Source organism: Lissotriton vulgaris, chromosome 3_1 (genome assembly GCF_964263255.1).
Source record: "Lissotriton vulgaris chromosome 3_1, aLisVul1.2, whole genome shotgun sequence".
NCBI lineage: Eukaryota > Metazoa > Chordata > Amphibia > Caudata > Salamandridae > Lissotriton > Lissotriton vulgaris.
In genome coordinates, this window is record NC_141689.1 from 1,312,261,096 (window position 1) to 1,312,333,184 (window position 72,089).

At 46.7% G+C, this 72,089-nt stretch overlaps 1 protein-coding gene across 1 annotated transcript; it reads right to left on the bottom strand.

Annotated features, from left to right (window-relative positions):
• Nucleotides 1-21,388: 21,388 nt before the first annotated feature.
• Nucleotides 21,389-26,558, bottom strand: LOC147727816 (uncharacterized). Its single transcript, XM_086963184.1, has 2 exons — nucleotides 25,817-26,558; nucleotides 21,389-22,319 (listed from the first exon to the last, which is right to left on the bottom strand). Exons 1-2 carry the CDS (start codon nucleotides 26,556-26,558, stop codon nucleotides 21,718-21,720), a joined length of 1,344 nt encoding a protein of 447 aa, XP_086819310.1. The 3' UTR covers nucleotides 21,389-21,717.
• Nucleotides 26,559-72,089: the final 45,531 nt, after the last annotated feature.

Consider the following 72,089-nt stretch of genomic DNA (forward strand, 5'->3'; position numbering starts at 1 on the left):
CTATGCTCTCCAAGTATCAGTTTTAAGGATTGCATGCATGTATATTGGTTTGTTGAAATAATTTTACAGTGCATTGTATATTTGTATATGCATTTATGGTCTTTGCTTTTAAAACCAAATAAAGTCGTCTACTACTACTATTACATATAAGGAAATGCAGACAGGTAATGCAGTCAAGAGCTCTAAGAGAGGACTAGTTGAAAGTGTAGCAAACTCAAGCGTTAGAAGTGTGAGGGAGATGCTTGGACTTCCTCCGTGACGTGTCGTTAGATCTGTTTTAATGCAGTTGAATTGTCTATATAAAAATTCACTCCCAGAGGGGGGAATAGAGGAACGTGGGTGTCGTTCACACATCGTGTAATATACCTCTTTCATCTAAATGTTCTCCAAAATTAGCGAATGACTGCATTTCCTACATCATAACATGCCGACTTAAAGTTCAGAAACGAGCTGATTTGCAAATCGCCACGCTTTGCATGTCTGGCCCTTTCTGCTCACGTCTATTGGATGGGCTGTTCAGTTTACAGCTAGTCACGTTCCTGGGTTGAACAATATGGCGGGTGGTGTAGTATCTCCCTCGGAGCGCTTATGATTCCATAGCATCTGAATCAGGGAAGATTCGCGTGCTGATGCCACGTGTGTCTGAAGGCACGTCAGTTATTGGAACGCTCCCTGACACTGTATACGCAAGTCACCAAGAGGTAGGCTAGGGACAGAATTACTCACTGGTGGGTAGAAAAAAAGAACAGTTTCATCCAGGTGGTCTGATGAGGGCGAAGATAGCAGGATAAAGCACTTGCTTAACCTATTGTAAATATGTCTGCCACCCCTACATTTTCAACCAAACTAACTGGGTTGTCCTTTTAAGGGAAGCGGACAGCCAGAGGCTCCGGGAGTACAAAGAAACACACAAAAATCCTTTATTATATGATTACCTAAAATCATTTACAAATACAATACATGTGACGTCATAAAAAAAAGCGTTTGGTTGGTTGAAAAGTCTAAAAAAAATTGTAAAAACATCTGAAAGAGAGGGCTAAATACAGCGTAAAAAAGGAGCGAGACTAAAAGGCATGGGAACGTAGGTGTGCAAGCGTGCAAACGATGACATTTACACTATAGATAAATGCATTTTTATGAGTCCATCTAAAAAGTAAGACAAGATGCGGAGTGTAAGAAAGCCGAACTGTACAGTGATAATAGTTGCGTGATAGTGCAAAAGCGTGGGTACAGAGTCTACCACAGTTGGTGATTTGTGACTCGTGTATTATTTTGCTGTTATCTTCTGCTCTTGCGTTAAGCGTAGCGTCATTCCAGCTCCCGCAGAGAACTTCCCAATTCGTGCAAGCTACATCGGCACTGTGGTGGCATAGATAAACATTAGAGCCTCCTTGCATGATCTTACTCCATTTTGAATTAACATAGTTCTTAGATATAGGCACCTCGGGCTTAACAAGGCTGGACAGCAACAGATGAAGTGCTCTGCAGATTCTATATGATATTGGCACAAACGGCATCCACTGCTTCCTGATGGTGTATTTTTCCAGTGTGCCCTGTAATCCTGTATTGGTACTGTTAGGAGCCTGGTCCTCAATACAGTCTGTAGGGCTTGCCTGCCCAATCCTGCTTTCAGGTATGGTTGACATAGGACAGCTTCGTGTGAGTAAACCAGGTCCTCTGTGCCTCGAATGGATCTGATCTGTTCGAGATCCTATTGTATTGAAGTGATCTTTCCCTGCTTCTTTAGCAGAATTTTTTAGGCCGGCCGTCGTTAATTAAGTGTAATTTACAAGATCAGCTGGCAGACCCAGTGTCTTATTGGCAGTCAGAAGGTACCTTGCCCAACGACTAATGTTGTCGGCGAAGACTGTTTGTAGTACTTCCCTGATAGTACCAGGTCTTGCCTTAATCACATGATGATGGAATTTTACTATAACTTTTTTACATTCTGTGTCCATTGCTGTGATATTGAATTCTAGACGAATCAGTGTGCACCTTGTTGAATGTGGAAGCTTGATAACCTTCCTGAAGGCCATGATGTGCAATCGCTCCAATTTGTCGGTCAGCAAGTCAGGGAAAGCAAGATGGCCATAGCTCAATGTTGGAATTAACTTGGCTTGCATTACTTGTCTAATGCCCTCCGTTGAATGGCTAAGAAGCTTATGATGTAATCTACGTAGGGCATGTGTGACCATGTCCACTTTTGCCTCCAGTGCTTTGGCCTGTAGGGTTGTTCTACCAGTGTTTAAGAATTGTACTCCAAATAAGTATACTTATTGGCAGTGGCAATTCTTAGCGGGCCGAGATGCCAGCACAGTAGTGATTTTTTGGCTTTATGACCAAAGACCTGCACCTTAGTTTTAGTTGCATTGGCTTGGAGTTTGTTTTCCGTATTATAAAGATGTAGTGTCTCCAATGCTCTTTTTATGCCTATTCTAGTTTGGTCCAGTAGGACAAGGTCATTCGCATACTTCATAATTGGTAGTCTGAGATGGCCCAGTTTGGGTTGAAAGATGTTGGTTCTTAGGAGTAGGTCTCCCAGGTCAGCAGTATATAAGTTAAACAGTGTGGGTGCGATCACATAGCCCTGTTTTAGCCCCTTGTACAGGTAGAGCTTGGCTGTGGCAAATGACTGTGTGAGCTTGGTGGGGACCCAAGTGCCGGTATGGAGTGACATTATGGCCACCATGAGTTTCCCCTGCATACCCCACATTGCAAGTTTTGCCAACAGTATGTTATGGTGGATGCCATCGAAAGCGGCGCTATAGTCGACAAAGCATGCATACAGTGGAGGGGTAGCGACATTGGTAATGAGGAATGAGATTCTAGGGGTTGCAAGATAGTGCTGACATGTTCGAGGTTGTAATGCAAGGGATACTCCCCCGCTTTATTGTATGTGGCTTCTGGCTTCTCTCTTCTCCTCCAGGAATTCAGGCAATATACTCCCACCGGCTGGGAAAGCAGTATTCTGTCCTTCATCTTTTGCTGCATTAAACAATGGGCAATTCAAAATGGATCCTGCTAGTCCCAGACATCATACTTTCACCACAATACGGAGTATTATTACTAACCATAGGTCTCTCACACACACTCGTTATGCACAATGGCCCCCCGCAGGACTCTGGATACCAAGCAAGCTGAACTTCACACAAGTGGAGCTAGTAGGCACTGCATTCTCTCTGATCCAGCAAAATTCTCTGTTAGCACTATAATCTCCAAAAACATAGTATGCTTGTACAATCACTTTATGTCACCAAACCAGGACAAAGACAGTAGTTCCTTATCAGATGACATGCATGGTGTGCCTCTCCAAGTTGCACATCAGGTTCTGGGCATCAGAATGACCACAGACTGGCCTGGCCCTCATCACAATCACTAGACTGACAAATTAGCGGGGTCAAAGAAAAGAGCAGGATACCAGTTTCACAAGCAGGGTCACTCGGGCAAGGGTGCATGCCCCTTTATCATGCAGGAGACATTCTTGTCCCAACATTTGTCTTCAACATACTTTGGTAGCACAATATTTAAAACTTAATTTACAAATAGTATACCCTAAGAATGTTTGGAGCTAACAATCCAGCAGCAGTGAACCCAACAGGAAAATCTATCAACGTGAAAATGAAGGTTTGTATGTAAAGAAATGTTTGTTGGACTTTATGGGCACTTAATCTGATGTCTGATTTACCCTAATTCACTTCAGAGATTTATCTAACAACACTGCAGACACTAATTGAGCCTTTTCTGAAAGAACAATTGCTGACATAGAGGCATAAATTAACCATCAGAAGTTAAGCTTTCAAGTTCTGGAAATAATACCACAAGGGAATAAGTTAGAGGAGGCAGCTGAAATTAAAGGGGAAGACAAAGCAAAGTAGATACTCCACATGTCCTTTGGCAGACAGGGTGGCGGTTAAGTTGGGCATCACTATGATGTCAATATCAGAAAGGTGGATGTGAGGCCTAAGGTCCGGTGAGCACGGTGAGGTTCAAACTGTTTAACGATGGACTGTGAGATCAGAGGGGTTTTGGAAGAAGAGCTGAAAAGGGGTTGGGAAGTCAATTAGCTGGGTTTTAGGTGTCGACAGTATAGCATCTTCCCAGGCTGGATACTGCCAATAAACACGCCACACATGGAGCTTAGTATTTCATGTCTTTATTCTGCTGCATGTAACTGCAAACTCAACATTCTAAAACAAGCTTTCATGGCGTTGCTCTCTGACACATACATCACAGCTCTACGCAGTCAGTAAGGAGCCAAAAACGGTTCTGTTCTGCACTACATCTTCCCTATATTAAATAGAAACTTCAATTTTTTTACAACTCAACAAATAAATATTGGGGTGTATCTTGAGTGCAGAGGGGAAATCAGCACTACTGTTACACTGCCTAGGTTCCGAAGGTCAAGAGGTGTTCGAACCCCTGCCTGACTTGAATGAAAGTGAATCAGATATTCTTAATAATATGGAGGGGGTATTTCTTGTTACAATGGCGTAATGGTCACCACCGCCGGCTTGGCGGTGGCGATCATCACGCCATCTTAATGAGCCCCTTAGTTTTTGATATCAAAACAGACCTACGTGTTTAAAAAAGGTTTTGATGAACATGCAATTTTCTTCGATTATCAACTGATGATAGCCTTTATTTAAATCAAGACAAGAGAAACCCTGTTCACCATTTAGTTGATTTCATGTCAGCAATATGTGGACCTGCTCCTTCAATGTCCATTTTGGGGAATATCACTATTGGAGAAATCCATGGTCCCAGACCAGTTGAGCACTCAATAATGTCATGTTTAAGTAAAGATTCAAGTTCCTTTTTAAAAGCTTCTCGTAAATGAAAAGAAACTCATCTATGTCTCGGAGCAACAGGCCGGACATTGTCATTAATGTCTAACTTTCCTTTCCTTTCATAGGCTTTAGTTTTCCCAAACCATGAAACGATAAAGGAAACAGACTTGAGCATTTATGTTTTATTTCACACAAATAAGTCCCAAATAAGCAGCGGTACTGAAACTGAGCAGACAGGCACTTGACAGGTACTTGCTGCTGTGCCTTGGAGCACATGGATGGGTGCTTGCACCTTTGTGTTTTTTGTGTTTCAATGTAACTACAAATGAACCTTGACTGCTTATAGGCATTGATGCAGCCCAAGTGTACACTTTGTTTTTCGATGGCATAAGTTGAGGTAATGAATACAATTCATGATATTTCTTTTCAGGCATTATATTTATCGATGTGCCACTGTCGTTGATGAAAGGTATTGAGCAGTCATTTATTTTTAATGTTGTTTTTGGACAATGTTTGTATGACTTTAGTGCTTTGGTGTGTCAACGTTTCTTTGACTGACAATTTTCTTCGCATGCAGCCAGTCTGACATGCGCTCTTTTCTCTGAGTTAAACATTGACTGGATACTGAGGTGCACAAACTGTTTCACAGTGATTTAGATGACAATCAACTCTGTTCAGTATCTATTTGCCTCAATTGATGTCACTGCTTGGCCTTGTAGGGTTGCATTGAACGTTGTCTCTGATTTCATGTGGACATTTAGTCTTTGCACCGTGGGGCACTTGCTTTTTCCTTCACTTTACAAACTGTCACAAAGTGGTTCTCTTTCACAAAGCCTTTACACATCTGTCCAATGGTGGAACATTTACCTTTGTGTGGAAAATAAAATCCCCATCTAAAACATAACTTCTTTTTACTTGTGGACAGCACTTTGTGTCCTTCAGTGTTTTGCTTTGGCTTACTTTTTATGCTCATGACTGATTCACTTTGGGCACCTCCTGCCTTTTTGTCAGTTGCTTGTCTTTCAGCATGCTCCATAGCTCGGGCAGCCATCAACACTTGTTCCAGACTAAGAGTTTCTCTCAGTACTGTAATCTGAATGAATCTGTCAAGCATCCATCAATAACTCTATGTTGCATAGCTTCCTCATCATTAAATTAATTGAACTTAAAGTGTTTAATGAGCGCATCAAGTCTCTCCACCAATTGCTCAATGATTTCTTCAATGTTTTGGTGTTCTTGACCGAAAATATATCTTTTGTAATCAATGTTGGATACAGGCGTTAACTTTAGATTCAGCGTTTCTTTAATCTGACAATAGTTAGTTTCTTCGTCAGTTCACAGCATTTTCTTTAGGACTTCTTTCACACCATCACCAGCAAGATTTTTGAGATACTTGATAATCTTTTGTTTTCAGTCTCTTCAAGTGCATCAGCGAAATCATCAAGTATCTCTATCCACACAGACCATCTATCACCAATAATATGCTTTTTGGCGGTATTGAAAGGTGGAGGTGGTTTCAAAAAGGCTGCAGCATGGGACCTAAGTATGGAGTCGCTGACCTTGAGGGTGGAGCTCTTTCTGCTCCAGTCTACTGTTCATTTGAACCTGAGTCATTTGTTATATTTCTGAGGCCTTACGATGGAACAGCCTCAGAGTCGTCCTAGACAAACGGGGAGGCGATAACCTTCTCCCCTGTCTTCATCAGAGTACTTCACCTTCTGGAGACCTCTGAAGTTGTTCTGAGCCATCACCTGGCAGCTTTGGTGGTGGGCTGGTTCAGGTATAGGACAGCTCAGTAAGCACAACCCTTGTGCTTCTTCTTGGGTCCCATTGCTATTAAAGTTGTAAAGCTCTGCTTATCAAGGGAAACATCTATTACAACACAAGTATTACATTGTAGTGCCTTTACAACACAGTCAGTACCACGACTGCGATGTTACCACAAGTTCTTTTACAACGCAAGTCATTACAACAACTTGCTTTAGGGAATGCAGTGTTGGACAGGTGTTGGATTTTAAGTCAATCACCTCCCCTACTGATACACCGACTGGAGTTGGACTAGTAATTTAAACTATTCCGAAGTCCAGAGTTTCCCTAAAGCAAGTTGTTGTAATAACTTTCATTGTATTGGAACTTGTGGTAACTACACACAGTCGTGGTACTAACTGCATTGTTAAGCCACACATGATTTTGGCATGAGTGGTAACAGATGCTATTCACTTATCAAGGCTCTAATAGGTGCAATGACAATATACTTCTTTCTTGCTTATTCTGTCAGCCCGCTCTTCTACATGTATCAGTACATAATCACCTTTTGCAGTATCGCTCCGTATAATGTACTACTTTACCAAATCAAATTAACCATTGCAGAAACATTATCAGTTCTTTCCTCCCTAGATTCCCACGCTGATTCTTTCTTCAGTTTAATGAAGGTACATGAGGACCTTTTTGTAAAATTGAAGACCTTTTTTACAACAAATAGGAGAGAACCAAAGCACACAAAAAAATCAGCCAAATGGTACAATGATGCATGTGGGAATGCATTTAGGCAACTCTCACAAGCAGTCAAGATGGGAGTTACACAGGAGGTGAAAAATGCAAGGGCAAACTATAAAAAAGCCCAATATAGGGCTAAGAAGAATTTTGATGAGAAAAGATGGGAAGAACTAGCTAATGTTAGCAATGGGAAGAACTGGCTTAAATTTTGGCATTTGGTCAAATGGGGCAACAGGGAATCAGAGCCTATACCAGTTAATAATGTTCCACCTGAACTTTGAGTCTCACACTATCAGGCCCGATTTGCCTCCCCGACAAGTGCCCTAATCGATTGTCCTGAGTTTATTTCTGACGCCGTTCTAACTTTTGATATAGGAGAGATAGAAAGAGTATTAGACAGCGTCACAGCAGGAAGGGGCCCTGATCCGGACTGCATCCCGGCCGTTATACACAAACATGACAGGAAGAACTGGATCAAATACATTCATATTATCATAAACGCCTTGGCCAGAGGTGCTCCAATTCCCGAAACTTGGCGTGGGGCGGAAATTATCCCAATATATAAAAAAGGGGACCACGCCAGTCCTAGCAATTATAGGCCGATAAGTCTAATTGACACCCTGCAAAAAATCGTGGCTAGACTTGTGCTAGGAAGAGTCAACAAATGTATTATTGACCAGGAGATACTGTCTACCTATCAAGCGGGTTTCTGACCACACATCAGCACCATTGACCAAGTCTTTATATTTATGATGATCTATTGGAGTACTGTGATCCTATCTGGGGGGACCCTATATGCTGAATTTGTTGATTTGAAATCAGCATTTGATTTAGTGCCTCGTCATAAGCTATGGGATTCCCTAAAGGGGGCCGGGATGCCATCAGAGCTTTTATGCTTTATCTTTAAATTGCATAAAGCAGAGTATGCACAGGTAAGGTGGGGACAACAGAGCAAATTAACTGATCGATTCCCAGTTAATAGGGGAGTGCGGCAACGGTGTGTTCTAGCCCCTACCCTATTCTCCCTATTTATAAATAAGGTAATCTCTTACTACACCAACTTTCCATCTGATGCTCCAACTCTTGCCGGATCTAGGGTTCCACTTCTAATGTTTGCATACAATACTCTAATCTTGTCCAAAACACAATCTGGTCTAAAACGTGCCCTAGACAGATTTACTGTTTTCTGCAACGACCATGAACTGGTAATTAACGTAGACAAGACAAAGTTCATGGTGCTGCATAAACACAAAACAATAAAGGGAAGAGTGGTAATGAATAATGCACCTTTGGAACAAACGAATGCCTTTACCTATCTAGGAGTAACTATGGGTAGGAGGATGAACTGGAAACCCCAGTTACATTTGCTAGTCCTCAGGCATAATCAGCTAGCAGGAGCTCTATTAAAACAACACTGACTTTGACATTCTAAACCGGTGGGGCCCACACTAGCTATGTATAATGGTAAAATCAGAGCATCCATAATCTATGGTGCAGAGCCCTGGGGATTTGATAACTTATCTCCCTTAGTTGTTGCCCAAAACAAGTTCTTACGATCGTTAACCGCCCTGCCCCAATCTATTCCTATCAAGCCCCTACTGTTAGACTTAGGTTGTACTCCGTTTGATGAGGATGCAGGATTTAAGCCCCTATCCCACTGGAGAAGGCTGTGGACGACACCAGAGCCAGCATCTTATGCCAAAGCAGTAATGTGTATTAGGAAAGCAGACATGTCTTCGAAAATCATATCGTTGCAAAAGCTTAAGGGCACATTGCTTGACATGGGCCTTGGCCACCTGTGGGATGACCCAATAGGGAACTCGTTTTCTAACAAAAATGAGTACAAAGCACTCTACTGGGACACGACCAGTAGGAAAACTATGTCTCGGGTGAGTAGTAGCTCCCTAACTGGCATTTTTATGGAGCATAACCTGGTCACAAGAGTAGCAGCTTATTGGAACTCCATCACAAGACCAGGTGATAGGAAGTTATATCACCAATTTAGAGTGGGCACTCTTCCGTTGACATCTTTCACAGCAAAATGGAACAATGCTCTAGATACTCATTGTCCCACGTGCCCCTCTATGATAGAGACGATAGCTCATGTACTGTTTGTGTGCCCAGCATATATTGGTCCGCGTGACAGGTGGCTTAAGCCGATATGCTCTAATCTTGGCACCAGATCTTATGAGATATCTTTGCGTATTTTGAAAACTAATACTCGCGAAGACATAGCAATTGCCATGGCAACATTTCGTACCTGGACCTGGGCATTACGTAGAACAAATCTGGAGGCTGCCACATTAGCTCTACCATCTTCTTAATTATGAACATCTGGCTAAGCGGCCCGTCTCTATGATAGAATCCTGTGTAAATTGTCTTCTATATGGTTTTATTTCTTTTTAACTCTAAACTATTAAATTATTATGGTCTGGATTTTAATTGTTAGATACATGTTAGGGAATCTTCGATAGTGATGATATTTAATCTTGCACTGAACTGTATGATTCTATGGCATAGATATGAATAACATACCATTTTATCTTTTGTAATTGATATTTTTTTCTTTTTTTAGGCAATTTAACTGGTATGTTTCTCTTTTTTATCATTTCTACATGCCACCACAATATTTTATGACACTTGTTATGTGTGTATTGTGTCTTTTATGATTGAAATTATCGAATAAAGACTAACTTGATTGATTGATTGATTGATTGATTGATACTACTTTATCTTGCATGGCAGCGTGGTACCTTTGTCAATGGCGACCTTCAGGTTCCCAGCCATCAACGTGTAAATTCTTTGCAACACTTCCGTCAACTCAATGTGCTTTATAGTGGCTGGACTTGCACTTTAACTCAACGTGATGAAGCATCAATTCTGATCTTCAACAGCGAAACACATGGAATGCATGAGCAGTTAGCTTGGGCAACAGCAAACTCTCTGGGAGAGCATGGTCGTTCTTTGGCTTACTTATCCCCTATCTTGTTGCCTTTTTCAGCGTCTTCCCAGCCAAAATACCCGCCAATAACCACACCACGCTCGGAGCTTAGTATTACATGTCTTTATTCTGCTGAGTGTAACTACGAACTCAACATTCTGAACCAAGTTTTCATGGCATTGTGATTGGACACCAACGTCACAACTCAACGGAGTCCATTAGGAGCTAAAAGGGTTCCGTTCTACAATATTGCAAGACACTAAAGACTGGCGTTATAGTTATGAATATGAAGGTTGAATAGGGCATTTTAGTTCAAAAGACCTTTTAGCACAATTTGTTGTTATTGTGTGATTCTTCAATAAGAGCTAACTTTTTCAAAAACGGGTGTTTGTTTTCATCTGTGCTGCCAGCATGTCCGTTTCCATCCGTGCTACCCAAATAAAGGAGACATTTATAAAGGGCAGATTGCCTCCTTCCTCCAAGCGGCATTTTACTTGGTATGATGCCCATAGAGTGAAATGTAAGGCCCTCCCCACCTGCTCAATTTGACCATATGTACTATGTAACTATGCACACTGTGGCTTGATTGAGCACACGTGTAAGGGCCAGCTTCTCTTTCTGTGTTTGATGAGATGTGTGATCCCAGCCTACCATCCTTTTTTGGCAGGGAAGTGTTTGGTGTTTCGGTTTCAGTAGGCTTGATGGCCCTAACTATTGGTTATTTCCTTTATAGAGGTGGTTGCTATAAAGGAACATAGTTATGGACAGGCTAAGGAGGGGAAATGATAAAAGAACAGGGGAAGGTTATCCCATTATCCTTGGGTAGGCTGAATTGCTGGTTTGACTGGGAATCAAGGGAGTATTCAGAAATGTAAAATGCCTTCAACTTTGCCCATACATCTAAGGCACAAAGCAAGTAAAAGAGAGCGTGAGTCAGACTGTCCCTACAAATTTCCAAGAGGAGTTTGTTGTCCTCCAAATAACTTTTTTATTTAAAAAATGGTGCTCAGTAGCGCAATTTACAGCACAACTATTTGAGGGATTTGCCTATAAAACAAAATGTATTCCAAGTTGTTCTGAAGAAGCACTCCTTAAAAAAAGCTAACACTAAATACAACCAATGTACTGCGGCTGAGGTATACTGAGGGTGTTGAGAAGTTCATTCCTTCTCCACTTCTCTTTTTTTAGCTCCATACTTTGTGTGTCATTTCTGTTTTCGCCCTCGCTTCCTTTATTTCCCTCTCTCTCAATCTCTTTCCCTCTCCAATGTTCATCATTTCACTTTGCCATTGTCAGCACTGTTGCTTCACCTCGAGCCCTCCGCCCCCACCTCTTAGCTATATGATGGCATTCTGGGATGAATGTTATTTCTAAGCTCTCTCTTACATAATAGACAGAATGAGGTCCACAAAGCTTTGAGCCTGCTGAGCTATCACATCCAGGGTCAGCCCCCCACTGCAGCTTTTACACAGGGCTCCCTACCCAGCTGCAGTGCATGACCCTCAATCAATCAATCAGGGGCTTTTAAAGCGCACTACTCACCTGTGATGGTCTCTAGATGCTTGGGGGAGAGGGGCGGATTGCAGCTCCGGGTCAGCCGAAAAGCCAGGTCTGGAGGCTCTTCCTGGAGGTGTGAGGGTAGAGGATGTTGACTAGCTTGTTCCAGGCTTTGGCTGTGACGTAGGCATGGGCGTCCGCAGGGGGAGGGCAAGGAGGGGCTCTTGCCCCCCCCCTGGAGCGACCCTCCTTGCCACCCTGCGGACACCCATGAAAACCGTGACTTCAAGACGGGGTTCTCACTCTCTTTCCTCTCCTTTCTTTTATTTGCTTCCCTTTGAAATGGATCCAAAAAAGAAAGACGCTTTTGCTGGAAATGCCGTATTTTTCTGACATTTTAATTCCAAAGTGCAGCAATGGGAATAAAAGGCTAAAAATATGAAAAATAGATAAATAACTAAATTAAGTAAAACACAGTGGTAGCAAACTGGCCAAACTGATTTTATTCACACTGAACCACAGTAGCACCACTTTTACAGAGTTTGCCAGTGAAGCGCTATTTTTGTTATCCCTGGGCTTGCAACTAGTGCACCAATCCTGGAGGTACTGCAATGTGTGGATTGGAAAACAAAATGTGTGCTGCGGCTCCGCGTCCATGGATACAAGCAATGGCCATTGAAATGGGTCCATTCAGGGCCCTGTAGTTGTGTGCTTAACTTTTCAGGCAAAAGCACTCACTGATTTCTGAATAGTGAGTGTAAAAGCATTAAGGTAACCATGTTGTTCCTGCTTACATTTTGAATGGTTTGCTAAAAATTTTCATTCCCTATAAGTGGTTGCTTTTTCCAGGATGTGGTTACTTTGTTTTTTTTGTAGGCTGCATATTGCTCTTGTCTAGTGCATAATTTAAATTGAGCCGCATCCAGGTGTTTATAGCGGGCAACAATTGGGGTTGTAGTTGAAGACAGTGGGAGTTTTTCTCAGTGAGGCAGTACGGTGTTCAGTGGGGGAGAAGATGTGGCACTATGGTCAGAGCTGTTGAATTTGGAACTGGGAATCAGGGTCAGCCTTAATAACCAGTCCACCAGACAACTCTCCTGCAAGAACACAATCACATGCTAGACCTTAGAAGGCTTCGCAACACCTTAGAGGTCCTGGTGTCTTCGCAGCAGCAGGTGGACCCTAGCATGACAAGTGTAGGTTAACCTTCAAGGCTTGTCCACCACTATCCCTACTGAAGTTTACCTCCAGTCTTGCGGGCAGGCCTATAGAGCGGCACACCCTAGAACAACAGTCACTGAGGTCACAGGACCCTTGAGAAGGGCCAGCTCTAGGGCGGTGCAACCAGTGTGACTGCACCGGGTGCTGACTTTAGGTGGAGGCATCATGTTTGCAAGTATTTTATGGTTTTAAAAATGCTTGCTGCCTCCTTCCTGGCCTCCAGCAATTTTCGGCAACACCCAAATGTCATGATGACTCTGGTGATTAATGTTCTTCCTAGAGAGAGATCAGGGGCCTCATTTATGAAAAGTGACGCATCGCTGCGTGAAAACAGCGATGCGTCACTTTTCACTGCGCACTCCTTGCGACATTCCTGATGCGTCATATTTAATGTATGACGCATCATGTTGCAAGGAGTTACAGATACGTCAGTATTTCTGACGTATCTGTAAGCGCAAAAGTGACGCATTGCTGGAGTGTGTCACAAAAGTGACGCAACTCCAGCAATGCGTCCTTTCACATGGGGAAAGCCCCATGTGAAAGGGCATGCGTCAGTCTTACGCCTGCTGTGAGGCAGGCGCAAGATTTTGACGCAACAGCGTCCTAAAAGTGACCCAGTGAAATCTCATAGATTTCACTGCGTCACTATTACGAGGCTTTTTGCGGGGGAACGCCCCCTCTGCATACATTATACCTGACGCAGGTATAATTTGGCGCAGAGGTTTAAAAAGTGACGCATCTACCTAGATGCGTCACTTTTTAAATATGGCGCAACAGGGCGCATTTTTTACAACGCTGGTGCGTCACAAAAAGTGACGCACCGGCGGCGAAAAGTGACGCACAGCCTCATAAATGAGGCCCCAAAAGTTTTTTCTAGTGGAAGTTTTGACTCATGGAAAGGTAGCTCAGAGGGTTAATGTACCGGCTGCAAAGAACATGCGCCATGCAGATCACAAAGTGCACATAATTTAAATTAGTCAGTGTGCTACTGCTTTTGTCAGAGAGATCCTTTTGTTACTTGCAGTTTATACGTTAAAATCCTAACTTAGAACAGTGAGCTAACTGTCATCTAAGAGCTGCTAACAAACTGCAAGGTATAAATTAGAGCTTTATGTCCCTCCCGCCCCCCACTCTTTGATTATCCTAATGTCCCAAAAAGTGTTCTTTTAGACAGAAACCAATTCTGATTATTAAGGAGAACCCCCAACCAAGGTATTAAGTTTTAAATTCTGGGTATTGTGTTTCTTCAGACCAATCACTATAAAACTATACAGGCTACTAGTATGGTTGTTATGTGACTCCTACACCTTGTAGCCCTTAGTCTTATGTAACATTTTCTATACAATGATTTACACACATATTGATAGTCTCTGGGTAATGTGTGTGATGTAAAGTACTCGGACACCCTACAATGGTATGAGTGGCGCTGTAAATCAAATTAAATGCATCCGAGAGAGAGTGGTTATGGAGACTTGGGGGGGCACAGTTAAAGGGTGGTAGTGAGGGAATCCATGGCAGAGATGGTCATTGGGGGGCACTAACAAACATTAATGCACAGGACACTGTAGGAAGGTGGCTACCTGACTATGGTTACCCCAGATTTTTTGCCTTGTGTTTAGCTGGTTTTCGACTTAGTTGGCCTGGTTCCCTGCTAATCAGGGCCCCAGGCTATCTGCTCTCTCTGTAAAATGGATTCCATGTACCCTAGGTGCATAACTAGATTGGCTTGGGTCACCTTATCAGCCCCTGTACAGAGCACTATAGGTGCCCAGGGCATAGGTGCATCCAAGGCCTACCAGGGGCTGCAGCATATCTTTTGCCACCCCTGGCTGGCTATCTAAAATTGACACAACTGGCTGATCACTCAGCTGGGGCAAGGTGGTGTAATCACCCCTTGCTTAGATATAGTATGCCTATATCTAAACCTATCTGGACACATATAAACCTGTGAGGCACTCCTATGGCAGGCCTTAACAATCCTGAAGGCAGAGTGCGTGGTTTAATGTGAGATGGTGCTCTAGCATGAGCTGAGCCTGTCTGCAGCTGTCGGGACCAATTCCCTTAGCTGTTCCGGGATAATGCCAAACCATACACTATTAAGTGCATTATAATCCTTGCGGTTATATGTCAACTTTGGTTTGGCTTTATCAAAACATGTTGTGTAAGGTGTTATACGAATTGGAATACTACCCCCTCGCCAGTCCTGGCGACGGGGGTAGCATTCCACCCCTCTAGAGGTGACGACATGTTACTTTTGCTAAAACGTGGTTGATTTTTAAAAGAGCCTCAGATCCACAAAATGGATGCTTCTGCCACAGACACATGTCTGACCTCCCGCTGCTGACCGAAACTCAGCAGAGGAGGCCTGGACAAAGGCTTTCCTGTCGCAGGGAGGTGTCACACCACCCCAGACAGGAGATAGTGGATTGTAGCAGGGAGGTTTGAAAGAAACCAGACAGTGCCTGGGGAGCACAAGGCTTCCCCTTGCATAATCCGGTCAAACCGGTTCTGGGGGACACCAGCCCCAGCTCCAGTGTGACCTGGACAAAGAAAAGGGGGTGTAACCGCCCCCCTTCCTGGTCCCACCCATAGGGAGGGACCTAGCAGGAGATCCACCCCTCAGATTGGAATAAGAGTGGGAGCAGTGCCAATGCAACTCAGATCATCCTGAAATCACCTTTAAACTAAGAAGACGACTGGACTTCGACATTCTGATGAACAGAAGACTGAAGAGCATCTCCCTTGTGGCCTAGGAGGGGCCACCCTGTGAACACAGGCACCACCCAGCACCTCGACGTCTGCTTTGCCGCCGCCTCCCGCCAGAGCCCGGGTACAGAGCCTAACAAGACTCAGCTTCCCAGACTTCTCCTAGCCCGATCCACAGTCCCTGCAAAGAAGGGACCTGTGGAGGCACCGAGAGATGTGGGAGCGGACATCTTGAAAGACCCCCGAGACGCTGACTGCACAGCACCCGAGGCACCCTTGACTCTGTGTTTTAGGGTTTGAGAAGCCCCACAATCGAGCAGCATTTGCACCAAAGATCAGCCCTCCAGCATCTCCACGATCTGCGTGGGGCCCTTTTGTTTTGTGCCACTTGACTCGCCATCCCGGCCACTTGCCACGTGGTCAGCGGCCAACTTGGCAACGAAACCTACAATTTACACTGTGGGTCTGGTTGCTCTAGACCTGCCCTCACTCCTGTAGAAAGGAGTACCCGCTCTGACCTTGCTGGTCCGAGTAATAGGCCTTTTTCACTTTCTGCGTGGCTTTCATTAGCCAAGGCTTGTTTGCTTCAATCGAATTGCCGACACCGCCATCAGCTAGAGCCTTTGTGGGACAGCTCGTGATTGACTCCTGGACGTCTTTGACCTCTTCGTGTCCACGTGGCTGCAGAGAGAAGCAAGACCTCATCACCTGTTTGCACCCGACTTTGCCTGGTTCCAATCTGGTTCCACGGTGGTCACTGGTCAGTGACTTTGAACATTGTCCCCTCTGCTTTCAGGTCTTCACCACTTCAGATCCACCCTTGGATCACACCGGACACTTCTGCTTCCCATCGCCTGCAGCATCTTCAGCTCCAAGCACCAAGAGCCTGCGTGTCAAAACCCGACGCCACTTCGACCCTGTGCACCCACTTCCTGTGGGTGAGGTAACATTGCCACGCCGGTGTCCCTACACTGGTACACACCTCTAGGGTTGTGTCTTAAGTTTTGTTCCTCTAGGTTCAGCGGAAGTATCTTTAAACTAACTTTGTGTAACTTTTACGCACCATTGACATTGCATTGGTGCAAGCCGCACTTTACGTGCTGCACCCGAATTCTGCGGGCTTTTCCCGACTTCAGCATTGCTAGTCCAGACTGCTCCCAGCGATTCCCTAGGCCCTAGGCCTAACCACTGTTCGATTGGTATCTCTTATACCACTTTTTTAATATATGGTTTGAGTGGCCACCCGCCCTCATCCATAATTGTGCAATTTTATATGTTATACTGTGCTTTTGATTTAACGCTTGTGCTCCTTTGCTCATAAAGAGTACTGGAGATTAATTTAGAAATAAACACATATATTTTTATAATATATACTTGTGTGGTGTCCTTTCATTTGGTATTACAGGATTGTATGTGGTAAAACAGCTCGCTTAACACGACCTCTTAAGTTAAGCCTTTAAGGCTGCTTAGTCCATGCTACCCCTAGGATAGCTTGTCCAACAAGGTTGACTTACAACCAGACACCATAAGGGATTGTTTGGACTGATACAAGGTGGTTCCAGAATTGGAAACATCACATATCAGGCCAACTTCTCACAGACACCACCAGTGCTATGGCTGGCCCTGCCCTTGAGGCCAGTCTGCCTCACCCTTAGGTACCTCCATTGGCCTTGTTTCAGCAGTAGTAGCTGCATCTCACCAGGGATTGACAATACAGGATTTGCACGCACACCAAACTAAGTTCGCAAACTTCATAGTCTCCCTGCTTCATTTAAAATCACTTTTAACATGTGCTGCCTGCTGTGGGGCCACTGGAATTAATTATGCAGCAAAGGATGACAACATTATGCTGTAGTGTTGACTAAATTATGCTTAAAAAAAAAGGCTGCAGCGTAATGCAGTATATTTTCTGATATTTTATTATTTTGACGTGTGTACACATGCTAACAGTCTCTTCAAAGATTTTGCCTTATTAGTACCAGTGTAACATACAAACGCAGCAGTGAGAAAGGTGACCAGTCAACCTTTACAATAGGCCATCCACTCTGCAGCAACACAAGTCACATTTTATATTAACTTTTGATATGTTTGAGAAACAAACAATTTATTAGTTTAAATGGTCAGATCATGCAGCAGATCTTGCATTATGAGGGAAATATGGCAGAGCCATAATTTTAGAGAAAACATTTGCAAACTAGGATATTTTGCCATTCATGTTTGAACTGCTGTTGTAGGAAAAGGGAGTAGTGCTGATGACAGAAACTCCATGGCTCGGAGACAAATGGCTTGTGTTTCCACATTTTATCGTATTTGGTACATTCTGTGATTAGAAGCATATCCCACTTTGTGAATATATTTTAATGTTAATAACTCATTATAACTTTAAATAATTATGTGTATTCATTGGTTGATTAAACTGGGCAGTGAAATGCCAAACAAATACTAAAATTTGGGATGTCTGCGCATTCTGACCAAACCTCTGGCTCCCCCCACAGATCCAATCCTTGGGTTATTCCCGCCCTCTGATTCTCCGCCCACTGTTCCCCTACTTTTTTTCCCCACTTTGACCACTGTGTAAGACTCAGCATCTCTGGACCTGTGATGTGCCATAGCTGCGGGCGCCGCATGTGCCACACATTTACGGTGCCGGGCTTCCGCATAAGGGAGCTGGCCATTATTGTATCTCTAAACGTGGGCACGTTGTCAGTTTGACATTGACTACACGTAGAGGAACTCTAAGTTTCTTTTAAAAAATATAGCTAACATTTGGACAAATACATTTTATTTTGTATAAATTCATTGAATGTGTGTAAAATGTAGCAATGCCAGGGGAATTCTAGTAAAGGGATCACCCATTGGCGCATCACTAGCGTGTGTGATTGCTGCATTATTTATTACTAACTTTGACGTTGTGCTTTAAGTTATCATGAATTCTAGCACCAAGAAGCCAATATTGGTAAATATGTGTGCTACAAATAATCCAGAACATACACTATGCATACAGTATATTTAATCTGGTGCTTTAATCATAGGCTGTTTTAAAGTATTCTGATATGGAGAAGTGTGGCTCAATGGTTAGAGCGGCAGACCTTGATGCAGAGTGCTGGCCAGGGACCAGGGTTCGATTCCCGCCTCGGCGGGATCGGGCTTAAATTCCTCTGACTGGATATTCTCGCCTCAGTGCTGAATCTAAGCATGGGCCCCACGCTGCAACTCTGGGCAATAGCTTGCTTAGTCTCCACAACGGCCCCCGATACACAAGGGATGCCTGGTTTCACCATGGGATGCCCAGGAGTGGACACCTCACAAGGAAAAGCCAGGAGGGGTTCCCTTGTGGTAGGAGTACAAGCGCCGGGATACTTACGGGTGACTGTTCGCGCTATACAAATACAACACATTTACATTTACATAAAAATCGAATTGTGCTGAAGACAGCCTTGATTGGTGTTGGATCGAGGACCCGGAAGTCTGCACACCTAGCAGACAGAGATAAAGCACCTTGTCAGAAAATTTAGCGTTTTCCCTACAGGTGGTGTTTGTTGGCCTGTGGCAGGGGCAGTCACATGTCCTGGATTCCTGGCATTTAATTGAGTCTATCCCAGTTGTGCGCCCCAGTGTTTCTTGTGCCCCACCTGGCACACATAATGTCAGAGGATTGTGATGATGTTAACATTTTGCCCCCCCTGGAAAAATGTCTGCGGACGCCCATGGACGTAGGAGAAGGCTCTTCCCCCATCTCTAGTTCTACTACCCTGAGATGAGCCAGGGTAGGAGGATTGTGACATGAGAGGTTTTAGAAAAGTATTTAGAAAAGAGAAAGGGCCATGATATGGACACGTGTGGTTTGGGTTTTATGAGGTTGACAGTTGCACCGTTTTATGCAGTAGAAAGTTGACAATGACATTGTTTATTCTTTACTTTGTGAAGGTTTGAGTCAGGGTTTTTGTATTTTGTTTAACGTGGCAGGTTCTCCTAATAGATGTAACCTTTTTATGAAACCAGTGTGTGTCTTTGGGTAATGACATACGTAGCCATTAAAGTGACGAATTAGAATGGCTATTACATTTACTTATTTGGGTATTCTATGAAGCACTGGGTGTATGTAACCTTGCGTCTGGTTTGTTTTACAAAGCAGCCCTGCACTTGTGCCCTGTAAAGGACGCGTTTCCACGAATGTACAGTGTAAGATTAGCTGGAGGCACTCTTCTGCGCAGCATCGAGCCGGTATTTATGACATCAGGTGGCTCGCTCCAGCACAGCACCCAATTAGAGCGTGTGGAATGTCTGCGACTTGTGACGAGTGTGTTTTGCTGAACATGTTTCAGCAGGTCGATGTTGTTGACACAGGCACACACCCGTTTCGTCACTAAGTAAATGTCTGACTTTTTAATAAAGTCAGGGGAAAGGAATCTGAAAGTCAGGTATCATATCGCGTATGACTGAAGTTTCAGGTCCATTTTTTTTGGTAAAATCCTACGTTTCAGCTGTGAGTGTCATTAGCTTTCACAACAGTCGCTACAGGTCGCAATTTTGGGAGGGAGGGCGAGGGGTGGGAGAAAAGCAGACCAAAAGTTGTTTGTGTGTGTAAAAGGCCGCTTTATTAAGACACAGGTGCACATTACAAATACAAACCTTGGCAACGCCTTACAAAACTAAACCTCACTAAATAAATAAATAACTACAAACTTCAGCCCCCCGGACCCTCCCCCACCCCTAAAACATTTGAGCCCTCCCCCTCCCAACAATACATCAATAAACAATATAACAGCATTATAACATTACGTCATCAATAAAACATTACATCATCAATAAAACATTTCGTCATTGATCAAACATACGTCAACGTTAAAACTTTATTCGTCAAACCACAATTGCAATAACAACGGTCAGGTCCTCCATAACCATAAACCCTGCCTGACCCTGCACTCCTGCAGCTACCCCCCTCACAAAACTGAACGGTCAAACCATGACCAACCTACCCCAGCACTTGTCAAAGAAATACTTGAACTAATACTCAACCCGTAACCTGCCTAAAACCGTAACGATACACAAAAACACCGCACAGCACCTGTGTCTAGCGACAGATACAAATACAAGAAGAAACACCCTGCACACCGGTGGCCCACAAAACAGCCTTTTTCTTAAAAAGAAAAAATTGGAACAAAAAATACCAAAAATGGGAAAAAACTAGGCCGCGAGGGGAAAAAAGAAATTAATGCAAAAAGAGGGAGGGAGGGTGGGACAAAAAAGCTACAAGCCCTCCTAGCCACCAGGTCACCAAACCTAAAATGGTGGCTGGGAGGCAGTGATAGGGGGATTTATAATTGGGCTATTCTGGTCCTACTAGACCAGCCCAAATCTAGAACCTTCTGGCTGCTTCTACTGTAAAACCCCTCGCAGCCCTCCCAAACCGCCCGGGGGAGGGGACCTCCCGGCGGTCGGCTCCCTCCCCCAAGCCCCCCTTGGGAGGGAGGGCGAGGGGTGGGAGAAAAGCAGACCAAAAGTTGTTTGTGTGTGTAAAAGGCCGCTTTATTAAGACACAGGTGCACATTACAAATACAAACCTTGGCAACGCCTTACAAAACTAAACCTCACTAAATAAATAAATAACTACAAACTTCAGCCCCCCGGACCCTCCCCCACCCCTAAAACATTTGAGCCCTCCCCCTCCCAACAATACATCAATAAACAATATAACAGCATTATAACATTACGTCATCAATAAAACATTACATCATCAATAAAACATTTCGTCATTGATCAAACATACGTCAACGTTAAAACTTTATTCGTCAAACCACAATTGCAATAACAACGGTCAGGTCCTCCATAACCATAAACCCTGCCTGACCCTGCACTCCTGCAGCTACCCCCCTCACAAAACTGAACGGTCAAACCATGACCAACCTACCCCAGCACTTGTCAAAGAAATACTTGAACTAATACTCAACCCGTAACCTGCCTAAAACCGTAACGATACACAAAAACACCGCCACCCAGAAAGGTAGGCGGGGAAGACACGCCTCCCTTTCTGCCCCCCAACCGCGAAGCGAAAGAGAAACAAGAAAATCAACGCTGCATAGCCAATGCCCGGGATAAGACCTCACGGAGCTCCAACAAGTAAAGATCCATGCCCACACGGGACAAATGAACCCCATCATCCCTAAAAAACTCAACAGACTCAAACTTAATGTCCCTGTGTGAAATTCTGCTGAAACCAAGGCTCCTACAGCAACGAGACACCTCTGAATTAACCTTCTTCCTAGCCCGATCGACAGCCCTGGGGTTCACAGCACCTCTCCATATCCTACGGGGAATCAACTCTGTCCAAAAAACATGGCACCCAGCCCACATGTCCTTAATAAGGCCTAAATCACGTTTCATAGCTCGTAGCAAAACTACACCTTTTGTAGCACAAAGGTCATTTTCTCCCAAATGAATAACTAAAATATCTGGGCATAAACCGCCCACCATGTTGTTGTTCAAACAAGGGATTAACTCTCTCCAGAGCATCCCGCCTTTACCCTTCCAGAGTACGTTAAACATTCGGTCATTGAAACCAAGTAGATCTCCAAAATAACTCTTCGCTGCCTGGACTCTGGCCCACTTGACAAAGGAATGCCCCACTATCCAGACCGTTACCACCGAGGAGCGAGGCCCAGCAACGGATCCTGAAAAAGAAAAAAGAGTTAGAATCATGTGAAGGAGGACGACGCCTGCGCCTCCTCAGCAGAGCTCCTCACATAACGCTGGAAGCAGTTGGAAGACCAGCGCCCCAAACGCATAATATCCCTCTCGGACCAACCTCTATTAAAAGCCTCAGTGGCTGCACCTATTCGAAAAGAGTGAGTACCATAAAGATTGCCATCAAGACCTATGTGTTGTAAAGCTTTGCGCAAAACCATTCGCAATTGATAAGTTGTTACAGGGTTGCCATTGATATGTCGGAAAACAAGGGCTTCATCCCCACCCCCACATAATGAACGCCAGCGCTGCGCCAGCATTAGAGGGCAAGTAAGCTTCGGAGCACGTGCCTGCAACCACACACCTTTCCCCTTACCTGTCTGATCAGTTTTAGAACTGGCCAACCAGACGTGAACTCCCTCATCATAACAAAAAACGTCCTTCCAAAACAATCCACACTTATATTTTGACCCCAGCAACTCTGATACTCTGAAGGCTCCAAAAAACATGAACACCATCAGCATAGAGAAAACACATGCCTCAAAATCATCCGAACAAACTAAAGGCAAAACTGTGATTAATCTGGCAAGAACTTGCCAAGATAGGGGGGCTCTGGATCTACCAACGTGCCCTTGTTCCCTGGCCCAACCCTCCAGCATCCTCCTACCAAGTTCCCCCGCTGATGGAGGATAGCCCCACAACAACTTCCCCATGAAAGCAATCCCCGCCAGTTTCCCAGCAATGGTTACTTTGGTTAAACCCTTATCCATGAGGTCCAGTATGAAATTAACAACATCATCTGACCGACGCGACAGATCCTCCCTTCTGACAGCACCAGATTCCAAGAATTCCTTCCATGCCAGGGAATACGCAGAACGCGTAGACACAGACAAAGAACCTACCACCAATTGTATGACCCGACCTCGCCGACGTGCCACAGATGACTCGGCATCGGAGTCGGGGATCTGTCTGCGTCCCTTGCCAGTCCACGGAATCTCCCCCACTGTGAACGAGACAGAGCATCCGCAATGTCATTGTCCACGCCAGGAATGTGTAAGGCACGAAAATGAATATCGTGTTTCAGACAACCCAGAACGAAAACTCTCATAAGTTTCAACACTTGCTCGTCCCTGGCCGATTGGCGATTCACTATCTCCACAACAGCCATGTTATCCACACGAAACAGCACTTTCTTGTGTGCCAATTCCTCCCCCCACAGGGTCAAGGCAACCAATAAAGGGAACATTTCCAGGAAAGTGATGCTACGACCACCATTCAACCATGCATCCGGCCAACGTTCTGCACACCATTTGCCATTCCAAAAGAGCCCAAAACCATCACTGCCAGCAGCATCTGAAAACATTTGTACATCCCACTGAAAGTCAACATCTGCGACCAAGGGAACACCATTGAAAGAATTCAGGAAAAACTTCCACATTCTCAAGTCCTCCTTCACTCCAGCAGACAGACGAACACGATGATGAGGCAATTGATGACCTGCTAAAGCCCTGCCCAGTCTTCTACAAAAAGTCCTGCCCGCTCTCACCACTCTGCAGGCAAAATTCAAATGTCCCAAAAGCACTTGAATCTCTTTCACCAACACTTTTCTCTTTGCCAACATCACATCCAGTAATTCAACCATGTTGACTCTTTTGTCCTCAGGCAGACGAGCTGACATAACCACCGAATCTATTTCAATACCCAAAAAGGAGAGGACAGTGGCAGGGCCCATTGTTTTCTCGGGAGCCAAAGGGACTCCCAGATCCTCCATGAGCCCTTGGAATGTGTCCAGAGCTTTCTGGCACTCCGCGGAGCCCGGGGATCCGACAAAGAAAAAATCATCGAGATAGTGTGTTACAAGTGAATGACCGGACTGATGGGAAAAATACCATTGCAGAAAAGTACTAAAACACTCAAACAAAGCACATGATATGGAGCAGCCCATTGGCAGAGCCTTGTCCACGTACCAGTTACCAGCAAATTGTATACCTAAAAGGCTCCAATCGTCCGGATGGACAGGCAACAGCCGGAAAGCAGACTTGATGTCACACTTAGCCATCTCCGCGGCTGCGCCCGCAGTCACAACCAGAGACATGGCCACGTCAACCGAAGAATAAGAGACAGACACTGCCTCCGGGTCAATAAAATCGTTAACAGACGACCCTTCAGGCCATGACAAGTGTTGAATCAATCTAAACTGTCCCGGCTCCTTCTTCGGGACAACTCCAATTGGTGAAACAATTAAGTTAAGGATCGGCCAATCGTGAAACGGGCCAGCCATCCTCCCTTCATGTACTTCCTTATTAAGTTTTTCTTGTACTATTGTGGCATGTTCAGAAGCTGATTTTAAATTGGCAGACCACCTACGTTCCCGAGAGCCCAGGTAACCTAGTCGGAAACCAAACTGAAAACCTTCCAATAGTGTAAGTTTTGCTGACTCTTCTTCGTAACCCTGCAATGCAATGCGCAGCCTCTCCAATTTAACTGGTGTACGAGCCCTTGGACCCAGCACCCTTAGCACCTCTGTATCCCCTTCCCCCTGAAAACTGTGAGTTCGTACTGGAAGTTCCTGAACCCGTTTGCTTCCCTTTGGGGCTCTCAGAGGGTTGATTGTCCCAACATTTGGACAACGGATGTTTCCTACCACAACCTGAGCACTCATGTTTAAATTTACAATATTCTCTGATGCAGGAGCCCCTGTTAAATTCCCAACAGAAACCAGACCCCGATTGCATGGTTGCATTGACCCCCACCCCTCCCCGGGTGGGCTTCCCCTGAAAGGGCCGGTAAACTAATGGCAAACCACTGGCCGTGAAAATAGTCTTCCCCCCTGACGCTGACCCCATTGTATGTTGCCACAAATCATTATCCAGCTCCCCCCACTTAGCCTCAGGATCCCAAGCCATCCTGGCCCTAAATTCCTCATCATACTGAGACCAAGCAAAACCACCCCCGGTGATCTGTGCCTTACGAATGACGTCCATGTATTTAAAAAGGGACACGCTGCGCTCAGGGAACTTTTCGCAATATACACTGGCATAAATCAAGAATGCCGCTGTCCAGTTTTCAATATTCAAAGGTACTCTAGGCCGTTTAGCCAATTCAAATTCCTCCTCTTTAGATCCCTCTTTAGACCGGACTTCCCGGTGCAGTAACTTAAGGAGTTCCACATACTCACCATTCCAAATGCGTTCCTTGGTGCTTAACATTAAATGAGCCCCTAAAGGTTTCGTAACTCCCATATAAGGCAATTTTTTGATCTTTAACTCCTTACTGGCCACTGGCTCTTTAACTTTGCTGGAAGCACCAGCTATAACACCACTTTCAACTTTGTTTGTAACATCTACCACATCATCAGTACCAACAGCCGTGTCTTGTACATAACGACCTTTGACCAAACGGCTAACACCAACATCTATTTCTGTGTCACCACCAGTACCCACAGACACCATCATAGGTTTGGCCTGTGTGGCTGATTGCTCACCTGGCAACAGAGAGACCACTCTCGATGGCTCCGCCCGTGGCGCCGAAGTCAATGCATCCGGTCTGCGAGGCGCCCTACCCGATGGGCCGTGCTCTCTTCTCCTTTGCACTGTACTCTGGACCACTGGAGCCTGTAACACACTATGAGAAGAATGAGAGGGCACCCCCCCCTCTGTATCCCGCAGTTCACCCTCTTCAGGACTCTCTTCATCGTAGTCCAACACCTCTGAATCCACACTGGTATGAAACAACTCACCACGGGTCTTACCCAACCCGGTATCAACAACTTTACATTTCAAAGATTTTTGAACTCCATGAGGGGGAGCAGGCTGTACACGCCTGTACCTCCCCGCGTGTTGACTCTGCAGCTCCATAGCCGCCGGCAAGGCCTGCCACCTATACCTGCTACTCGTTGGGGCCAGCGGGGTCACGCCAGACCCTCGTGTGCTGGCCGCGGCGGGATCCCTCGGTGGAACAGAGAGGGCCGCGCTAGGCATTCTCGTCGCTTCCCCTTGGCGAAAGTGGACTGGACCGCGCCCTGCCAAGTCTGGACCTCCGCTCCTATTCCTATCCTGGAAAGAAAAAGTTTGGACTGGTGTGCTAGGGTCCCTGAATACAACACCTGACACAGACCTTGACCTCTGTAAATTAGCATCCACAATCGTCCCCTGAAACCTCTCCAAAGAACGCCCCCTAATACAACTTCTCAAAGGCACTCCCCTAATCGGAGAGTCGCCTACCATCTCATCATCGTCACTCTCATCCAAGTTACCGCCCGCTGCCGCCGACGAAGAAGCCTGAAGAGGGGCCCCCGCACCCCCCCCGTGGCCCTCAACATCCTTGTGAAAACCGCGCTGTGCCAAACCTGCCGTACCGAAATGCTCCCATCCAGGAGAACCCAACATGATGTAAGGACCTCTAGCATCCCCTTGAATAGGCCCCCCACTCACCTGCTTGGAAATCCCCCCCCGCTCCAAAAACTTACTCGAGGCACCCACAGCCCCTGAATACCTCACATCAGGATGAGAAAACCTCACAAAATCATCCACACCAGCCCTTCCCAGTTCCCCCAACCCTGGGCCCTGCGCAGGACCGGACCCACGACTCTCACAATGAAAGGCTCCAATACCCCCTTGAGACACCCTCCTGCCATCGCTCTGCAAATGGTCACTCCCCTCCTGAAAACCAGGAAACATAAAACTCCCTGACCGAGGACAATCCTGGACCAAAACAGCACCAGGCGTAAAACTACTTTCACCCATCTGTGCCCACTCACCCTCTCCCCTGGAACCCCCTCCAACAGACAAAGCAGCACCCACAGAGGAACCAGGTGTAGAGAACAATAACGGGCTGCCCACATTACTGCCCAAAACCCCATGTGGAGAACCAACATCATGTGTAAGAACAACCTGGCCAGCCTGAAGCTCCAAACCAACATGCCTTCCCATCCCCTCTGATACAGACTGACTTGAAACCCTAAGATCAGACACATTGATTCCTGGTACAGAAGAGGTTAACAACCTGTCAACGCTTGCATCAGCATTAAACTGTGTTTCTGCCACAAAACGCTGAGAAACATTCAAATCTTGCCTCACGTGTTGCTGAGCTGTTTCAAGCCGACTTTCCAATTGAACAGAGCCCCTGCGCCCCCCTCGCGCAGGCACAACCATTTCAGGCTCCACGCGGCGCTCCCCAATGGGGTCAGAAGCGGAGCGCTTCTTACCCCCTCTACGCCCCCCCCTCCCCCGCTTGGCCGCTAACACCACCTCTGAAGCGAACGCTTCAACTTCTAAACCGTGTCCCACCTGTTCCGCCAAGGAAAACGCACTCGCGCCTGCCTCTTCTCCCGGCTGAATGAGAGCCTTCCGCCCTGCCACCTGAGGACCTCCCGCCCCAGCCTGCAAAGCCGGTCGGACTGCCGGAGCCTGACGCGCGTCCACCACACCAGCAACAGGAGCGCCCACCGCTACCGGGGCTTCCCCATCCCCCGCCAAAACACGCGCCTGCAAGGAAGGGGCCGGCTTCCTCGTACGGGACCGGCCCCTTTCACTTACCTGGCCTGCACGCCTCTTCTTAGGCGAAGAACACGCCAAAACCGCAGCGGACACTCCGGCGGAGGCCTGACGCTGGGGGCGCGCCGGCCCCCCTCCCACCAACAAATCCATGCGACCTGCTTCCGACAGCAGTCGCATGGCCTCCAAAACGCGGTAGTCTTCCATCTCGGAATTAAAGCGCCAAAGTAAACGAACAAGGATAGCTAAAATTACCGAAATACCTGACAATAATCTCTATAAAACGCTAACAGACAAAAAAGCTACAAGCCCTCCTAGCCACCAGGTCACCAAACCTAAAATGGTGGCTGGGAGGCAGTGATAGGGGGATTTATAATTGGGCTATTCTGGTCCTACTAGACCAGCCCAAATCTAGAACCTTCTGGCTGCTTCTACTGTAAAACCCCTCGCAGCCCTCCCAAACCGCCCGGGGGAGGGGACCTCCCGGCGGTCGGCTCCCTCCCCCAAGCCCCCCATTTGAAACTGAAGTGATATCATTGTTGTGTTGTGACTCGTTTGCACATACCTGCAGCCCGTAAACAAGAAACCGGACTGGTCCACAAGTGAGTAAACAAACATATGTTCACAATTTCCCCCCAAAAAGCAATCTATACTTTTATTTTCCTGCAGTTGAGCTGTTTTGTGTATATCCATCTTCACAGGCTATCTGAAAAGCAGGGATCCCAAGAGAAGAGCTTCTATTTGCGGATGTGTTTTTCTCTTTGTTTAATTGGGAATGCTGAGTGGTAACTATCCTGAATGAGTCATAAGTGAAACGACAGCAACACACCTTTGAAAGTACAAAGAGCAGTTCTGGTCAGACAGGTGATGAGCAGGCTTCCCCTTGTAATCAGGCCCCCGCCAGGTGTCTGTGGATCCGCTCGCACGTCACACACCGGTGGTTTTCATGTCCCAGCATAGGTAGTTCGTGGCATAGCCCAAAACGATGCCTCCCAACACCCAAAATGTATAAATGTCCGCAGCGTGGTCGCCTCCATTATGTACAAAGGCCTAGGGCCGGAAAGGAGCCCCGGGGTCACAAGTACAGCAGGGACCTACTCACACAACCACACACAGTGATATTTTCCCTGCATGGTGGGCCTTTTGGTTAATTAAGGAAGTTATGATTACCGCGTAGTAGAGATGCAGGCAAACAGTAACTGAAGTTCAGAGTAAACCGTGACTGCCACAAATGAAAACACTAAACGGTGTTACATTCTCTACATTGATGAACAGCAGCCATAACTGGATATCACTGAAGGAAAATGGAAGGCAAAATAAGTTACTTGAATCCCATTTAAATGATATAATTGCCACGACCTGTGTTTAGGTGTGATGGAACAGGGATTCGCAAAAAGAAACCCGCTTGAATCAAGTACCCCTGTAATACGTACTAATTTAAAATAGTAAGTAATATTAATGCGCAATTATTTTAGTTCTTTTATTTTTAGAATTCACACACCACACATGGGGACGTTGCTTTGAAATATGAGTGAAATTAATCCTAACAATACGTAAGTAACCGACATTTTATTAATATTGTGTGTAGAACGTATTATAAATGTATTGCATGGCACATGCACGTATTATTATTTTGGGTTTGTAATGCGCTAGAATCGACTCCCGAAGGAGTATCTCTGCGCAGTAGACCGCTGGGGAACCCGTCCTGGCTTTCCTTGTGAGATGGTCCCTACTGGGTATCTCCAAGGTGAAACCAGGCATCCCCGGCGTATGTGGGGGGCCATTGTGGAGATGAGGCAAGCTAATGCCCAGAGTTGCGGAGTGTGATCCCTGGTTAGAGTAGGCACCGAGATGAGAATTATCGAGTCCACTGACCCTGGTCCACGACCCTGGCGCGTCGGGAATTGAACCCTGGTACCGGGCCATCCTCTGCTCTTGGGTCTGCCGCCTCTAACCAGTGAGCCACACCACTCCACTACATTTAGTAAAAAGTATGACATGTGTTGCATTGTCATAATAATACTGCTTTTCTGCTTTTGCTCTGCTAGGTTAACTGTTAACGTGGGCTAGAAATAAGGTGAGTGGTTATCAGTGAAAAATGTAATTATCACAATATTAATAAATGTCTGCTTTCTGTTCTTTTAGTACATGGACGAGTCTCCATTTTGTATTAAGTTAGCTGAAGGACATGACTCTTGACGTGCGGCCAACTCCAGTGTCGTCATGTGAAAGAACCCCCAAGATGTTAATTGTATAACATTTGTCCTTAATTTGTTACTTTAACCTCATGAGAGAGCAGGGATGTAAACTGAATATGTGGGAACTGAAGTTTAACAATGGGGTAGTCTAAGAAGCATGACCTAATGATAGGGTGACCATCCGCCCCTCGTTTTAACCAATCCCATAGCTAGAATGAGTGACTTTAGCAACTTTAGTGGGATGTACATGTGTGGAAAGGGTATAAAGAATAGATGATTTAGAGGAGGGGTTGAATTGTGAGTGCTGCACTTGTGGCTTCTGCCTTAGTTGAAGAAAGAGAGAGAGGGTGTGCTGCTGATTATCGGGTTGCAAAGAGGCCTAGATGTTCCAGACTTATCTTTGTCCTGATCTTAGAGTCGTTCATCCCTGACTCTCTGTCTGGGGGTCCCTTGCCACTACCTAGGCCTAGGTGGTGTTTTTTCCTGTTTTTATTCTTTGGGTTGGTATCTTTGATAATTTGAAATTACTATGCCTGTACTTTTGTCTCTTCGTCTATCTTTCTGAATTGAGAATTGTTCTGTGCATTATATCTGATGTCTCTTTATCTATCCCCGTACTATAAATATTCTAGGGCAACGTCAATTCAATAGAAAAGTCAAAACATGACAAATAATAGTAGTGACACTAAAGATTAGAAAAATACAAAGCAGTGTTATTATATATGGTTTTGTTGAAAATTTAAGAACATGATGAATATAAATTTACAGACACAATAAAACATGCTCACTGCATACATCCATCACACATACATACCACAATCTAATGTTGGTTCATATTGTCAAAATACATGATAATGTAATTCATTAATTTATATGGTAATTAGTCAAAGATAATGACAGTGCGTAAAGAGGATAACAGAGAATCCAATTAATCCTATAATTCTCGGGTGGTTTCCAAGTTGTCTCAACACGCATTTCGGCAGACACCTGCCTTCCTCAGGAGTTCCACCTCCAAAATTTGTTCTCTGTAAAAAAAATGATACATCACAACCAAATAGTGTAGTGTCACTACTATATATATAGAATTTCATTTCACACTATTTAACGTAAAGAAATATGATACATTTCACATTCAAAGAGCATTTAATGACGAGTTAAAAATATAATCTCATAGAAATATAAACATACACATATTAGAAACTGTGAGAAAGCGGCTCTATATGTACCGGACCAAAGTAATGTGTTGTGTGTATAGAGGCCATCAACCCCAGAGGTATAACAGAGGTTAAGGCCAGGTGTGACTTTACTCTCTAAAGTGTTAGCTTGGTCGAGCAGTAAGGCAGTACCAGAGGACAGTGTAAAGCATTTGTTGTATACACTCAGTTAGAAAAAGGTTTCACACACTCAAAGACTGAACTCCTGGCCAATTGTTTTTATATCAAAGATATAGTTGTTTTATTTTTAGAACCAACAGGTATCAAAATATACTGTTCTCAATATGAGAGGTCTCAGATGAGTACTTTGCAGAAAGGCAAGAAACTTTGTAAACACAATAGGTACAGGGGTTGCAGTAGGCAACACAATTTTAAACACAATTTAGCATTGAGCTCAATGGGTTTTTCTACATAAATACAGCTGACTACTTTGTAGATTAGTCTGGTAGGTCCAGGACTGGATCCTAGATTCAGTCCTGGGATCTAAGCTGAAAACAGTTCAGTAAAAACGTTTTAGTTATTGCAGTGAATTTTAAGGAATATAAAGCTATTTTAAAAGTTCACACTTAGAAACTTTTCAATGAAAATCTGGCAATGTTATACAACAAGCGAAAATTCAGGTTGCAGGAAAAGTACGATCTTGTTACTGTGTCCCTACTTCCTGCCCTATCATTCCTATTTCTAATAACAATACCACGCATATACCTGATGTGCCTCGGCCGGCGCCAAATCGCTTAACACACACCTAGCCCGCGTAAAGGCAGCTTCCCAAAGCCATATAAGAGACAAAGGAAACAGGTAGTTAGGGGAACGGGAACAAAAGCAGGTGAGGGGCTGGGCATGAGAAATCCCGGGATTGATAAGGGGGATGCTCAGCCCGGTGAATCAGTCGAGAAGGTATGTGTAGATCTAACTAGCAACTCCCTTTTACATCCACCTAATTCCACTACTACTGCACAAATTGAGGACCTAATGAGATCACAATTAACCCCGATTGTAGAGAGAGTAAAAGGGTTGGGAGAGAGGTTGGACAGATTTGAACAGGCAACTCTGGATAACTTCTTCTCCCTTAAAACCCTTATCAAACTGCACTGTAGAATTAGGGAGGATGGACAGGGAGGGGATACCAACACTCGGGTGACCCCTACTTTTCCACAGGCCGCACTTGCTACTGCCTCTAATACAGCTAACACTGTAATTATGCAGGCTGTGGCAGATGCATCTGTTACCCAAGTGGTGGCTCCCTTGAGTGGTATTGGACTCTCAGGGCCGGCCGCAACGCCAATCTTAGCACAACCAAATGCACCCAAACCACTTACTGTCCCGGCTAAGAAGCCTACCAGGGTTGAACAATCTGGCAGGAAGGGACCTGTTAAACCCAAGAGGACCGCAATTGGGCATGGTACCGGACCTGTTGATGCCCCTCCACTAAGAACCTGTACTAACCTCCCAAAAGCTCCTCAGCTAGAAGTATTGCCCCCCAAAGCGGTACCAGTAGCTCCACCCATGAACTTACCCCCTGAGTGCCACCCGTATGTCGCCATTCTCACTAGCGTACCCCCCTGAAGGAAGGTCAATACAAATCCCATCAGGCTCTCAAAAACAAAACCATGCATTGGTTAAAAGCTAATAGACCTCTCCCATGGGGATTAGATGGGTTGATCTTAGGAGTTAGAAGGGTAGGGTGGGTTGGGTATGGTACTAAGCAATTAGTTGGAGATTGTGTATTGGTAAACTTCAAAGACTGTAGGGTTGCCCAAACAATCTGTAACCAGAAGCTTGGTACTGGAAGTGCAGGCGTAGGTGTAGTAGATTTAACCTACTTTTACCCAAGGCCCGCAGCAAGCTTTAATGGTAAACATCTCGCAGGCGGAGGATGGAGCATTATCCCTGCCTATCCTGAGAATCTTGCCATCCCACTTCTATACCAACCGGCAGCCAGGCTTGGGTCATATGGGAGGCCTCCCGGTTTTTTAACCGATACCTGCCAAAAAGCGGCTATTGGGTTGACGAGCCATAGTATCGCCCCCGTTCTTAATGAACTGGGTAGACACAATAGCATCCTCCCTTCCCAGCCAAACGAAGCGTCTAATCAAGTTCAGGTTATCAACCTGTGTACAGGAACCCAAAGTGGGGACAGAGGGCTGGGGATCATAGATCCGATGGGGGAGTCACTAGGCCTCGAGTCCCGCAGGGGCCGGCTGTGACGGATCCAGTCCTTAGGATTTTCAGCTGGAACGTTGCGGGTATCTCGAGGAAGCTGGGCTTACCGGATTGGAACGTCCTCGTGGAGGGCTACTCTATTTGTATTTTCCAAGAAACTTGGAGTAGGGAGCCCTGCCACAAGGTAGGTTATTCAACTTATTTTGTCCCCGCTGTATCCCCTGCATCAGGAAGGGGACGCCTTTCGGTAGGACTCCTTATATGGGTTGCGATCTCACTTGACTGCCAGGTGGTCCAGAATTTCACTAATTCACCTCATCTCCTCAATATTACGATAAAGGGTGGACGGGGTGGCTTGCTCCTGGACATTTTTAATATCTATGCCAGAGGCATGAAGGGAGGTATACTGTCACCTACAATTTCCCTATTAGAAGGCTTGCTAAGACAGCGCCCCGACAAATCCCGAACCCTGGTGGCGGGTGACCTGAACTGTACGTTCGAGCCCTTGGGCCTGGACGATACCCTGGGAATCAACGAGGAGGACTCCAGGAGGGGGATCCCTGCCTTAGTTTTGACACCAAGTGGCAGTTTAGATCAATTCCCTAAATATGGAATTTGATCTTAGGGCTACTAATGGGAGGACAATGTCTGACGTAGCGGGAGCCCATACCTATAACAGGCCAAACCATACGTCGAGAATTGATTACATTCTTCTTGACGTAAGGCTATGGAAATTTCTGAAGGATATGGAAGTCATACCGTCAATTGAGAGTGACCACAATCTTCTCTCACTTGTCCTTTCTCTTCAGTGGCTTGCTCCCAGGGGTGGAATCTCTTCCCATATATTACCACACTCCCATAAAGTCTTTCCATCTAATTGTAGCAGAAGTCTGAAATGGGCTAAGCTTAATTTGTCCAAAGAGAAAGTGGCAGACATAAGGGCGCTCCTAGCCGCAGCACTGTGTAAATTGGATTCTCTGACTGGACGGTCCGAGGATGTCTCTACGACCTTCTGTGATCTAACCAGTGCCTTGAGCAATTTGTTCATTCTCCCCAGCAGGGCCCTTGTGGCTGATAATATGAAGAAGCCGCCCAAAGTCCAGGGGTGGTTTACTAGAAAATGCAGGCAGAAGAAAAATGCACTGGTTGGTGCTGTCAAATCTAAATCCCAGGCTGCAATTAGGCTTGCTAGGAAAGACTATTCTGAGACCATTAAAGTAGCAAAAAGAGAGTGGGAGGAGAAATTTTGGGCGGCCTCCTGGATGCAAGTTCGGCAAGGGATGCTAGGGGATTTTGGAGTTTGGTAAGATCTAGGTATAGGCCTGTGGACTCTCTGCTGACATGTAATATCCCAGCTCAGAACTGGTTCAGCCACTTCCTGTCTCTCTATACCGCTTCTGAAGGGGCCCTTACCAACCCGTGGACTCTAGCGGACCATGCAATAGATATAGAGGGAGACACTTTTACTGCCAGAGAAGTGGAGATCGTAATCAAGTCCCTGGTGCCCCTTAAAGCCGCTGGGCCTGACGGGATTCCCGGTGACTTGTTACGTGCCAATCTCAAGGAATGGGAAGCTGGTTTCCACACTACTAAATGCCATCATAAGGGGAGCCCCTGTACCCGAATCGTGGAAAGGGGCGGAGGTTGTTCCGATATTTAAGAAGGGTTGTCGGGACAACCCTGCTAACTATAGGCCTATTAGTCTAATTGATTCATCTCAGAAAGTGGCAGGGAAGGTGATCCTGGGGAGGGTTTTACAATGGGTGGATGACAATAAAATCTTATCTGAGTTCCAGGCTGGATTTCGCTCAGGCACTGGGACTATTGAGCAGGCTTTCAGATTAGTCCTACTGTACTGGAAGGTGGTGGTGCTGGGCAAAGGCAGTCTTTACTTGACATTCATGGACCTCAAGACTGCCTTTGACCTGGTACCTAGGGAGGAATTGTGGAGGGTTTTACAGGGTCTGGGGCTGCTCCCTTATATCCTATTGCTCCTGATAAAACTACATACAGGCAATTATGCGCAGGTGCGGTGGGGTCCGAACGGGGAGAAAACTGACAAGATCCCCGTGAGAAGGAGTGTGCGCCAGGGGGGCGTGTTAGCTCCCACCCTATTTGTATGTGAATGGTGTGGTTGAGTATCTGCTTAAAGAACCTGCAGACGCACCTTCGCTGGCAGGGAAACGAATTCCAACACTGCTCTTTGCAGATGACACCCTCCTCATTGCAAACACCCCCCAGGGCCTCCAAAAACTGCTTAACTGCTTCCAGGAGTTTTGTTCCCTTAGGGGATTGGTGATCAATGTTGATAAGACCAAATACTTGATCATGAATCCTCCTGGGAAATTGGGGCGTCCCCCGGTGTTGAACTCGGCTCCCCTAGAGAGGGTATCGGAGTTCGATTACCTGGGAATCCGCCTTAGCGACTCACTGAGTGCTGCTTAGGGAACAACGTTCCTCCACAACAAAACATATCGCCCCAGTTGTGGAGATCTATAAAGCTAGAGGGGTCAGTGCAGCTTTGTACAGGGCAGAGTTGTGGGGTACAGGTAATTTGGATGTACTAGTAAAATCTGAGTCCAAATTCTTGAAAGATCTGATGGCTCTCCCTCTGACTACACCCACAGTCCCCGTGATGCTGGATCTAGGCTGTAGATCAATTGCAGACCAGGCAAGACTTCGTCCGTTGCTCTTGTGGGCTCGGCTTTGGAGGGTGCCCGAACTTGCCTCCTATGCTAAGGCATTGTCTAAGGTTATGGATATGGGAGGCTAGCACCGGATTAAATGGCTGAGGGATGTTAAATGCCTTTTGGGTGAGCTGGGACTTGGTGATGCCTGGGATACTCGCTCTGCCACTCCCAAAGCCACGCTAAAGAAAATTTATTGGGATTGGATTACTTCTAAACCTATGGTCGACCGACATCATTGTAACTCCACCTCAGATTTTCTGAAGATCAAAGATGTGGTGGCCTATGAACCGTACCTCGACATGATTTCCATTCCTTTTGACCGGGCTTTATATTTCAAGTTTAGAGTGGGGACTTTACCTGTTAATGACTTGGTATCCCGGTGGAAATCGTCCTCCCAGTCGTCCCCCTACTGTGCCCTTTGTTCTAAACGGGTCGAGACTGTAGCACATATCCTCTTTGAATGCCAAGACTATTCTGCTCCTAGGAGCCAATGGCTTAAACCACTGTGCAGACTTCTAGGAACTCGCCAGCACTCTGTGGCCCTACTGATCTTATTGTCCGACACTTCCGCTTTGGTGGTTTGCGGCGTGTCTAAATTTTTTTAATGGTCTTGGTTGATTCGTGCAAAAAGGCTTTCTCTCTCAATTTAATCCTAATCTTAATTGTACATATTGGTTTTTATTTATGTCACTGTTTTATTCCTTTTCATTGTGAAGGTGTTGTACATGTTGTAAATATTGTGACCATTTTATCTGTTGTATTGCTTTTAAGATATTGTATATATCGAAATAAAGCCTATCAATCACAATCACTTTTGTAATCCAGTACTGGGCTCCTAGGTCCAGCACTGGGGTCTCAACTTAAAACAGGCAAGTAGTTATGTTTCATTATGTGGTATGATTTATTTATTTATTTATTTTAATTTTTGAAAACCTGTCATTTCCGGGATGGGGGGGTAGGGGGCTGAGGGTGCTGAGTTGGAATGTCAACGGTCTGGGTGACAGGATAAAGCGGGGGATAGTATTGCAGTATTTGAAACGTCTTTCCCCGGATGTAGTGTTGTTACAGGAAACACACCTGATAGGAAACACATGCCATGCATTGAATAGATGGGGCTATCGTCTGGTGGCACACTCTGGATTCACTACTGGGTCGAGGGGGGCTGGCGTGCTTGTCAGAAGCTCCCTCCCCCTGGAAATAGACGACACTGTACTTGACGATAGGGGTCGATATGCTACCCCCCCCCCATAAAGAAACAGGCACCAAAATCGGAGTATGCAGCAATGTGTAGCCTCGGAATAAATAAAGAAAAAACAAAGTCCCCCCCACTACCCCCAGAGAAATTCCCCAAACACTCCCCTCCACCCTGCACCCCTGCGTTAGACCAAAAAGCCACCCCAACTTGCAGTGTGCCTGTCGCCCCATTATAAAACTAACCTACAAAAAGAGAAGAAACCCCCAGAGGAGGAAGAGTCCCGATTCCCCACTGCCCCGGGTATTTACCAATATATATACAAACACAAAAAGTCATCGAACCACTGCTGCAAAGTCTATAGAGCACGCACGCCGGTCAGTTCTCACTCCTCCTGCTCTGCCGAGCCACCTTCAGCGCCCCTCGATTGTTCCGGGTGATCTCGATGCGTTGGCAAAGTATCGAGCCAGTCACTGACGACCTCAGGTCGGTCAAAGAAGAACGCACGTTCCATATATTCAATGCGTAGTCGGGCAGGGAAGAGCATGGCATACTTCAAGCCCATGTCCCTAAGTCGCCGTTTCACCCCCATGAATCCCATCCGCTGTTTTTGTACAGCCTGCGTAAAATCCGGGTAGAAACCAATTGTTACATTTTCGAATTTCGTGGGACCGTTGGCCCCGACGCCTAAAGGAAAGCGTCCCTGTCCCGAAAATTGAAAATCCTGGCTATGATGGGCCGCGGAGCGGCACCCGGTTTATGTTTCCCACCGGGGACTCTGTGAGCACGCTCCACTGCGAAAAAGTTACTCAGGCCCTTGGGGGCCAGATGGTTCAGTATGAGGTCCTCCACAAGGAGATCCGTCGACAGTTCAGTGGGCTTCTCCGGAACCCCGATGATACGCACATTGTTGCGCCTAGCCCGACTTTCAAAGTCATCCAGGCGACGGGCGAACAAGTCATTAGATGACCGCAGATTGCGAACTTCAGTCTGAAGATCAGATACGTCGGTTGTGAGACAGGCGGTCTTAATGTCCAGGGACTTGACCCCCTCGTTGGTCTTCGCTAGATCAGTCCTGATTAAATTGACATCGATTGCCACCGTGTCAATCTTTGAAGCCAGTGTCTCGTACTGCTGGCCAATGGACGTCTTCATGCTTGCAATGGCGCCCATGACGTCCCTCAATGTCAGTTCTTCAGTCGCAGGAGAGCCATCCCCAGTCTCGTCCAGGGCTTTACACACACCACTGGGGGATCCTTTTGGGCGGGTGAAGCGGTCCATAGTGTTGGACTGGGTGGTACCCCCTCGGTGCGTAACCTTGGTGGTCCGCTTCTCACTTTCCGGCTTGGTCGCCATATTGAGCAACGAGCCCCGATGGGGCCTTTGGGACCTGGTTTGAATGGCTCCTCACAAAGCTGACTTGTAGAGTCCAGGGACAAGGGCCGGAAGGCAAGCGTTCGGCCAGTGGTAGGCCACGGGCCAACAGAGACAACCGGCGGAAAGTCACAGCAGACAAAGACCAAAAGCGAAACCGAAACCGAAAGTACTGCAGGGGCACTGGCCGGTTTCCACTGGCCGTTGTTGTTCAATTGCCACCTGGGTACCTCGGGGACTCAAGTCCCAGGCTGCTCATCGATGTAGGCCACGAAGTTTCGAGGTGGAGTAAGTCCGGTTTCTGGCAGCCAAATCGATTTCTGAAAAAAGCTTCTATGTCAGCAGGGTGACATCTAGAAGAACCCGTCGTCTATATCAGGATCTGTGACAGGATAGATGCGGGAGGCGGTGAGGGTCTCGGGAGCCCTGTGCTCACGCGACCATCTTGGATGCGCGCTATGTGGTATGATTTTTTTTTTTTGAAAAACCATTATTGCAGCATTCTTAAAGTACAAGTATGGGCCTACAACCGCAGGGGCCGGCTGCTAAACATAAGTAAAACTCGATTTATGGGGGCGTGGATTGCGGCCGAACATGGCGGCAGCATAGAGGATTAGCTCCGGCAGGGAAGCGGCCTCTCCATCTATCCGCACGTTAATCCGTGGCTAAATCCTACCTCAGACGGAGGCACCGAACGCCCGAGACCGTGCGGAACCGGCGGCAAGTACCCGGACAGAAATCGAGGGCTGGATGACGGAGTTATCGTCGAGTGCTGATTCGATCGAAGCACAGGCCTACCTCTGGGGAGTCTAGTGGCGAGTGAAGCCGACCGGAAGTGAAGCCTCATCGGCTACTACAGACAGGAAGTGATCGGTGTTGGGGAGCTACCCCGAGTGAAGGCCGGCGAACGGGGTCCCTGTCTAGGGACGGAACATCAGCCATAACTGAAGGAAACTCGTCGAAGGAGGTGCCCGAGCATCTTCAGGAACACCATAAAAACAGTTTCCTGCCATCTGCTCCATTAAGAACATCGGGGCGTTTCCCCCACTGCTGCGAGAGCTCCTCTTCGAACTGGACTGAGGGCCACACTGTGACGGTGGTTGCTCCTGGTGTTCCATCGCGCCAACGAACTGTACAATCTCCGTGATCGAACTATGGCCGGGAAAGGTGTTAAAGGCGGTACGACTCAGACTCGTATCGATCGATACACAAACGACAAAACCACTTCTCCGGCGGAGGGAAGACAATCCTCCACGAAACCAAGCGAACCTGTGGGGACGAAGAAGGCGACGCTGGATGATGTTATGAAGGCTCTTTCACAGGTTCAAATGACGGTGGATTCCATTTCGACCGAAATCACCCTTATCCGAGCGGATCTACACAAGATGGCCGAGAAAGTAGGTTCCTTGGAATTGGTGACGAAATCATTGGTTCAGGATGTCTCGGAACTGCAGACGGCCATGGAGGCGGTCATGGCGGAAAACAAACTCCTGAAAGATAAGCTGGACGACCAGGAGGGCCGTTCCAGGCGGAACAATGTACGCATTCTTGGTGTTCCGGAATCGGAGGGTACAAGAGCGATGGACTTGTACGTGGAAGACCTCATTAAAACACACCTTCAACCCAAGGGACTGTCGGCCTTCTTCTCAGTCGAGAGGGCGCATAGAGTTCCGGGGGGTCAGCCTAAGCCAGGGGCCTCGCCCAGGCCGATTCTAGCGAGAATGTTTAATTACCGCGACCGGGATGTCATCCTTCAAGCGGCGCGGGTTTCACCACCAGTGAAAATCCTCAACTCAACGGTGGCGTTCTTCCCGGATTACACGGCGGAGGTGGCCAGGCGGCGGAAGACGTTTCTGGATGTTAAAAAGGAACTCAGGAAACGAGAACTCCCTTACTCCATGATTTTTCCGGCCAGGCTCCGGGTGGTGGCGGAGAACAGGACCTGGTTTTTCGATAACCCTGAGACTGCACGAGACTGGCTGGACGGCTGGCGGCCTGCCTCCCACTCCCGCCGTCCTGGACGGACTTAGAGTGGCCCACATCAGAACGACCGGGACGACGCTGGAGAAGCTGGTATGAACAGTGGCAGAAGCTCGCCAGTCAGAGACAATAGCGACACGAATCAGGAGGTAGACTCATGAACACTCAACAGGTATGAGACATTGTTGTTTGGGACTGCGGCTGGAACCGCCATGGACACTGGGCCAAGGGCCTCTGCTGAGGGTATGAGAGGTCGCTAATTCCGGAGTACTCCTCACCCCCGACGAGCAAGTAACTGTGTGTTTTCTTTGGGGTGGGTCTAAGCACTCTGCTAAATTGGGGTGGCGGGCAGTTTTGAGTCCGTGTAGCAGGGAAGCAGGGCGGGTGGGGGTTTTGGGAACGGGGGGGTTTCATTGGTTTGTTTGTTTGAATTGTTTGGCTCTACTACTCATCTGGGAATTACTCATAGTCACACATGACCGCATTCTAGTTACTGGGAGTGCCACCTCTGCTCTTCTAGCACTACGAAGGCCCCGACATGCGAATGGCTGTACATGGCAGGGTAGTTTTCCCTCGACCATAGTTCCGTCCTACCCCATGGAATACCAACTCACACGCACGTCTACCCGATGGCGGACCACCCACGGCCTAATAACATAACAGCTGACACTGGGGTGGGACCTGTGCCACCGCTACAAATAATGTCATGGAATGTCCGGGGGTTGGGGGACAAAGTGAAGAGGGGACTGGTTTTGCAGTGTATCAGGCGACTGAACTGCGACATCGCCCTTCTTCAGGAAACGCACTTGGTAGGGGCGGCTGCCAGAGCTCTGGATAGGAGAGGTTATCACATGGTAGTACATTCAGATTTTACCACAGGGTCCCGATGGACGGGTGTTTGGGTTAAAAAAACATCGCGATTCATACAGCAATCCACAAAAACAGACAAACATGGCCACTTCGCGGCAGTGTGTGGACAATGGGAAGTTGTGCCCATTAATGTGGTGTCTGTGTACATCCCGCCAGCGCTACATTCATCGGCATTTCCGGACCTGGGCAAATTTCTTCTGGAACTCCCGGATGGGGACCTGATGGTGGGCGGGGACTTCAATGCACTGGCCAATACTGATCAAGATAGGTTCCCGGTTCGCACTCCCACCACTGGCCCAACGAAATTCGGGGATTTTCTGGAGGCACAGGGTCTGGTTGATATCTGGAGGCAGCTCCACCCCACAGATCGCCATTACTCTTACTATTCATCCACTCATGACTGCCTGTCCCGCATTGACTACTTCCTTACACTGGGGGGTGGCAGACTCACAATTACCGACGTGCTGATTAGGCCCCGGGGTATATCAGACCATTCCCCCTTGACTGCTACACTGTCCTGCACGGCGGCGGCTCGCAGACGTCTCTATCCTATTTACCCTGGTTATCTTAAACTCCCCCCAGTTCGAAAAACCCTAAAAACAACCACCAAACATTACTTCCAGGAGAATTCCGGCTCGGTGTCCTCCCCAACAACACTGTGGGAGGTGTATAAGACAGTGTTGAGAGGCCAGGCGATCGCGTCCATAACCGACCATAAACGTAAGCAGAAACAGGAACTGGTAGAGTTAGAACTGCAGTTAGAACAGGCTAACGTAGCCCATATGGCTGTACCGTCGGATGACACTCGACACACATTGCACCTCTGCCAGCAAAGGCATGACGACCTTCTTAGACGGCGGACATTGGAAAATATAGAGGCGACTGCGAGTAGGGTTTATGATGTAGACGATAAGGCCAACAAGCTATTGGCCTGGTTAGACAGGAAACAGAGCGGTGGCAGACACATTCTACAATTAAAGGACCAAGAAGGGACATGTCACACAAACCCCTCCAAAATTGTTGACCTATTAGCTGATCACTTTCAGGTGGTTTATACCCCGGAGGTGGTGGTCACGGCAGAGGCGGCAGAGCTAGCTCTCCAGGATGTAGCAGTGGAGACGCTATCGCCGGAGGCGGTAACTGAACTGGAAGCAGACCTCACGGTGGAGGAGCTCCGTATGGCGATGGGTGCACTGCATACAGGTAAAGCGTTAGGCCCTAATGGGATACCAATCGAATGGTTTCAAACAATGACGGATGCATTGGGCCCACCACTGTTAGCTATGTTTGAAGACTGCCGAGAGGCCGGAACGCTGCCTTTGGACCAGCGCCTGGCGACGATAGTGGCTATCCCGAAACCTGGCAAGCCTCCTGAGGATTGTGCGTCGTATCGCCCGATCTCGCTCCTCAACGCAGAGGCGAAGATTTTGGCGAAATTGATTGCAAACAGGCTGACTCCGCATTTATCCCAACTGATCCACCCGGACCAATCAGGCTTTATGCCGCATAGGAGCACGGCACAAAATCTCCATAGGGTACACAGCGCACTAGCTCGGGCACACTTACTGAAGGAGCCGGCGGCCATTTTGTCGTTGGACGCCAGAATGTCTTTTGATATGGTAGAGTGGCAATACCTGTTTGCAGTTCTGACCCGGATGGGTTTCGGACCAAAATTTTTATCATGGGTTAGACTTCTATACACAGACCCGGTAGCCCACGTGGCGGCCAATGGCCATATCTCTCGAGCAATTCCTTTGGTGCGTGGGACTCGTCAGGGTTGCCCCCTGTCCCCACTATTGTTCGCGCTGGTCCTGGAACCGCTCGCTATTGTTATTAGGAGAACGCCACTATTGAAAGGTATTAAATGGACGGATACCTGGGAAGACTGAGTATCTCTGTATGCTGACGACATGTTGGTCTACTTATCTGATCCCGAGTCGAGTGTCCCGCTACTGCTGGCACTCTGCGATAAACATGGTTCGGCCTCTGGATATACCATTAACTGGACGAAGTCGGTCCTTTATGTTCTGAGTGGCCCTGTACCGGTCCTCCCTGAACAGTGTCCTCTGGTGTTGACTGATGTCTCCTTTAAATACTTGGGCATACATGTCACCGGTAACACGAGCGTGTTCTATGATCGGAACCTGGCGCCCCCCCTCCTTCGCCTGAAAGCGGACGCTCGTCACTGGACGGCCCTACCACTCACGCTATTGGGACGCGCTGCCCTATTTAAAATGATGGCGCTACCGCGCCTTCTGTATGCTTTGGAGAACACCCCAGATGTAATTCCGCCCTCCTACTTCCGTAAAGTCACCGCAGTAGTGACTACCCTGCTGTGGGGTGAACGTCCACCGAGAATTGCCCACCTTAAACTTAACCGTGGTTGGTACGATGGGGGAATAGCGCTACCAAATGTACAACTTTACTACTGGGCATCTCAACTTAAAGTACTTAATCAATGGCTCCACGCACCACACGATGGTGACAGGGCCCAATTGGGGACGCAAAGTTTGCTAGCCCCGCTATATAACCCGAGTCTCCTTAAGGGACTAATTGGCCCCACTAAACATACAGTTACTTTGTGGTACAGGGCGCTCACTCGACTGAAATGGAAGGGGGTCATCACGAAACTGACCCCACTCTGGGACACCAAAAAACTGGGTTGCCTTCGGTCCAGCAAGGGGTTCACTCAGTGGGATAATATAGGCATTTCGACGGTGGGGGATCTTTGGACGTCCACAGGGGTGCTTCCCTTTTCACAACTGCAACAACAATATGCGCTAGGCCCTACTGAAACCTATAGGTACATCCAGATAAGGCACGCTCTGCTGGCGGTACTGGAACCAGGGACCACCATCCCGGAATCCTCACCCCTAGAAGACCGGCTGCTTACAGACTTTCTACAGACACGTGCCACCTCACTTACATATCGTAAACTGTTGAATAATCTCCCGGATCCCCTGCAGACTTTACGAGAGAAATGGGAAACTGAGTTAGGAGCTATGGACGAGACAGATTGGAATGCTGCTATGGCATCTCCGAGGGAGGCTGGGGTGTCGGCTAGGTTCCGGCTTATACAACTAAAAATATTACATAGAGTATATTACACAAGGACCACCCTACATAAAATACACAGGGCTCAGACCCCACACTGTCTCAGGGGATGTGGGGAGGATGGTACTTTGCTGCATACACTGTGGGATTGCCCGTCCATAATTAGATATTGGCAACAGATCATGAGGACAATCTCCCAGGTTCTTGACACTTCCCTTACGCCGGAGCCAAGCCTATGTCTACTGAATATTTGGGAGGGTACTGACCTTAATCTTAGACAACAGCAGTGGGTTACTATCAGAACAATGGTGGCCAAACGCGACGTGGCACAAAGATGGGGGGTGGTGGAGGTACCCACATTGGCACTATGGTGCAGAACTATGGATAAATTGATGCTAACTGAAAGAACTGTGTATAAAATGAGAGCTAACCCTAAGAAATGGAACAAGGTATGGGAGGCATGGAATAGATACAGGGGAGACTTCTGTGAGCCGCTGCCGGAGGATGACGAAGACGATTCGGAGGATGAGGAGGAATTGGTCGATTGAATTGGAGGGATGTTCGGGGAAGGGACCGGGGAGGTTCCCTTACGAATATAGATCTCGAATTAGCTTGGTGCTTGGGGGGGGAGGGGTATCTACCTGGGTGATTGGGATCGGTATACTTCATTGACAGCATTTTTTCTTCTTGCTTTGTGACTATATATCACGAATGAGCCATTGAGTCTGTTCTGTTTGTTTTCTTTTTTCCAAAAATACAAAAATGGACTAGAAAACGTAAGATTTCATAACTTCGAGTAATGTATCCTGATGGCACTCCACATCATTTCTGACATTCGCTGCCGAACCGGAAGGTTGTCGGCTGGATAGCTGTGTAAAAGTACAAACTATTGCATTTTTGCACAAAATGTATTACTGACTAGATGTACTACTGTTATTTTGATGGTAACTGTCAATAAAAATCTTACACCAAAAAAAAAAAAAATAACTCGATTTATCATGATACTACACAGCTCTTCAGCCGACAACCCTGAGGTCCGGCAGCGATTCAGGATGGATCTTGTATTAGAACGCATTGATAGATAACAGGATATAATAAAGGTCTTCATTCTTTATATTATTTAAAGGAGCGGATCAGGTGCCATACAATCTAACAATAGGATACGGGGGACAGGCCAAGAAAACAGGATATGAAACAGCCATTCGTGGAACTCTGGCATTAATGCTTATAAATCAGAATAAACAACAAGACAATATACATTTTCGTGAACGCTAGTTCTCAGGGCCCGCCCACCCAGAAGTTCGACTAACGTAAGAAACATGGGCACTAATTTCAGATCACAATGAAATCAAAATAAAGCACAGAACATACTGATCCTAAAGGAATATAGGGAAGGGAGAAAAAGGCCCTAAAAAATAAAAAGGGTAAAAAAAAAAAACTCCAACCCCAACCCTGCACCCCTGCCGATGGCTATAGCCTAACCCCGCTAGCAGCGTGCCTGTCGCCCCATTAACCTAAACACTAAAAGAAGGAAGAAGAAGAAGAATGGAGGAGGGCAAAGTCATACAATGTTCCCGGCCCCTTAGCTCCCCCGCCAAAAACAGACACCCCCTGCTGCAAAAGACGGACGTAAAGCTACTCTTTCAAAAGACAATAGGGGGCACCGTGATACACCGCCCAGCCTCTATAATTAAACAGTTACAGTTCAAGTGTCCATAACAATTGCTCCAAACCATCCCGAATCAATTGACTCAACCTTGACCCTTTCGAATCAGCACACCAACCCTCACTAGCGAAATCCATGAGCACACAAACAAGTCATAGATGAGAGGGAAAGCATCCAAAGTCAATCCATTACCCCATGTAGCTAGTAACTCCACGAGAACTTCAAGCGTGGAGAGTTTCCCTCTCCTAGCTGGACTTTCCCGATGTTTCTTGCCCCGGGATCGTAAAATATCCAGAAAAGGGGGATAAAACCACAAGATGAGAAAAGAGTTTACAACACAGGTTTCCGGGGGGGGGGAACGCCATTCGATACCTCCAATGTCAATGGTGATGAAAGGTACGGTGATACACTCATGGTCTCGGGGACACCATCTTCCAGGATGCCATCCGTTGGTTTCGATATTAGCATCCATACTCGTTCCCTCACGGGGTCCTCGCACAAAGTCAAAATGGCCGCGGCTTGAGTGGCTATTGTTTGCTGGTTCAACCGTGGGGCAGGGTCCGGTACTTCGAACAGAATCCCAGTCAGACTTACATCCATTTTAGTCATTAACACATCCCCTTGCGAGTGAAACGCCCAAAGTTCTGCCAATATTGATCTCAGCGTTAGCCCAGACGCCGTTCGATCCATGGTATCAAGTTCAGTAGCAGTCATAATCGACTCCCCGGGTGAATCTGGCATTTTCAGGAGGGACGAACAGGATAATGAGAGGGCAAGTGTGGACGGCGACCCGTCGTTATCCACAGCCGGGCGAGCCCAGCGCAGCACCGCAGTCCGGGGTCCCGACCCGCCGGGCCCCGGCAGGAATCTATACCGGGTCCGCAGGACGGGGATCCCCACCCACAATCAGCAGCAGCAGGTCACCTCTCTCTCAACGCTGGGCAAGGAAAACAATCGCCACCAAATTTGGGCGTAGTCAAAGTCTCCACTACGATTGACCGGACCCTGCCAGGGTCTCTCAGCCGATGTTGTTGCACTGCAACCTGGCCGTGCAGTTACTTGAGGCCCCGGCTTCACCGCTGGAACAGGCCACGATCTTTAACTCGGTGTAAGTTCGTGAAATCAACCGATAAAAATTTGGGGATTTTACCATCGGAATGAGGAACACTTCATCCAAGCAGAGGCTGGGCGTAAGATCAGGATATCGTGCAGGATCTTGTGGCTGAATACGGAGGTCGGCAGAGCCGGGAACCTAAGCAGCCATCTTGTTTGCCGTCGTAGCTCCTCCCCCTGTGGTATGATTTTTAAAGAATATTTCAAGTTTTCAAAAGTAGACACTTAGAAGAAATTTCACAGAAAAGCAAACAATGGATTCCTATGAAGAAAATTCAAGCTACTAGTAAACCCGGCTAGGATTACTTTTGCGGTTCAGTACTGTGCTACAAGATGCAGTACTGGCTTCTCTCCTGATCACAGGTGAGTACTTCGGAATTTGGGTGATTTTTTGGGAATATTTTAAGTTTTCAAAACTTCACACTTAGAAGATTTTTTCGAGTCTAACCAGTCAATGTTATCCAACGGCAGTTAAGTGAGTTACTGGTTTCCAGGTGGGTACTCGACTGGTGAAGTTAGGGTTCTGGGCTTAGACTCAGGGGTAACCCAGGATCAGGTAGGTACATGGTTCACCCTCAGCTGCACAGGGGCAGCCGGGTGCAGAGGTAGTTGGCCCAATGTTATCCAATGAGGGGAAGGGGGCCTTCGGTTGGTGGCTGCTGGCTAGCAGGCCACGGGGCTATGGCAGATGGGCTCCAGGTCACTTGCTCAGGGCAAATGGGGAAGTAGGGTAGGGCAAAGGTTGCACTGCCAGGGGCACTCGGGCGGCTGGGTGCACGGTGCTTTTGAGCCGTCGGGCGCTCAGTGTTATTCAATGGGAAAAGTAAAAAGGGAACAAAGGCTGCAGACTCGGGGTCGGAAATTCTTCAGGTGCGACCACCACTTTGAGAGGTAAGTTGGCATCCTGGAGAAGAGGTAGGTACCCCAAAGTGCGGCCCAGGGAGCCACAGGGCGCCGGGTGCAGGAGTGTCTTTGGGTGTTGGGGAATCTTACCCTCGGCTGGTCGCGGTTGGAGGGGTCCCTGGTTCTGAGGCTGCAGGCGTCATCTGTTTCAATGAGGAGGGTCTTTGGGCACTGGACTTCGGGTCCCAGTCACCGGGGGGACATCCTTTTGGTCTTGGATCACTCGGGCACGTGCGGGGCTCGACGGGTGCAGAGTGGGCACGTCTTGAGCTTCCTCGCTGGCACCAGGGGCTGGTTGTTGAAGCAGAGTCTCTGCTTATGGGAGTCCCAGTCTTTAAGAGAGTCAAGGCAGGCAGGTCCTACGGGTGTCCAAAGGTAGCTGTCCGCAGGACTCGCCGGAATTAAGCAGAAGCAGGTTCCAGGATCGACAGGCCGATAGGGCTGGGGCCAAATCAGTGGGTGTCGTCCTGTTGTTAGCAGCTGCACGGCGGGTCTTCTTCTTCTTAATCTTCTTTCTTCTTTTCTTTTCGGGATCTGAGGAAGGAAGGTTCAGGGTGCCCTTAAATACTTAAATTTAGGGGCGTTACAGGTAGGGCAAGGGCAGGGACCAATAGGTCCCTGTCCTGGGGTGGGTACACCACCTAGCCTGCTCTTCTTCTGTGGGAGGGGGGCAGGAGCCTACCTGTGATTGGGCAGAGCTCCTCATCTTCAAGATGGCCGGAGCCCGGAGTTGTGCTTCACCTCACCTCTCCCACCTGAGGGGTGGGGTTGGCACAGGCTGGCACACCCCCCTTCCTGACGTAGGATTTCCCGCCAGTCTTCCCACCAAAGTGGGCGTTAGGACTGGTGGGGGCCAGTTTCTGAACACAGCAAATGTTCTAGAGAAGCTCACAGAGGCGGCATGCCTTTCAAGCTTCCCCCAGCCCATCCTGGGGGCGAAGACCTAGCACCTCGCCCAGGATGTGCATTGTTGCAGGCCCAGGAGACCGAGCGGCTCTCCACCCAGGGGTCCAGCAGCATGTCTACTGTGTGGCAGCCACTCAGTCCAGACGTGGATTGTAGGTTAGGTTTCAGGGGCATCTCTAAGTTGCCCTCTGGTGCATTTTACATTAAACCTCACATTGGCATCAGTGCGGGTTTAATGTGCTGAGCAGTTTGCTACCAAACTTCTCAGTCTTCAGTGAAGCCATCATGGTGCTGTGGAGTTCGTAATGACGACCTCCCACCACTATATACTCTTAAATGGCAGCACTGCACTTCAGTGCCCAGGAATTGCCCTGGGTACTGTAGGGGCACAGGGTTCATGCTAGAGGGGTGACTGAGGTATGCCAGTGCAGTGGGGTTTGTGGGCATGGCACACAGGGATCTGTGCCATTTCGACTCTCTGTTTAGTTCTGTACTTAGACACTCAGCCTGCAAAGGCAGGGTATGGGTGTCAGGGTACAGGGCCGCTAAGAGTGGCACACAAGTGCTGCAGCCCTTAGGGGTCTCCTTCATCTGGTCACCATGCCCTGAGTACCTAGGGTACCATTTACTAGGGGCTGATAGGTGGCCAGAGATGGCAATTGGGTTTTGTGTCAACACAGCTTTAGGGAAGGAACGCAGGCCCTGGGTACCTGGTGGCAGGAGCCCAGGGCACACTCAGTCAAAGCACATCAGCAGTTCAGCAAAAAGGTGGGGGCATACCAATGCAAGAAAGATGGCACTTTCTCACAGGAACAGATATTGAAAAAAGAGAGAAAGAACAGAAAAAAGAGAATATGTCTAGATATATAATCCTACTCTCGAAGAGGCTTCACAGCAACAAATATTCCTTCCTAAGTGGAACATGGTTTACAGCCAATTCAGGTAAATTTCTTAATTTACTTAACATGGCACAAAACCTAAGTAGATAGAGAACTTACCTGTTGGTAAGTATCTCAAAGAATGATGAGACCAATAGTTTGTGGGTGTAGGTCACATACTCTATTTAAGCCAGTGGTTTCAAACCAGAGAGGTCCTGTGGGTTTAAGAGCAACAGTGTTTATATGAGCCTGTTGGATCATTTTGGGCCAATTTATGTTGGACTACGTGAAGTCCTATAAATCGTGGTGAAGCCATGCTAATCTGGACTGTGGAGTCCTATTGTTAAATATAATAAAGCTATCTATAAGAAAAGGCTGAAAGAGATGGGAAGTGAACTATATGGGGCATCTAAGTCCAAATGAGGTATAAACCATATTAAATAAAATTGGGTCCCCCTAGGATGTTAAATGGAAATGCTGTTGTTACAATACGCTAAAGGTAGGGAAGAGAGATAAAAAAGCTGGTTTGAATAATATATAAAAGCTTGCCAGTATTACCAAGGTCGATAAATGCATCAATATATTGAAATAACAGCAGACCAAAGATCATATATTCTTGTTCCTTAATATGATTGTTCTTCCAAACTGCAGTGGACCATGGAACAGAGGAAGGGAAAAAGAAAAGATCACCTAATTATCCACTTTCTAAATTTAATTGATACACAAAAACCAGATAAAAAGTGCATGATAGTTAGAAATAATACCTCATAGCAATGATGGCTATTATAATAAGAAGATTATGACTCTTCTGGATGCCGAAAAAGTCCTGTAAAGACTTGCCATGAACGGAAAAAACATGTGTTTTAGTGGACCACAAAGAAAATATTCCATGTTAGTCATATAAAGTTAAGGACCCTTAAAAAGCTGAATTAATACCTTGCAAGAAATATTCCTCTCAGGAGGGGAGAGTTGCTACTCCACTAGATGCCAGAAACTGATTTAGGTTCTGAAAATAAGCAAAAATCTAATATTGGCATCCATAGTAGATCCATGATCTATTGTTCAAAAGCATGCTGTGACCTACTATATGGATTCATCCATCTAAACAATACAAGACCGACTAAATAGGAAGAAGCCAGTTCTGTAGGTATTCGGCTGGTGTTCTTATGTGTATTGAAATGTTTACCGCTTATAAGGCCTTTATCTTTTAAGTAGTATAGTAAATAAACTGTAGTTCTATAAGTGCTCAACTGGTATTCTAAACCGTAGGCTAACCATGCAGAATGTTACACGGGTACTGCTCACAAAGACCTTTGGTTCTCTGGACATGACATAAATGTCTGCTGAAGAGTACTATTGCTAATCAGGGAGAGGCTACATAAGATGATTATATCCACAAGCTCAACACTCTGATCCTAGCCTGTGAATCTAATCCCAAGAATTATCGAGTTACATGCTCTAAGGCAAACTAAAGCTTACCATTATATACAGATACGATGCAGGCAGCTCTAACTTGTGCTAGTCATCACAGATGGACAAAAAATCTCTATTGACACCAGAGATACGGCGAGCGCGAACCGAGCGTTTTAAACTGAAACGTGAGTCGGTCACGTGACCATCATATGATCGGTCCGGCTATAGCCATAAAACTTAAAATAGGATTACATGGCGGACATTTTGTAGCAGTAGTGTGAAACACTAAAATGACACTGAAACGAAGATAAATGGGTGCAGAAACCCAAAGAATAATTGAAAAAGAAAGAAACCATAATACTACACTCAGCTAGGGCAAGGTTCACACAGAGCAAGACACTTTTGGATATCGGGAGAGCATGGCAGCTGGCTGAACGCCTAGGTCGCGAGCTCCGTGAGCAGAATGGCCATGTGTGAAGCTTCCAAACGTTAGAGGCTCAAGCAGTGGATTTTCTCCTACGGGAAGGCATGAGGAAACACAACACTCTGTTTTTTGCCCTTTTCTGGTGAATTCTGGCGTGTTTTGGCGGCAGGCGCCAGCATCGCGGTAGTCAGCAATGGAAGCAGTGTGGTATCCCCGGTGTACTCGCTGCTGTCCGCGGAGACGTGCGGCCCGCCCGACTTTGCTCACTTTGCTCAGCATTGCCTGGGGCTGCAAGATAACTGAGAGGAGCTGCTGGAAGATGGCGAGGGAGAGCAGTGTGCAGCGCATAGCATGCTCAGAGGTACTGGATGGAGGTAGTGTTAACTGGAGGAACACTAACCCCCTCTCAGGGGGTTTTCCATAATAGCGGTGGCAGTCATGTTACCCCTGGGAGTGTAAATGGTAAATTAGGTGGTTTCTGGCCAGAGGTGGCCAAAAGTTTCCAATATTTACGTGGATTCACAATCAAGCAGAGCTATAGAGGGGCTCCCCACAATTCCCTATACCACCTTGAATTTTCGGGTTCACTTGGTGCCCCTACTCTTTGTGTAGGGCCCCCTTGCAGCCAGGCTGAAGTCAGACTTTACAGGTTATTAAAATCAACCAGGTTTTGCAGGCTAAATAGCAAGGTTTTAACTGACTCCTACAGCCATTCCTCCTGTGCAGATAATGAGGTTGAGTTTACATGCATGAATTCTAACAGAAAAAAAGGTTGAAGCAAGAAGAGGGGTCTTTCTACTCCACAACTACACCTGTCACCTCTGGTGTGTGTTGCTGACAAACTTAGTCCCACAGTTTCCAACATTGCTTTAGGAACCTCAGGAATTGACCCACAAAAGTTAAATTTCGTGCCAAACTTCACGTGCCTAGCAGGAGAAGCCACAGCACCGTTAGGCAGGTTTGTTGAACTACCTCAGGACCAAATAGGGCAAATAGAAAATTTGAATGCATCACAGGACACTGGCTCAGCTAAATGTACAAATAGGAAACAGAGGACCCAGAAAACTGAAGGTGCTGCAGTAGCAGTGGTAGCCACCAGAGCTGCAAAAAAGGCAAAAAGAGAACAGCTAAAGGGAGGCTCAAATTTAAAGGTTACCCCTTCACTGCGCTCCTTTTTAAAGATCCAAGATAAGCCGGCACAGAGAGACGTCTTAACTAACGCAATGTCGGCAACATCACTGAAGAGAATGGAGTCACCAAACAAATACCAATCTCTCATGTTAAAAGAGCTGGGGGAGGGCAAAGAGAATCCCATTGTAGGTACTCTAGAAGGGGTCCCGCAAATAGAGGATCACCCACAACAAAGTAAGCCTCCCAAGGACCAAGATAGTGAGCAAGTTATGGATACACCTATAGGGGGTGGAATAGGGGTTCTTGTTGCCTCATTATTAACGGAGATGAAAAATGGGTTTGCTAAGTCTTAGAAAAAACAGGAAAAAATCCAGGTTACATGCGAGGCTTTGGAGACCAAATTTAATGCTCTTGTAGAAAGAGTGGAGGTGGTTGAGACAGCTCTGGAACAAGTCAGAGAGGAAGCGAGGCTCTGCCAAAGCAATATTGAGAAAGTATCAGCATCAGAGAGAGAACTCAGGGATAAAATCGAGACCTTAGAGAACAACTCTAGGAGGAATAACTTACGTTTATTCAACATTCCTGAAGGTCAGGAAGGGCAAAACATAAAATCCTTTGTTGTAGGTCTGTTAAAAGATTTCATACCAGATATAGACGAAAAAAAACTTGGATGAGGACATACAGAGAGTCCATAGAGATCCATTCAGGCTTAATAGAGATAGGAAAAAAACACACAGAGTTCTAGTTAATTATAAAACGTACTCAATAAAAGAACATATATTGAGCAAAGCCCTAAATGCTGGTACCCTGACAGGAGATGGATACAACTATAAAATCCGCTCGGACATATCAAAGGCAACAGCCGATAGGCAATGGGCCCTAGGAAAATATATGCAGGACCTTAGGGCTAAAGGAGCCATTGTTCAAATGAAATTTCCAGCCCTCTTATGTATTATGTGGGGTAATAAAACTTACAACTTCAGAGACACAAAAGAAGTGGAGTCACTACTTAAACACATGAAGACAAACTAGGACAAGTAACATTATGAGCCTCATTCTTATTAAAATATTGGCAATTTAAACGTGGCTCTCATACTGGGCAACTAGGGTTGCTCTTGGTAATGGGGAGAGTTCTCCAGGGTGGGGCAAAACACAAGTTATCTTTTTCTTTTTTTGCACATTGGCAATTTTTTTGGGTGGGGAGCATTGGGAAAAAAAGAAAAAAATATGTTTTTGTCTGATATGCAAGTTGCACAGCAATCATGGTAGGAGTTATAAGCAGCAGGAAGGAATTCAAATTCAATGGGTGAACTGAATATAATGACTTGGAATGCGAATGGGCTAAGAACTAGGGGGAGAAGTCAACATTTTTTGAATATCTTAAATTGCAGAATTGTGATATTATTATATTACATGAAACACATCTCCTACGAGATGAATGGCTTGAAGCTATAAAATTAGAGAATTGGATTGGTGAAACTGTTTGCACAAATCGAACATGTAATATTAAGGGGGTAGCTATTATTCTCAGAAAATCCCAGCTATGTAGGTAGGTCAATTAGTAGATTCAAGAGGAAGGTGGGGCATAGCAAACATAAAAGTTAGGGATACCACTTTTACTGTGGCAGGATACTATGGCCCTAATATAGATGATCCCATACCTCTTCAATTGTTATACTCACAGTTATTATTACAGTCTACACAAATTATTTTAAGAGGGGATTATAATATCCTACTACATCCTAAAAGAGATAAACATCCCCCTTGCAGAGTTTTAAATTTACAGAGGATGCGAGAATGCCTGAATAGGCTCATTATGATCTGGGTTTAATTGATATCTGGTATTTAAAAGGGGACCAAATAAATAAATTCACCTTTAGGAATCATAAATATGGCCACGGCTCGAGAATAGATTTCTTCTTAGTTGACAAACTTCTAAGTAATACTGTTAGGAAAGTTCACCATTTGCCTGCACATCTCTCGGATCACTCGCCGGTCCAATTGAACATTAATGTTGAGCCAGGGCAGGGCGAGAAAAGGTGGACTATGGATCAGACACTTCTTTTGGATCAACAAATTATTGAGGAACTAAGATCTACAACGGAAAATTACTTTAAGGGGAACGGTGAAGGGGAAATGTCTACAATGATAGTCTGGGATGCTTATAAAGCTTTTCTTAGAGGTACAATAGCTGGCATAGCAATAAGAAAAAATAAATTGAAGAAGCTTAAAATATCACGAATAAAAGCTGACCTATTAGAGAGACAAGCCAGTCTAGAAATTTCAACCTCTGAAGAAGATCAAATTAGTGTAAGAAACAAAATAATGAACCTAAAACAGGAGCTGGTCTTGGACTTAGAGGAAAAGATACAGAACCGATGACAAGCTAGCACTTTGTCAAATTATGAATTTGGTGAGAACAGCAGAAAACTGTTAGCTTGGAAGCTGAAGACCGATTTAAGTAGGAACAAGATAACTGCTATTCGGAAAGGAAATGGTGGACAAATAATAGAAGATAAGGCAGGCATTGAAGAAGCTTTTGAACATTTCTTCCAGGCATTATATGAGGAAGATCTAGCACCCTCACTTATAGCATTAGACACATATTTAAATAACTCATGTGTTATGAAGTTGGATCTAGCGTCATGTAAAAGTCTAAATGCAGATATCACTTTAAAGGAGGTCCGCGTTAGATCCGTCTGAAACGGTCGCTCACCACTCTCCCTAACCATCCCTGGTGCCTGCTGCTCTGTGTGGTATAGTAGCGCTTGGTGCCTAATATCGTTGTGCTTAATGTGTATCTTGGTCTGTAACTGTGTAAGATCGTAACGCTTGCCGCCTAGTATCATAGCGCTTTCCGCTTATTGCTGCGCCCTGATCTCTGACCCAACTCCCATTGTTGCACTGCTATCATTTCCTATATAATTGTTTTTTTGCCTCTGTGTGCCGCTTCCACTACCCAGACCAGAGCATAGCTCCGGTGGTGCCCCTGTTTCGCTTGTTGTTTATACTGCCATTTTGTTTGCTAACTCCTGGCCCGTCCCTCCTCCCCGCTCACGCCTCCCAGCTCCTCCTCCCTCGCACTAAAGATATAGCTGATCCCTCATCGACCAGCGCTGTGACCGCGTTAGATCCGTCTGAAACGGTCGCTCACCACTCTCCCTAACCATCCCTGGTGCCTGCTGCTCTGTGTGGTATAGTAGCGCTTGGTGCCAAATATCGTTGTGCTTAATGTGTATCTTGGTCTGTAACTGTGTAAGATCGTAACGCTTGCCGCCTAGTGTCATAGCGCTTTCCGCTTATTGCTGCGCCCTGATCTCTGACCCAACTCCCATTGTTGCACTGCTATCATTTCCTGTATAATTGTTTTTTGCCTCTGTGTGCCGCTTCCACTACCCAGACCAGAGCATAGCTCCGGTGGTGCCCCTGTTTCGCTTGTTGTTTATACTGCCATTTTGTTTGCTAACTCCTGGCCCGTCCCTCCTCCCCGCTCACGCCTCCCAGCTCCTCCTCCCTCACTCCGCCCCCTCCACTATCCACTTATGACAGATGCTTCTACGCGCAGCGGTCACGGGCAGCGGTTGCGCCCCATGCGCGCCGAAGGTGCGCCAAAGGGTAGCCCGTCTACGACCGTCCGCGCCTGGACCGCGCCCAGCGCCTGACCCCCTGGCCCCCGTCCCACCCACCCCACCCGCATCACATACGACGCCTCCACCCTCTTAGCCCTAAACCCCGGTCGACTCCCCAACTGCGCCCAAGCCGCTCCTGGACACACCCATGGACCCTTCACATGCAACTCCTGCAAGTATGACGGCACCAAGACCAACTCCTCATCCACGAACACCAAACAGAGATTTGACACCAACCACCTAAAATGCCTCCTGCTCAACACCCGCTCGGTCCACAGACACGCCATCAACCTTTGGAATCTACTAGACACCATCTCTCCGGACGTCGCCTTCCTAACAGAAACATGGATGAACGCCTCCTCAGCCCCAGACATCACCATTGCCATCCCGGAAGGCTACAAGATCATCCGTAAGGAATGCACCATCCAAACAGGAGGAGGCATCGCTATCGTCCATAAGAATTCCATCCGCATCTCATCCAGCTCAGACGTCAACCTCCCTAGCGCCGAACACCTTCACTTCCAGATCCACACCGACCCCAAGACCACACTCAGAGGCACCCTCCTCTACAGGCCACCAGGACCCCGTGCTCAATTCAGTGAAGACATCACTGACTTTATCACCCCACACGCCCTCCCCTCTGAAGACTACATTCTATTGGGAGACCTCAATTTCCACCTGGAAAAGAGCAACGACATCAACTCCACCACCCTCCTGGAAAATCTCGCCAACCTCGGACTCAAACAACTTGTTAATACCCCCACTTACCACGCAGGTCACACACTCGACCCTATCTTCACCTCCAGCAAACATATCTCCTTCAGTCACAGCACAGTTCTCCACTGGACGGACCACAGCTGCGTTCACTTTGTCTACAAAAAGACCACAACACACAACCATCCTCAACCTACTCTGCGAAGAAACTGGAACAAAATCACCATCGACCAGATCTCCTCATCGCTCCTCCAAAACCCCCCTGCCCACTCTTCGAACCCCAACCAAGCAGCCATTAACCTCACTCAATGGCTAACCAACAGCGCCGACAACCTAGCACCTTTGAAAAAACGTCAAATCAAACTAGGCAGCAAAAACGCCCCCTGGTTCAACGATGATCTTAAGAAATCCAAGAAACTCTGTCGCTCCCTCGAGAAGGCCTGGAAAAAGACCCAAACACCAGCACCAGGGACGCCTTCAAAAACGCCACCCGCATACACCACCAACTGATCCGGACTGCCAAGAAAGCCGCATTCAAAGACCGACTAGACAACAATGCCCACAACAGCAAGGAACTATTCAACATCGTCAAAGAGTTTACCAACCCTACCGCCAACTCCAGCGACATCACTCCCTCGCAAACCCTTTGCGACTCCCTAGCTTCGTTTTTCCACAACAAAATCGCAGACATCCACAACAGCTTCGACAACCAACCTGGAGACCAACCCACCCAACCTTCTGCAGTACCTTCACCCCCCTTGAACATCCTTAATGACTGGAACCCAATCTCCACTGTGACACCATCCGCCTGATGAACTCCATCCACGCAGGATCCCCAACAGACCCATGCCCTCACCACATCTTCAACAAAGCAGAGTCCATCATAGCACCACACCTCCGAGACGTCATCAACTGCTCCCTCAACTCCGCCACCTTCCCGGAAAGCTGGAAACACGCCGAACTCAGCGCCCTTCTGAAAAAACCCACAGCTGACCCCACCGAACTCAAAAACTACCGCCCCATCTCGCTCATTCCATTCCCGGCCAAAGTCATCGAGAAAGCTGTCAACAACCAGCTCGCCGCCTTCCTCGAAACCAACAAATCCCTCGACTCCTCACAGTCTGGCTTCCGAGCCAAACACAGCACTGAGACGACACTCATCGCAGCAACAGACGACATTCGAACTTTACTGGACAATGGAGACACAGTCGCCCTCATCCTCCTCGACCTCTCCGCAGCCTTTGACACAGTCTGTCATAGCACCTTGTTACAACACCTTAGAAACATCGGAATCCAAGGAAAAGCACTGGAATGGATCACCTCGTTCCTTGCCGGTAGAACTCAGAGAGTCCACCTCCTACCATTCAAGTCAGAGGCCACTGAAGTAATTTGCGGCGTGCCACAAGGATCTTCACTCAGCCCCACCCTCTTCAACGTATACATGAGCCCCCTCGCGGCCATCGCACGCCAACACAACCTCAATATCATCTCCTACGCTGATGACACTCAACTGATTCTCTCACTCACCAAAGACCCTAACACCGCCAAAACCAACCTACATAAAGGAAGGAAAGAAGTAGCCGAGTGGATGAAGCACAGCCGTCTGAAACTGAATTCAGACAAAACAGAAGTCCTTATCTTAGGTACCTCCCCTTCCGCCTGGGACGACTCTTGGTGGCCAGAGGCCCTTGGAAAAGCACCCATCCCGACGGACCACGCACAGAACCTGGGCGTCATCCTGGACTCCTCACTCTCGATGACAAGACAAGTCAACGCCGTCTCATCATCTTGCTTCAACATTCTTCGCATGCTCAAAAAAACATTTCGCTGGATCCCCACCGAAACTAGGAAAACAGTCACCCACGCACTGGTTACAAGCCGCCTGGACTACGGAAACACCCTATACGCCGGTACCACCGCAAAACTTCAGAAAAAACTCCAACGCATCCAGAACGCATCAGCCAGACTCATACTAGACATCCCGCGTAAAGACCACATTTCCGGTCACCTGAAAAACCTCCACTGGCTCCCCGTCAATAAGAGGATAACATTCCGCCTCCTAACCCACGCACACAAAGCACTCTACGAACTTGGACCCGAATGCCTCAACACACGACTTTCCTTCTACACCCCCTCCCGCCAGCTAGGCTCTTCCAGCCAAGCCCTTGCTGCTGTACCTCGCATCAACAAAACCACCATGGGAGGAAGATCCTTCTCCTACCTGGCGGCTAAAACCTGGAACTCACTTCCCATTCACCTTCGCCTCACTCAGAACCACCTAGCATTCAGAAAGCAACTTAAAACCTGGATTTTGGACATGTAATTCCCCACCCTTCTTCAAGCGCCTTGAGACCCTCTGGGTATGTAGCGCACTATATACATTAATTGAATTGAATTGAATTGAAATTATAGATTTAAAAAAAAGTAAAGCAGCAGGACCCGATGCCATAGCCGGTGAGCTCTATGTAGCTTTGAAAGATTGTCTTGCTCCAAAATTAACTGATTATTTTAATGCCATCTTTTTGGGGACCTTCCAATTAATAAATCTTGGAATGAAGTGATGATTAGCTTGATATTAAAACCCGGCAAAGATCCTTTTAACTGTGAGTCGTACAGGCTAATCTTGCTTCTTAATGTGGATTATAAAATCTTTACTCGGGTTTTAGCAAAGAGATTAGGCTCTCTATCCGACAAACGTATTCATAAGGATCAGAAGGGATTCATTAAAGGGAGGCAGTTGCATGACCTCCCCCACCAACTAATTGGAGCCCTTGACATAGCAACACAAGAGAAGGTACCCCTAGAAATATTTACATTTGACGCGGCCAAAGCATTTGACCGTGTTAATTTGTCATATCTACAAAAAGTTATCTTACATAATAACCTTGGCCAGAATTTTTAATTTTCTAACACCTACTCAGCACCAACAGGGAAAATTCTTATTAATGGAAGTATGTCAAATAGTTTCCAAATTAAACGAGGTACTAGACAGGGGTGCCCTCTTTCACCTCATCTTTTTAATTTATATATAGAGCCACTGGCTAACCTGATTAGAGTATCTGAAGAGATTATCCCTTTTAGTTTTAATAATTGGGAGTTAAAGGTGGCATTATATGCCGACAATGTGATCTACTCGAGTAATCTAAATGAGTCACTTAATTGCAAAGTCAGTATACTAACAGCTTTTGGAGAAATTTCTGGATATCAAATAAACCATCTTAAAACTGAGGTAATGCACTGGAACATATTGACTCCTCAAATTGATTCCAAAAGGAAAATCAAATATCTTGGGATCCAAGTCCTAAAGAATATTGATGACATAGCCCAGACTTACTTGGAAATAAAAGCCAAACAGATGAGGAAATTATTGAAGTCCTGGAGTTGCTTATCTCTCACCTTTATGGGGAGAGATAATGTAATTAAAATGGCTATGTTCCGAAATTCACTTTTGTTTTTAATACGATTTCCTTAGAGTTTGATTCATGATGTTTGAAAAAAATACAGGGCGAAATAAACTCTTTCGTTTGGGCATCTAAAAGTGTTAGGATAGCATGGAAAAAACTGACCCAGAAGAAGAATCAAGGCGGCATAGCTAGCCCAGACTTCATGTCTTACTATAAAGTTTTTCATTTTAAGAACATAAGGCATCTCTTCGGAGACTATGAATCATACCCTCCCTACTGGAAAGCAGTGACAAAACATGGTCATTGCTTATATAAGTTCGGCCATCAAAAGTTCTTTAACTCCTTCCGTGCTAGTGACGGAACGACTCCTTCACGAGCCACGGGCGTGCTGTGCTCATGATGGTGTGGTTCCGTCACGCTGCGGCCGCTCCGCCCACGCAGCACTGATTCCCCACCTGTGCGGGCGAATTAGTGAGTGGGCGGTGCCGAGACGGAACCACTCCGTCATAAGCACAGCGCACCCGTGGCTTGTGACGGAGTGGTTCCGTCACATGCAGGCCAACTCCGCGTGACCCCCCCCTTCCCCCAGCACCGCAGCGGAATTACCGCCACAGCCAAGGGGTTAAAAAAATCTGATTGAAGATCCCGAGAGCAGCATTTCAATTATGGGCAGACATAAGGAAACTCTGGCGGTATCCATACTATAGTCCCCAAGCACCGATATGGAACTCTCCAGGAACACCAGAATGTCTGAAAGACTCGTTAGCACTTCCACTGAAAAGGGCTGGAATCATCTAGTGGGGATAGTTGCTGGAAAATGGTGACCTAAAAATCATGGGACAAATTAGTCGAGAAGACGAAGGACGAGATATCCATGTTTAAATTTTACCAGCTGGGTTAAAGATCAAGCGACTTGGCCAGACTGTTTTTGGAATCTAGATGGCGAACTCCATAAGGTTCCAGGGAAGAAAGAAGTTTCAGAGTGGTATTGGCACTTGGTGGAGAAGAAGGAAGCCGAAAATGATACTCCAGATCTTAAATGGAAAATGATTTTTCCGTCCCAAGATTTGCAACAAGCATGGCAAGTATCCTACACTTTCTTATGGCACATTATAATTTCTACACCTCTTAGGAAAAATCATTTGTTTACTTTGCACAGATCTTACTGGACCCCCGAAAAGTTATAAAAAATGAACCCCCAGGTGATTAAGAAATGACCAAAATGTGGTAAGAGGGAATCAAATGATATCCACATGTTTCATGTATGTCACTACCTAGACATATTTTGGAGTGAAATTGGTAAGATTATTGAAGAAAGTCTAAATTCAACTATCAAGGTAGGAACCTTTAAAGTTATTTTTGGTATATGGGATACTGATGAAACCAATATTATTTTAACAAAGAGTCAGAAATATCTTTTGTTTAACTTCCCCAGGCAGCACAGGAGAAGACGTCCCGGGACATGAGCAGTAGGTCCCAAGGCAAGTGCCCCCGGCCGTAGTCCACTATGACCAGAGGTGGGAGCGGTGGAGGGACCTCGAAGCAAGGTCCTATAGACAAATACATGGGCCGAGTTGAGGCGCTGGGGCCGCCGGGGACAATGCACCACTTAATGCAGCGATACCCCAATCCAGGGATATGTTGGATGCGAAGATAGGAGCTGTGGGGGTGGATGTCGCACTGCTGCGTCAGGACCTGCGAAATGCCGTGGCCCGCATCACAGAGGCTGAAACCAGAATATTGGGTGTGGAAGATGACGTGGCGATCTTGAAGCAGAAGGTGGCCAGTATGGAGGGGATTCAGAAAGGCCTAGCACTCCGAGCAAAAGATGTGAAAGGATGGACCCGGCAGAATAACCTGAGATTTGTGGGGTTCCCGGAGGGCTGCGAGAAGGGCAACATGGAGAGTTTCTTGACCCAGTGGCTGGAGAGCTGGCTCCCACCTGACTCCCTCTTGAGATGCTTCGTCATAGAGCGAGCACATAGAGCTCTCATACAAAAGCCACCTGTGGGATCTCGCCCCCAGCCAGTGATAGCCAAGCTACTGAATTACCACGATCGGGACACTATTCTGCGACAAGCGCGGGCAAAGGAACCTCTCATGTGTGACAATCAGAAAATCCTGATCTTTCCGGACTACACCAGGCTAGTACAGCAACAGAGGCAATCATTAACGGCAGCCAAGGCACGCCTGCGTGACCTTAAGCTCCCTTATGCCTTACTATACCCGGCCCGCCTGCGGGTGGTATACCGGTCCCGCACTCTTTTCTTCGACACCCCAGAGGAAGTGTTCCACTGGACCGATGAGACGGTGAAAGTGAGGGTGCATACTCCGCCGGGCCGAGACTTGGATTCCTCTCCGAGCGGTGCACCGACGCAGACCCCCCGACGATCACGGAGCAACTGCAACTGGAGATCCAGATCTAGGAGGCGCTCTACCTCCGGGGGTGCAGCGGATGGGAAGACGGCTGCCCCCGACTCACCGATGACGGATCCTTGAACATTTGACCTACAAGCTGCAGAAATTTGGAACACATATGCATGTGCGGTACCTGGTAGGAGGGGGGAATCCCTACTGAGTGATCTTGGGGTTGAAAGGAACGACTAAGAGAGACTGTCGAGCTATAGTGATTTTGAGTGTATGGGGCGGCGGCGGGGGGGTGTTGTATTAAGGGCGGACGCTTTCCCCCTAGTTCAGAGTTCGTTTCTTGGGGGGGAGGTTGGGTGAATGGGCGGGTTGTTGGGGATCCATTGGTGTGGACGACCTCGGGTCCCGCGTTCCGGATCAGGGGCTGCCCACGCTGCGACAGGTACTTCAGTGTTCTTGAAATATGGGGGGGCGCGTTTGGGGGAAGGGGGGAACGGGTGTTGGGGGGTATGTTTGGGTTGAGTTGCACGATTGTCATGAGATCTCACTGGTGTGTGTGTACATGTCTACAGGGCCCAGAGTCTGGGCACATGTCATATCCCCCCGGATGGCTGATGAGAGAACTGGGCCGCTAAACCCCAGGGCTTCAATGTATATCCTAAGCTGGAATGTGCGGGGAGTGATTGACAAGGTTAAGAGAGGGGCGGTGTTGCGACAGGCAAAAAGAGAAAAAGCAGATGTCTTGCTACTGCAAGAAACACATTTATTGGGCAACAAAATATTATGTCTACAAAGATATGGCTACCAACAGGTTTACCATGCGGGGTTTGTTAGAGGGTCCAGGGGGTGGCCATATTGGTGCTTCCTAGACTGTCGTATGTTCACTCGACACAGTGGATTGACCCGCAGGGCCGGTATGCTTTTATTACAGGAACGATTGGTGAGGAGCCAGTGGTGTATGGGAGTGTGTATGCCCCACCTCCACTGCAGTGGTCACTTGTTGAGAAACTGTTTGCAGTATGGGCGGATATTCCCAAGGCACCAGCAGTGATAGGAGGGGACTGGAATGATGTTATGAACTGTCGTGTGGATAGATGTCGGCCGGGGGGAGGGCAGGTAGCTGATACGCCCATCAAATAGGGAGATTTGGTAAACGAGATAGGTTGGGTGGACACATGGCGCTACTTACATGCACAGAGCAGGGCGTATACCTACCTATCAGCAGTCCACAAATACTTCTCAAGATTGGATTACATATTCGTTCGCCGTGCAGTGATCAGTCGGGTGGAATCAGCGGTGATATTGCCACGTGTGCTTCTCGGATCACTCCCCGGTAGCGATAGAATTCAGGCTGGACAAGGGGTAGCAGCCATTTCGGTGGTGCCTCTCCACATGGCATCTTCAAGGGGAGGACTATACAAAGCTTATGGGGGAGGCCATAACGCACTTCTTAGATGAAAATATTGGCTCAGTGACGGACGCTGGGACAGTGTGGGAAGCCCTGAAACCCACGCTGCGTGGAGTAGACTTAGCTTGGTGCGCGGCAGCCTGAAGGCAGCGCAGAAAGTACTTGGTGCAAGCAACAGCAGAAATTGAGGCCCTGGAGAGACGGTGCAGTGGGGAAGGGGACTGCCAATCGGTGGGGCAACTTCAGCTGGCACAGCAGACCTATGCGTCCCTCCTGCTGAATGAGGCACGTCAGGTGTGGTTGGCGACGCGCAGCCGAGTCTATCAGTGGGGGGACAAATCAGGTTTGATGCTCCACAGGCTCTGTCAAAATACATTCCAAGCACAGACCCTACCGGGAATCAGAGACGCCGCTGGGTTCCCGATCACAGACCCACAGGAATTGGCAGACAGCTTTGCAGCCTACTATGCCGAGCAGTATGCACAGAGGGAACATCTTCCAGCTGCCAAGGTAGACAAATTAATTGCGGACCTGCCGGCACGCGCGGTGTCCGAAGATGTGAGGGAAAGCCTGGACCGCCCATTGACTGCTAAAGAGTTGGGTACGGCCCTGGGGGAGCTTAACACTGGGAAGGCACCGGGACCCAATGGGTCCCCGAGTGAATTCTTTAAGAAATACTACCTCCAACTGGGCGCTCACTATAGAGCGGTGTTGGAAGAAGCTAGGGAGCGAGGTAGCCTTCCAGTGGATTGGAGACATGCAGAGGTGGTAGTCTTTCACAAACCAGGTAGACCTCCGGATCAGCATGCATCTTATCGACCGATATACCTCCTGAATGTGGAGGCTAAGGTATTGGCCAAGGCGCTGGCTAACCGTCTTCTCCCATACATAGCAGACCTGGTCCACCCAGATCAGGCCGGGTTTATGCCACGCAGGGCGACAAGGCACAATATTAGATGCGCCCATATTGCGGTGGCAGCGGTTAGGGGCACGGGGGAGCAAGCAGCACTCCTTTTAGCAGATATAGATAGGGCCTTTGATTCCCTGAGCTGTGTGTACCTCTTTGCACTCCTGTCGCGACTTAACTTTGGGCCCCATTTCATGTCCTATCTCAAACTGCTATATACAGACCTAACAGCGTCGGTGAGGGTGGCAGGAGCCATATCCACCAAATTCTCCATCAGACGAGGCACTAGACAGGGGTGCCCCCTCTCGCAATATCTGTTTGACCTCGCAATGGAACCACTGGCCGCATGGGTGCGAATAGATGCGCAACTGTGGGGCTTGAGTGGGTGACCGGTCCATCAGACAGAATAGCGCTCTATGCAGACGACGTTCTGTTCTTCATTACTAATCCTAATAGATCAGGACTGCGTATTCTAGAAATCATGCGGATATTCGGAGAAGCATCTGGGCCCTACCTGAACCCGCGTAAATCAACCCTATGGATCCTGGGAGAACGCTCCGGGATATGGCCTTGGGTGTCCCGCTGCAGGTGGCGGTGGGTGGTCTCAAGTACTTAGGAGTGTTCTATCCGAGACTTCTACTGTCTCTTGGGAGCGTAATTTAGCGCCAGTATGGGATCGGGTTCGAACTGAAATGAAGACATGGTCTCGTATGCCCCTCACGATCTATGGCCAGTCAGCCATCTTTAAGATGGTTGCCCTCACGCGTCTACTCTACCAGCTGCAGAACCACCCCTACCCGATTCCGCCCCAATGGTTCAGGCAGGTGGACTCGGTGCTGGGACAAATCTTATGGATGGGCGGTGCAGTACGGGTGGCACTACGCACCTGTTTCTTGTCAACGTACTGTTGAATGTTAGTAACGTCAGACATATTATCGTACTACCAGGCATCCCACCTACTTGTCCTGAATAAGTGGTGGTACGGGGACAGGGGAGACCGTGCGTATGCGTTGCAAAGGCATCTTATGGGGTCTGACACCCTTCATACAATTTTGAACTCGGCACCGCTACGGAAGAGGCTGCCATCGGCCACCCAGGTCGTCTTTCAGACTTGGAGACAGGCCTTACGTCGAATGGGCTGGTGGGGCACCTTAACTGAGGAGACTCCCCCCTGTGGCATAATGGATGCCTGCCGGCGCTGGCAACCCTCAGCGGGTTCCGAGGCTAGGATAATATAGGAGTATCGACACTGGGGGATGTAATGCCTGGCACAACTCTTAAAACCTTCCAAGACTTAAGTAGGGAGTATGGGATGCCCCGGTCCCAATTTTTTAAATATCTCCAGTTCCTCCATGCCTTTGCACCAAGTTTAGAGGGCCTTGACTCCTTACCAGAATTTAGCCAACTAGAGGCAAAAGTTTTCATGGAGGACTTAGGGGATAAGAAGATATCTAGCATTTATCAAACTCTGGTGACGCACTGCTCTACCTCCCTGCACAAACTGAGGGAGGCCTGGGAGAGAGATGTCGGGGCAATGGAGGAAGAAGATTGGCGGGAGGCACTTGAGGCCCCCAGGGGAGCTGCAATTGCGATGCGTTTGAGACTCGTCCAATTTAAATATTTACATAGAATCTATTTCACTAGGGCAAAATTGTGGCAGGCGGGCCTGATTGCATCCCCAGACTGTCTACGATGTGGTCGGGAGGTGGGGACATTGATTCATACGGTGTGGAGCTGTGGCTCCTTGGCCCGTTTCTGGGGGGGGTGTGGAGCAGTTTGTCTGAGGTTCTGGGATGGGAGCTTCCTCGTACTCCGCGGCTGGGTCTACTGCATGTCTTAGAGGGGTGGGGGAAAACGCATATAAACGGCATTTATTGTTGCTAGGCCTCACCATTGCCAAGAGGGATGTCGCTAGGGCATGGAAAGATCCCAGGGCGCCATCAGTGCAGGTGTGGAAAAGGGGAATGGACTTCTGAATGGGATTGGAGCGTTCGATATTTGAGGCCCGGGGATGCCCAAGGAAACACTATAAAATATGGAAGCGCTGGGCAGATTACAGAGGCCTGTGGCTGGAATCCCCGTGGAACGGGAGGATTATCCGGTGATGGTATGAGAGGACTGGTATAGCTGATGAATGTACACTTTCGACTGTGCAATGTACTTGAAGTGTGAGATGCTTTCGTGCGGCGCGGTGGGGCGGGACCCGGGAGGGGGGCATTTGGGGTTGGGGTTGGATAAGGGGCGGGGGGCTTAGAAGGGGATTTGCTATTGGTGATCATTCTAAAAGATATCCAGATAGCCAATTGTCTGATACTGTATTAATACTCGCAGTTCACTCCGGGTTACGGAGTGCTGCGCCTGGTGTGCAATCTTTCAATAAAATCTGTTGTGAAAAAAAAGAAATATCTTTTGTTTGCACTTATGTTAATTGCTAGACATGAGATTTGTATAAACTGGATTCTTCCCTCTCCCCCGAAGGTAGAAGATAGAGTACGATCAGTAGATACATTCAGGAACTTGGATAAAGTTAAAGGGGAAGGTAAACGCACAAAGTATTGGGGTCGGTGGGACTAATATAGGTCGTAGGATAGGTAGGGATGGCCAATGATTCAAACTAACGCGATCATGAACCTCATGAGTTTTATAGGGGCTGGAACAGTGATATATTAACTCATGTAGAATGTTTAACTGTTGGTATCAAGGCATGGCTCTCACCTCATCTCCAAGGGCGTCTAGTATGAGGTGACCCTGTTGCTTTTACAACAAGATTGCAAAAATGAGGACCAAAAAAAGATGCTTTTGGATATCAAGCGTGTGAAAATACTCATCATAGGTGGAGGATCAGGCAATCACATGATGGGATGAACGTTTGCATGCTATGTAAATACTACAATGTGTGTAGGCAATAAGACACATTATGAGAAGATAAAAAAGGATAATAATGGGTATGCAGGTGATAAGGAATAATTACCCAAGGGGGACGGGTGAAGGAAAGCGACAAGGGAAGGAGGGGGAGAGGAGGAAAAAGGGGGGGGGTGCGCTGTGTTGGATAAGCTCACAAAGCACTATGGGCCCGATTCACAGAACTTACTTAAGACAAAATCCTAAACTTACTACAATTTTAGTATTCACAGAAGGCACTTACTCATTTTGGTATTCAAAGAAGGCAAATACTCATTTCGGTATTCACAGAAGTTAGGAGTCCTAACTTTAGGACTCCTAAATGCCTTCTGTGAATACCGAAAGTCTTAAAATTAGGATTTTTCTCAGTTTAGTAGTAGTAAAGTTAGGACTCCTAACTTTCGGACTCCTAAATGCCTTCTGTGAATACCGAAAGTCTTAAAATTAGGATTTTTCTCAGTTTAGTAGTAATAAAGTTAGGACTCCTAACTTTAGAACGTGTAAAAGCCTTCTGTGATTACCCAAAGTCTTAAAATTAGGATTTTTCTCAATTTAGTAGTAGTAAAGTTAGGACTCCTAACTTTCGGACTCCTAAATGCCTTCTGTGAATACCGAAAGTCTTAAAATTAGGATTTTTCTCAACTTTACTACTACTAAACTGAGAAAAATCCTAATTTTAAGACTTTCGGTATTCACAGAAGGCATTTAGGAGTCCTAAATGCCTTCTGTGAATACCGAAAGCCTTAAAATTAGGATTTTTCTCAACTTTACTACTACTAAACTGAGAAAAATCCTAATTTTAAGACTTTCGGTATTCACAGAAGGCATTTAGGAGTCCTAAAGTTTAGGAGTCCTAACTTTACTACTACTAAACTGAGAAAAATCCTAATTTTAAGACTTTCGGTATTCACAAAAGGCATTTAGGAGTCCTAAAGTTAGGACTCCTAACTTCTGTGAATACCGAAATGAGTACGTGTCTTCTGTGAATACCAAAATGAGTAAGTGCCTTCTGTGAAAATGAAAATGGTCGTAAGTTTAGGATTTGTTTTTAAGTTAGTTCTGTGAATCGGGCCCATGTGTGTCAAAAGATATCACAGGGAACAGGGCTAACAATCAAAGATGCCAGCCAGGATGGAAATTATTAGCTATATCAGTTTCTGAATATAAATGTATTATTCCTGCATAAATACATGGAAAGATCGAGGTATGGGACACACTAGATCCAGAATAAAAATGTATTGTTCATGCATAAAGACAGTTAAAGAATCGAGATAACGGGAAACAGCCTAGTTGTTATAGCGTATTGCTTGATCCCATGGAAATTCTGAATTTAGACCATGGATATGCATGTCCAAAGTAAAAATCCAAAACACTTCCCTGCGCTTCCTGACTGCTTAAGAATCTAGTTCATTTTTGTGGTCAATTTTTTCCAGAATAAACCCTCTTATCTCATCTTTGTGGTTTAGCTCCTTATAGTGTTTAACTAAAGGGGCCATGATTTTATTTGTCTTAATGGTTGACCAATGTTCTGTTAGGCATGTGGAAAATTGTTGTGAAGTCTCACCGACATATCCCTTATTGCACGGACAAAGTAGTAAATATACTACATTCTCAGTTTTGCAGTTGGTAAATGTTTTGAGCTTCATTTCTTTTTGGTGATAAGTGTTCTTGTCCATAATAATGATTGCACAGTTGCAAGCCTTGCAATGGGCACATTTATGATTTCCTGGGATGTGATGACTGCCACTTATTGTTTTTTGTATGAAGGCAGGTTTGGCTTTTATCCGCGAGTGGACCACTAAATATCTCAGATTTTTGTTACGTCTGTGCGCATACATGGGACGTGGAAGTAAGGTGGTTGATTCAGCGTTGACATTAAGTATATGCCATTGGGCATTGATAATCTGCCAAATGTTTTCATTGACTATGGAATGCCTGGTCACACAAACCAATTTTGAAGCCTCATTCCTAGTGGCGGTTGTTTGTAGTAGGTGGTCACGGTCAGAGAAGCGAGCTCTTTTATACGCTTCTCTTACCAGTCTCCTAGGATAACCACGATCTAGAAATTTCTGTTTCATGGTTACCGCTCTGAGATCAAAGTCATGTACACTGGTGCAGTTACGTCGAAGACGTAGAAACTGTCCCATAGGGATGCTTTCTCTTTGGCACTTAGGGTGAAAACTCGAGAAATGCAATAATGTGTTTCTCGTGGTGCGTTTTGTGTAGAGGTCCACCTCCAGTGTGGAATCTACGTCTTTGATTTCAATGTCAAGAAACTCTATACTGCGGTCTCAGATGTTAGCTGTAAAACGCAGGTTGGTTTCACGCAGATTAATCCACTCGAGGAAATCTTTGAGTTTCTCATAGTCATAATTCCAAATAAAAAGAATCTCATCCATATATCGCAACCAATGATGTATCGACTTGTAAAATGGGGCTACCTCATTGTATATGTAGAGATGCCCGAAGTACGCTACATAGATATTTGCCACTGTGGTGTGGGGGCACTAGATGCCCCCATGCTGATGCTTTTGATTTGCTTGAATAAATCCCCATTAAATTCAAGAGTGTTCTCATCAAGTACAATTGATAACAAATCAATAGTGAATGGCATATTACAGTTGATGGAGTAAGTCAAAATGAACCATTCCACAGCTGTGAGTGCTTCTAGCTGTGGAAGGTTGATATAGAGGGACTTGATGTCTAAGGATACCAAAGGATACTTGATGTCTGTTAAAGGGTAGTCCCTCTATCTTACGTATCATATCTTTGGTGTCTTTCACATGTGATAAAGTTTTGGGTACATGCAGATGTAATATTTGATCTATATATTTGGAGATGTGTTCCGTGACAGACCCTATCGTGGTAACGATGGGTCTGTAAGGTAGGCTGTTACTATCCTTGTGGATCTTCGGAACCCCATAGACACTTGCCATTCGGTGAGCGGATATGTTCATATAGTCGCTTTCTTATTGGCAAATAATGTCCTGCTCTATCGCTTTTTTAGGAAGGGTTTGTATTTTACATTGGACTCTAGTTGTGGGGTCAGAAGAAATATTTCTATAGTGCATGGGGTTTTTCAGTAGGGTATACATGTTGTCAATATACACTTCGGTGTCTAAAATAACAATCCCACGCCCCTCGTCACAGCTCTTTACTGTGATATCTTTCAGGTTTTTCAGTTTTTTCAATGCTTCAAGTAATTCTCTTTGTAGATTAGGAGTGGGGTTAGGATTAAACTTGATGGTTTCTTTAAGTTTGGCCATGATTATTGATTCAAAAATACCTACTTCAGGTCCTACCTGCTTCAATTTTGGAGTAAAAATAGACACCGGTAGAAGGCCTAATTTATTGTCTTCATTAATGACCAAACCTGATCTATTTTCCCAAAAACTTTTTAGCCATATTTTACGAAAGAAGGTAGTGATGTCCTGGAAAATTTCAAACGTGTCAGCTTTTGTGTGGGGTACAAATGATAGACCCTATGATAGGAGGGTAATTTCAGATCTCGTAAGAGATTTTTTTGGACAGGTTGAAGATAGGTATAGTTTCTATGTTCGCCAATACTGGGCATTTCGTGTTACTACGTATTGAGGGCTGTTTGGTGGGAAATCGTTGTGATTTTAATTTGTTTGAAAACTGGACTGGTACCTCGGTTTCCAAGAGCCCCTGTGGGGGCCTTGTCTCTCTAAAAAAGGCTAACCTCCGGCTTGTTGGTACCCTGCTCTCTCAAAGTTATAGTTTGTAGTATGTGGACTCAACT

Excerpts from the sequence above, each read along its gene's own strand:
- LOC147727816 (XM_086963184.1), bottom strand. The coding sequence starts at position 26,558 with ATGGTAGGCGACTCTCCGATTAGGGGAGTGCCTTTGAGAAGTTGTATT. Across the intron at positions 22,320-25,816 it reads AGTGGTCTCTCTGTTGCCAG|GATCCGTTGCTGGGCCTCGC; the intron begins GTGAGCAATCAG and ends TTTCTTTTTCAG.